Source organism: Drosophila novamexicana, unplaced genomic scaffold (genome assembly GCF_003285875.2).
Source record: "Drosophila novamexicana strain 15010-1031.04,08,12 unplaced genomic scaffold, DnovRS2.1 tig00000870-arrow-arrow-pilon, whole genome shotgun sequence".
Lineage (NCBI taxonomy): Eukaryota > Metazoa > Arthropoda > Insecta > Diptera > Drosophilidae > Drosophila > Drosophila novamexicana.
In genome coordinates, this window is record NW_020824830.1 from 1,668,816 (window position 1) to 1,729,763 (window position 60,948).

Below are 60,948 nucleotides of genomic sequence, written 5' to 3' on the forward strand. Positions count from 1 at the left end.
CTGTCGCCGTCGCCAGTCGAACGATTTTGCATATTTATTTTGCATCTATTACTATGTGAGTTGTGGGATGGGGGCTGTGGAAATTTGTAGGGTCTGCGGTTTGTAGGCTTCGCAGCGTCAGCAAGCGTTGATGCCCTGTTGTTGTTGTTATTGTTGTTACCATTGGCATTGCCATTGCCTGGCTAGGGAGATGCTGGCAAACGATATTTGTAATTCTAATGCCTTCAAAGTGTTTCTCTGATATGCGGTATTTGCATATATTTTGTAAGCGTGTGCGTTTGCAATCGGGATTTAAAATATCAAAAAAAAAAAAGATCAACCAAGAACTACACGCCAAATATTAAATACTCTTGTAGAAGACAGTTATCTAGAAAATGTTTTCACATATAAACTAATTCTATACCGTTCCGTTCTTTGTGCATGATATAGTCCTGTGCTGAGAAGATTTGGCACATATGTTAAGATTGAAAAACAAATAGGACTCTTATATGCAAGCTGTATTATATAGTGATTCGATCCGGTTCAGGGTTTCGATATATGTATTGTCTTTAATAGAAGGTGTTGAAATTGAGAGAATTTCCGGCGGCTGATGCTGATCAGAAATACATTTACTTTAAGGAGTCAAAAACGTATCTTTCTATGCGTAACACATTTCGTAAGAAAATTGTAATACCGCCTGCAAGTGTAACAAATAGGTTTAGAAATGTATAGAAAATCAAAATAAAAATAAACTGCGACCTCGGGCTGTGATTTTAATGGCCATTCCACGCCCACCAAATTGCAGCGACCCCAGCGCGCTGGGAATGCGAATGAGTTGTCAATTATGGGAGTGTTTCAATTACGATACATTGACCTGAATGGGATAATGCGAGCATGTTGAGCTTAACTGCTTGTCATTTGGCCACTGAACGTCTGCTGAGCGTCTTGTGACTCAATTATTACATTAAATAATATTATAATGCGCGCTTATCGCATTGGGCTAATTGTTTTTGCCTGGCTAATTGAATGCAATTTATGGGCCAAAGTGGGCGCCCAGCGGTGGGCGTGTGCTCAAAAGTCGCCTCGCTTTGTTATGGTCACATCAGCCACAATAATTTATCAATTTGCGCCGGGTCCATGTCGGGAGTAAATGAAGCGAGCATGGAAAAACGAGCTTATCCCATGTTAAACATACTTAAGCGTAAGCACACATGAGCAAGCAGTCAGCTGCACAGTGGTTGTTGTAGGAGCAAACATGGTGCACAGTGCTTGTAAATTTTTATGGCTCTTTAAAGCAATAGAAACACAAGCAGGGCAGCCAGAAGAGGGTTCGATGCGATGATAGCCACCGCCTGCATATATCCAATTGAATTGGAAAGCATGTTTAAACATGGGCAAGGCTTTGACTGCATCAGCAGCAGCCGCATTGGCCATTAAGGACAATGGGCTATGGCCATGACAAGGACATGCAACCCGTGCTGCGTGGAACAAGTCTTTGCATTCAGCTCTCCCGGCTTTAAAGCACTCAATCGCACTTTGGGCCACGAAATCTGCAAGCAGCTTCGATTAGTGCCGGTCGCCTAATTGACTTTCTGTGTTGCGATTTCACCTGCAGTTGCCGCTGCTGATTGCCCAGTTGGTTAGTCATCATCTAGAGCAGCAGTATAAGCAGCAGCAGTAGCAACATCCACAGCAATAGCAGAAGCGGCTACATATCTATGTGGTTGTCCTGAACAAAAAGCACAATGCGAGCATTTGCATTTAGATTGGATTCGTCTGCCGTTTTGGTATTTCTCTTCGATTATTTTTTTTACTCTTCCCCTTCGAATTGAGTGATGCCAGCCAAAAGAAATCAAAATTTTTAGCCATCGGGTGGAATGGCACACAATATGCAGATATCGATGAGGGGAAAAGCTGTGTTCGAAAAAATTGAAAAATATTTGTTTTTGCTATGCGTGCTGTGGTAATTCTTAATTAAATACATAATTCGTATTTATTATTCAAATGTTTTTGATTTATGCAAAGCTAGCTCTCACCTAGCCATAATTTATAAATATTAATTAGAAAACTCAACGTTATGGTTATAAACTATATGTTGCGATTATTGATTCAAATTTCGTGTGAATTTAGCATGCTGCCGTTTTTAAGTTGAATAAAAATTGTTTGTGTGTGAGTGACAAACGCTCATAATTGAAGAGCGATTCACACACACACGCAAATATATGCAGAGACGAATGTGTGTATACACACACCACTTCCTTGCAAACTGCTTGTATCCCTTTTGAATAAATTAATGTCAGAAGTGCTTTGGCTTTTGATTTTGATTGATGATTGTGCGCCTGCATGAGCAGCTACAACAAAGCACAGCCAGCCACCCACCCCATACTCGCAGTCTCCCACTCGAGCTACGTCAGATCCGCATCGACTCTCGACTGAAGAGCCTGTGCCTGTCTTGTCCTGGCATTTGCTTTAACAGCCGATGAGTCGGGACGTGTGTGCATAGAAATTACGCATAAATAACCAGTACGTGAAGCCTGCCTTTACCGCATGCTGTCAGCTGCTTGCCGCTTGCCGCTTGCAACTGCTTTTGTAACTGGCTGCATCATCATCCTGGCCAACATCGATGACAACGCCAAGCCCAAGCCCCAGCCAATGACAACAGCATCAGAGCGTAGCACACGCCACACGCACGTGCAGCGTCTACGCTTATCTCTGAATGTGTGTGTGTATGTGTGTGTCGCGCTTTATAGAGCCATTGTGAGAGACACAGACGCATCAATCAGCTGTTTGTCGCTGACTTTGAGGTTGTAAAAATTGCACAAAGCTACGCTCTTGTCTGTCTGTATGGTAACAGGAATGGGTTGGGTTTGAAAATGGGGCGTGGCCGTGTAATCAATTACGTGGATTCATTAATCATGCAAAATACTCGCCACAGCAGCATCCACAGCGGCTTATTGATTTTGTCGAGCATGTTTCTTATCAGCTGACGTCACACGTTGCCTTAAAAATTAATACATTTTTGAACAGCCCGTAAAGACTTGCCCACAGAAGGCAGGAAAACTTGATGTCACATCAAATGAGTAAGTTCAGCTATGCGATTCAAGGCTGGCATTGTCCTTGTCGTAGATACAAATTTGCATAATAATCTACATCTTTTAAGACAAGACTGAAGGAGAGTCTCTCGCTCTCACTCTCAACCTGACTGTTTCTATCTCTTGGTGTCTCTGCTACTTTCAAGGTTAATTTGTTTCAAGAAGAAACTTTGCGGGCGCACAAAAGTATGCTAATGTTTTTTCTGGCACTGCCAATTTTGAATGTGCCTGCTACGAGTTTGCGAAAATGTTGAAACTCCTTTCATTAAGTTACAAGTCTTTTATATAAATGTATTATACACACACGAACACCTACTCATACACACACACACACACATAAAGCCTTGCCAGAGACTGCTTTTCAAGACTTAAACCCTTCCATATTCGCATGATAAATAAAAGTAAATTTATGCAAATCCATCGTATATGTTGTACACATTTGTATTTATTCAAATGCGATTATTTGTGGGAAATGCACATTTTCTTTTTTTTTTAATGGAGCATTTCTTTTTAATTCCATTGGCAAAATGCAGGATTTACGTGGGAATCGCGAACAGGTGTAGTTCAGATAAATGAGAGCTTGTAACATAACAATTCGAATGGAACATAATTCGATTCTAAATCTTGGGAGAAACATTAACGAAAGTATTAAATAACTTAAACTATCTTCCTGAAAATGTATATACGCATTCAAGCATTTGAAACTGAACTGTGTGTATAATTGATTTCGTATCTCTTGCACAGTCCTGGCCTTGGCTTACCTGTCCCTTAAATAATCTCCAAAATAGTTTCAGTTTCTACTCTAAACGTTTAATCCTTGCGGCAGGTCTCACAAAGCTTCTTATCTGCATTCTTGTGTGCATATTTAACATTTCGTTAAGCGGACCTTTCTCGACCGAAGCTTAGCTGAACGGCCGCATTCCGTAGCCCGTGAGCGCCTTTTATGCGCCCTAAAAATGTAAATTTACGTTGACATAACGTAACGGAATAGCGACAGCGAATTTTCTGTCAGGTAACTCAAGGGGCTAGCGCTAATTATGTGCAGCCGCACAAGTGTTTTGGCAGTGCTCGAGCACAAGTAGGTGGTTGAGCCGCGGGTTTTACGGCCTGATAAGCTCCGAGCACTAAACTCGTTCTCGAGACAGCCGACAGTTGTCACTTGCATAACACAAATTCTACGGACTAATGCGATTTTCGGGAATTGACAGCTACATGACATTGCTTACGACTTTAATGACAAGCACAACATGAGCTCCAGTCCAGACAGACGCAGCTAAAATACGGATCGGAACGCAGCGAACTGATGGGAAAGGGGAAACGACTTCATCGATGACAAGTGGCAATATTTTATGGGGGCTTGCGACTTATTTGGATGAACTAAGTAGAGCTTAAGCCACAAGGCGTAACTGCTTCCCACACAGCTCAGCTCAACATGTGTGCCTCACATGCAATTCTCCCACCCTCTCTCCCGCTTTGAAAAGGGGGCACTCAATGTGAAACTCACATTCGACATTTGACATTTGACATTTTGGACTGCGTAACAAATCGTGGCTGCAGCTTTGGGCGATTTCAGCTTCGCAGATGCAGCCGGCAAGCGAACCAAAAGTTGAGGACTATGATAAATTGAAAACTCATAAATTATGTGAAATTATGCCACGATGCTGGTTTACTCCATGTGTCAGTTGAGTGGAAATATTTTTGACATTTATTAACATTTTTCTACCGTACCGAAGACAGGCAACAATTAAATTTGCTCGAGTGTAAGGTTTCACTCTCATTTTGTATATGATTTTTTGATAAACATTTATTAAAACAACGCGTAGGTAGTCGAAAGATACATAAATCATTCGTTTTTTTTTTGTGAAAAATTTAAGGCACATTTTCGCAAGAGACAGCCTAGACAAAGGCAGCTTTACAAAGCATAAGCTTATGTTCTGTTCTTAATGCTGATGCTGATGCTGACCAGATACTGCCATAACTCACTGTCAGTTTAGGCAGCAGCTTTGCCTGCGGCATTGCAACCGCAACTGTAGTTGAAACAATCGAATAAGATGTTCCCTTGACCAAAATGAATTCAAAACACAAACATTTAAATGTATCTTTTCCACACAAAACATCCACACAAATCTGAAAGATAAACAAAAAATTGCTAAGGTTGATTCCATGTTGTGTTTTATTTTGTGGTTAAATGGAAATCTGATGTAGAATACGCTGAGATTGAAAGTGATTAAATGGTTAAGATACATTGTGTCCATAGATACTTTTGCTTGTTTGTATATTTGTTATTCGAATTTGTTTTATTTTAGTTTAAGTGCCATTGTTCTGGCAATAGTCTGCGTACAATTTTGATTTACTTATATATTATTTTATTTTATTCCTTTGACAAGCAGACACAATTATTCAAAGTTGAAATTTTATATATTCTTTGCAATTCCAAATGCGGCTTGCGATAGGACTTGTTTACTCAACAGTTGCTTAACATATAAATTAATTTTGTTCATATTCGTTTACAGTTTCCTGCTAGATTCCAGCGAATTTCAAACAGTTGCTCTCGAGTGGCTTCTAGCAAAGTGCATTTGCAGTTTGCAGGATTGTTGCCGAGTCTTTTTTGTATCGCCCAAGGTCTAAAATTAAATCAGACAGCGTCAATTTATGTTTTCTTGGTTTTGTAGTCTGGCTAAAAACAAGTATTTAACATCAACTACTAGGGAGAGCACCCTCAAAAGAATACCAATTTATCTTGTGCGCTTAAAACTTTTATTTGGCTTTGATTTTTTGTTTGCGCAATGTTGCAACAGCAAATATTTTATTATATTTTTTTTTTTATTCATAACAGTTGAAGAAATGTGCTGTCAGTGTCTGTGTGTAAAATAACAAAAGCGCACTGAAAATGCGTTTTAACTTGCACTCGAAGAATTTAATAATAATATAACAAGAATATGAAAGTCTTCAATCTATCAATTTCGCATATTTTATTTACACCCATACACAAATAATGTGAATACTATTTTGTGGGCATATTAAAATAGAAAATAACAGAAATGTTTTAATTAAATTTTAATATTAATTTACAATTTAATAGTTAATTGCAATTGGTGGTTGTCTCGAAAAAAAAATCAACATTTTTCGACTCTTTCCGCAGCGATTGTCCAGCTTAATATGTTGAAATTTACTAATACGGCGTGTGACTATGTCAGTGAGGCGACTGTTCAATTATTTGGATTGATTTTTTGCGGAATCAAATGAATAAATTATTTCACACTTGTATTTTATTTATTTCGCTTTAAAGTACGCTTGCGAGTTCCCAATTGAGTGCTGTGAAATTTAATTCAGAACATTTTTACTGCGCCGCAATGTATGCAATAAAAATTGTTTATGCATTGCACATCGGGCGGCACAACAAAAACAATATTGTGTTTAAGCAGGCGCTATAATTAATTGAAACTTGTTTATCCTTATTGCTGCTTGTTGGTCTTTACCTTAACTCTCGTTATATAAAAAAGCGTTTGTTGTGGAATTTCGGAAAAAACGCGGAAAAGGATTGTATGAAGCACAAACCCATTTTCAAAGATCTTTGATCTAATATATATGAATTTATCTTTCATTTCATTCGTATTTCGCAATTCCCTCGAAATCTGACTTCAAACTTATTCAAACCAAAACTTGAACTTGAAACAGTCGAATAATACTAGCTTCTTTAAAATATAACATTATACCTAGATGTTGTTTTGAAACGGGTATGTTAAAATTGCGAAAAACAAGTGGAAAATTATTGTCTATGATTTGTAGCAAAAATTTGAGATTGGTGCAGGGTAACTCTTCGACAGCCATTTCCAACCCTTAATTGTTTGAACATGTTTTTGCTCGCATGGGCTCATACAATTTTCCTTTGTGTGTTTGTGCTTGTGCGGTCTGTGGCTATTATGGAAATAATTTATTGTGTGAATGAAATGTAAATTTTTAATTGATTTTTAAGTACAAAAAAAAAAAAAAAACACATCAACAGCAACACCTGTTTCTGAAACTGTGTCACACGATGACGCACGCGATTTTTGCCGGTTTTTTTGCAGCGGCGCAAATTTTATGAGCGCCGGTTACATCAGCTACTGCTGCAGTAGCATCAGCATTTACTGTTACTGTTGCTGCAGCGAAACTGTTGACATACACGCACAAATTGAATTTGCTAACGAGTTGGCCCACTCAACGTTGGCAAGGGGGGCGGGATCACACGTGGACGGCTGACAGTTGCCCGGTGTTTGTCACTTTTGCCACTTTTGTTATCGTGGCTTTTTGCTATTGTTGTTGTTGTTGCTACTACTGTTAGCCAACGAAAAAACGCGTTCGCGCCTGTTATTTATGGCTTCGATTATCCTCACACAATGGGCAACGAAGCAACCGATTCCCCATACACCTAGTGCCCCGTAGCTAGCCGGGCCCCATTTCTACTGGGGAAAGTGTTTGCAAAAAGCAAATGCTGCCAACGAGTCAGCCTGGCAATAAAACAAAACCCACACGCTCACAGTGCGAAGGGGACAAAAGGGTGCAGAGAAAATGATGGGACAGCGGAGGAGATGAGCGGTTGGCAGGCAGAAATCACAGAAGCAGCACAAGGACATGCCGCTAGGCAGGCAAAGAGGCTTTACGTATTTTCAATAGTTTCCATTGTGTATTCATGCCCACACGCACACAACCAGCAAGCACTAAACAATCAAAGGCACACACACACACGCACACACATGCAGACAGGGGCAATCTGTGTGCTGATTTCAACGTTTGAATTATGATTTTCATGTGGCGAACTTTTAGTTTGATTTTCGCTTCGTTTCGTCGCTTTTGTCGTTGTCGTTGTCGTTGCCTTTCGCTGATATTCCCCTTGTTGTTCTTGTTGTTGTTGTCGTTGCTCTTTTTGTAAATGTTGTTGTCGAGTTGAGCGACAAAATTTATATGCGCTACTAATGCGGGCACTTAAACTATACAAACAAAATGGCCCTTGTTCCAATGGATATATATATGTATACGCATGTAAATGTGTGTCTGTGTTTTGCTAGTAAAAGTCGCTGGAGACTTTTGGCCCTGGCCATGTGAAAATGACTGAAATCGTATCGAAAATCAAAGGTCACTTTTGGGATCAATTCAAAAGGAATTGCCGCATTCAAATCGCTGCGAGGCACTTGTGAAAACACACACACACACTAACACACTCACACAAACAGGCAAACACACAAAGCAAAAGCAGCGACAGCGACATCGATTTGGGTTGCTGTAGCCGCGTATACATAATACATATATACATATATAGAGAAGGAATGTGGAGGATGTGGAAGCTGCCATAGATATTCAAACTAAATTGCGTCATCTATAACGAATGTGTGTGTGTGAGTGTGTGTCTGTGATTGGGTGTGCTTGTGCATGTGTCTTTGCTGACTGTCGATGGGAAATGAATTTTAATGATTGCCCAAAAAACTTTGCCAATGGTTTGTTATCCAGCTCCATAGGGGTCTGTCGTGAATGTGTCGGGGCAGCAGACAGCAAACGGCAGGCGGCAGGCGCTTGTTTTGCGCTGTGACCAAAAACTTTATACATTAAATTGTTTACTTTTTGGCTGCCAGAGTCGCCTAAGTGGCCGATAACGATAACTAAGCGCGGGCCGCGCTAACCCAATCGTTACATAAGCGCACGCATTGAAAATTCAAATTCCAGAACCGACACGGCTCACCCGCCCATCTGCTTGACTCGGGGCAGGCAGGCGCTAGGAAAATCCAAATGCATTTCCATGAAGCGACGCGTGGCAACGCCTCAGCCATTTCTAGGCCCCACCAGCTCCACTCTCTAGCACGTGCAGCTGTTGGCAATATGTCAAGAATCTGCAGAGCGCTGCGCTGTTTTTCCCAAATGCCAGACACGTTTGTGCAATTTATTTTTAGTGCAGCTAATTAAAAATCAACTTTCGCTTTCGACTCGCATCGCCAAATGCGAATTTCGAAATGTGAAAACGCGAAATGGGAAAATGCAAATGCATTTCTGTCATTTTTTCATTTATGAATATTGAATAGTATTTTTTTGTTTGTTTTATTTTTATCCCCTTGTTGTTGACAATACCGAGCAGCATATGGACTTTCGCCTGCGCAAGCAGCTGCAGCTAATTAGCTCGACCAGCGCGTACCCAAAAGTCTCTTTCCAGTAATTGATTTCCTTGGAGGGCTTCCATCTTTGACCCGCTTGTTCGTCTATTTACATTTAATTTGATTCCTCAACGCTTGCCGCTTTGTTTACTTTTCTAATTAATATGAAAACAAGTTGCAAGTTTTTGCTGGCTGGGCGCCAGGTGGAGGCGCCCCTCTTCTCAACGAGCTCCGAATGAATTCCCAGCTGTCAAAAGTGGCTTAACAAGAGTTTATGTTGTGCTGTGCAAAAAAACAAGAAAAATAATCATACGCCATGTGTACAGCTATATTTGTGGCTTTAAAAAGGGGCGCATAATTAATTATTTTTTGTGTTTGTGTTGTGTCTGTTGGGTTTTTTGCTGGGGACCTTATCCTTACGCTCTGATAAGAGAATAAATAATGAAATTCAACCAAAGTCAGTCAGCAACTGACACCAAACACAAAGACCAAAGACAGCTTCGTGACTGGGGCTAGGTCATGTGTTTTAATGAAGTAAGCGCTAACACGCCCACCGACCAGCTCGCCAGCTTGCTTTCTTGGCTTTGTTTTGTCTCCGTTTACATTGGATGCGGTTGCAGTGCGGCTGGCTAAACAGGTGACAAGCGAGAAACTTAAAGCAAACTTTTGCCCACACATTCCACACACCCATATCAGATGTGAATTTCATGGAGGCAAATGTCAGAAAAGGAGAACAACGCTTACTCTTAAAGATAAATTATGCATTTAATAGAAAACAAAATATGTGAGAGCAGAAAAAAACGACGCAAGAGTTAAATAATTGAGGGCTGAAACACAAAAATTCCAACCACGAAAAGGGTTCGAAATGCTGTACTCTTTGGGTCACATTTGGTCAATTGTTGTTGCTGTCTGGGCACTGAAGAATATTAATTGAAGGATTAGAAGGCGTTCAAAGGGTATGCTCCTTGGGGTTTCTGCTACCAAACTAACTTCAATTTAAATTCAAATTTGGGGTTTCCAATCGCATGCTGGGATGAGAAGTTCGTAGGGTCATGCCTGCCACGTGCAAATATTTCTGTAAATTAAAAACGTTTAATTTAATTGCAGCTGATGTTAATTTAAATTGCAAAAATTTCATCGCTGACAAATGCCACCTCATTAATATCAAACAAAGTTCAACTAAGCCGCTGCGAAAACTTAAAGCTGCCAGCCACCCAAATACATAATTTGGCAGCGCTCTGATTGACACCCGCAGGGATAACGGAGTGTCAGGGTGACGGTGCAAGTCGGGATGACTAAATATCAGCGACAGCTGCGCCACCTGCGGCACCTGTGCTGCCGCATGTTGTCAAATTTAAGGTAGATTTTGGGCAACCGCAGCGCCAGGATACACAGCAGCCAGGACAAGCAGCAGCTGTATCTGGATATGTGTATCTGTGTCTGTGCACTCGCTTTATTTATATGAAGCTGTCAGACCAGCACACTGGGCGCAAGTTAAAGGGGATGGGGCTGGGGTATGCTACAGTAGCTCACTGGATTTGGGGTGGCCTGTGAATGACAGCAAAGGCCGCAGTTTTTGGCAGTAGCCCCTTCCTCCGCATCTCTCTTCACAGCCAAAGAGTGTTCGTGTTGGGCATTTCACAACAAAAGTCAAACTGAAAGATTCACAAATGCATACAGGCTCACAGGATATTTTAAGCAACTGACGTGAGCTGGCCATAAAATGTCAAGCCAATTAAATTTCTACATTTGGTTAAGGCTTAAACATAGGTAAATTGTTTTCAATAAAGGTTTTTCAGGGCACAATAAAACACTTTGGGACGACGCAGATGATTCTTAAAGCTGTCAGAAATTTACATTTATTTAATTAAGCCACATATAAGGAAAATGTTGCATTTATTGAGAATCAATTGCACTCAATTTTATTACAAACAGTCAGTTTTCCTAAGCACAATTATCGCCCCAAGTACGGTAAATTGCGAAATTCCAAGAATGCTGTGAAATTAAATTAAATACCAAATTTACTGGTAACTCTTCAACTTGGCAAGCCCAAATCAAATTCTTAGCAATAGTTAGCTAAATTCATTTTTCTAGCATATACGTAAAGTACTTGATTAAGCCCACCAAATTAGGGAAATAGTTTTCGAATAGGAAATAGTGGTCGATTAATAAATACCCTGTACCCACGTCGTAGCTAATCTCTCTCACTTAGTACTCTGTACTCTCAGTACAGTTTATAAATGTTGGGCATAGAGTTTCTAGATCTAATATTCTCAAAGATTGACAAACTCATAAGCTACCAACCAAGCTGTAATTACTGATGAAGAATAATAAATAGTTAATAATGTACCCGTTTTTAACCCATTTTATATCTAAAGGGTATGAAATGGAAAAACGAACGAGTGCAGAATAAATTAATTGATTTATGCATGAATAGTGTGTGTATGGTTACGAGTGCGTCTGTGTGTGTTTAAACTGGACGCGTGCCCAAAATAAAATTGAAAAAAAAACCCATTGTCCACTGGTGGGCAGTTTCCGACTAGGAGATGCTCTGAACCCAGCGCCAAGTTGTCATTACAAACATTCTAGCTACCTTCTATATACACATACTTAAGAACACATACGATATACTATTTTTTTGCGATTCACTCTGGTGTTAATAGTTCGATTAGTATGAATTATTGCGAAAAAGAATGAAAGTCGTGTGGGTTTTATGATCTCGGAGACGTCTCATTCTGCCTGTAACATGCATTTTCACAAAACCATTATACCCTTTTTACCTAGTTTCAATTGGTAAAGGATATAAAAATATAAAAGAAAAAGTATTTTTAAAAATTCATGAAAAACTGAGTCAGACTGAAAAAATTGTGATTCAGGCCAAAAGGTCAGCTGGTTAAACTGCACTTCGTTGGGGTTAGGATCAAAGGACTATAACCGTAACTAATTTAGGGCAATATGTCATATATTTTCAATTATACCAATGTGCGAGCTTTGTCGATTAATGATCGCAAATTAATGATTTTTGGCTAACTGAACGTATTAGGACAATTAATAATATTGCATTGTCTGATTGATTTGGATTTCCGTACGTGATGCGCTTTCCCTTTGTTTATCCAATAAGTATTTTTGCCTGTTATTGTTGTTCCTATTGCTTCTGTTAGATCTGGCGTTGCGCATTTATTAATGTTTTTCATAAGATGCTGTCGGCTGCTGTAATAAACGCATAAAGGATATTAATGAGCTGCTGTGTGTTTAACCCCCTACTGAACTTTCGCACGATTTGCTTTTATTTCCGCTGAAAAGGCAACTAATTGCTTACTCACACACTACACACACACACACACACACACACAGACACTGGCAACTCATTGCTCATGCTGGCTGGCAAAGCGCTCACATATTTCACAAATTGCGCATACGACATGTTAAACGGCACACACACACAATCAAACGCACGCGTTAAGTAAACACACGCTTAAAGACGAGCCAAGGTGATGGGTGAAGAGCACATTATCAGGCCATAGTTGTTATTGGTCTTGCTGTTGTTGTTATTGTTGCTGTTGCCGCTGCTGCCGGATGCATGCCTTTTGTCATAATTCAACTTTTATTTGCACACTCACACACACAGACGCACGCACACAATGAAAGTGAAATGTGCTTTGAGTGGCGCTAAAAGTATGCCGCGCGGTGTAATAGCACGCATTGTCGCCAGGGGCTGCTGCTTTTGCTGCTGCTGCTGCGACAGTGACAGTAGCGGTGCTTATCCTTGTCAGACGCATGCTTATGATATCACACATCAACTCACACGCACTCACACACACATACAGAGACAGACACCCTACATAGAGGAGCAGCAATTGCAGTCGCTGCTGTTGCTGTAGGGTTCTGGCACTGTCTTAAGGCCCAGTCAGTGCAGGGACTGTGATTGCCCGTCATGACTCAGTGCCAGCTGTCCCGTCTTGTCTTGGCTTTGATAAGAAGCAATGCTATGTCTATCTGTATAATGTATGTGTGTGCACATGTGTGTGTGTGTGTGTGTGTGTGCGTGTGTCAACGCGTTGACTTGCGCTAGAATTTATATTTCTTATTATATTCTTAGCTGCCATCAGCTGCTGTGTGGGAGAAAAAGTAAAACGAGTTATGCGCCTAGCAACTTTATGAAGCATGCGAATTGCACACAAGGCATGACAATGGCCATGACATTCGCATACCCGTTCGCATTCCAATGGCTCAGACTCATTCGATGGCTGGGCGCCTGGGTTGATGCGGCGTTAAATCTTGGGGAAATTGTGTCACATTGTGATGAACATTTATGGGAAAGTTGAGCATGCGCTCATAAATTTACGCGCCTCCATGTCAACCACAGCCGTAGCCGAGCAGCTAGTCTTGTGTGCGCGGGTGGGTACACCTGCCAAGACTTGAATTAAACATGATGGAGTAGCTGCGGTAATTTGACATGGCTCAGGGCTCAAGGCCCAAGACTCAGTCATGTTTCAGACTGCAGAGAGCTGGAGGCAAGTGTTGTTTCAGACGAAGGCACACCTGGGCAAAAAGCCAATCAATAGTCGAAAACAAGCAAATATATAATTGCCCTTGGGTCGAGCTCGAAACGAAATACAAAAATAGGCGAGATGCCAAAGCTGTAGTCGGCTTTTGATGCAGACAACGCTGATCCTGTTTCTTGCAGTCAATAGTCGAAACGTAGCCAAGCTATTTATAAATGAAAATAATCTGAATCTCGAGCAAAATGGCACTACTGGACAGTTAATGCGCCCGCTGGCCAGACTGGTGTGTGTTCAGTGCTGTCAATTGATGTCAAAAGTTGTGCAACAGACACACACAAAGAAAAGGAACGGGAAGAGGAAGGAATCACACCTCGTATTCATGTGCCGGCAAACTTTTTTAATTAACAAATCCACCAAGTTCAATTTCAATGACTCGTCCAGGGCAGAGGCCTTGTCTAATGCAAGGACTCTGCGCAGCTAGCTAATGTTTCCGAGTTAATTAATCAGTAATAAAATATGCTAACTAACTGCTAAGAGTAGCAGCAGCAGCTACGCCAGAAACTACTCATTGTATATGTACCTATTTTTTCTGTTTCCCCCTTTGGACCATATGCTGCCGACATGAAATTAACTAATGAGCAAAGTTTTTGCTTTCAAGCTGTCGACTGCTTGTGCTTGTTCACTTATTTACAGGTAACAAGAATCGAAAAGGTAACAACTTTTTATGGAGGCATAAGTAAATATGCAATTAAATGCAAACGGCAAATGGCTCGGCAGGCAGTCAGCAGCAACCGTACCTCTGTTTTCCTCGCATTGCGTTCGGTTGTCATTTTAATCAAAAGACCTCTTCAAAGTTCATAAAAATGCGGAAAATGTTGCATAATTACGCATTTCGGGGCGTAAGGTGAGCCGCAGCAGGATCAAAATCATTTGCGTGCCTGTCGCCGCTCTTGTCGCGCCCATCCTCACTTCATTAATGCAGCCAGCCACATTGGGCCAAAGCCAAACAAACCATGACACATGCGTGGCTGCAACGCTTGGCTAACAACGCGCTGCCAAAGATAAGGGCTGGGGTTGAGCACGGGGGTGTGGCTGGGGGTGCTTGATGCTACTATTTCTGTGGCCAGGGGGTTGGTTTATCAATTTTGATGCGTTGTTTAATGACCGACGCTCGTGCTTAGCACGCAGTTTAAAGTCAGCAACAGCAGCAACATTTAGCCGGACAATAGAGCAGCCGGGATTAAGGTGTATTGGTTGCAGGCCGTGCTGGCACAGCTGTGGCAACAGCAGCAACACTCATAAATCTACGTCGGTGGCCTTAATTACAAGACTCACATTGAAATGCGCCATTAATCACACTTCATCGATGCGCTGGGCACATAAAATATCAAATTTGATATCCAACTACGGAGCCAGTTTCAGGCCAGTAAAGTCTGCCGCTTACCCTTTGGCGGCGGCCAAGTTTACGAGTTCAATTTGCTTGATGTGTGTGCCTCGCAAGTCAGTAAAAATATTTTATTAGCACTTTTCATATTTTGCTAAAGCAATAACAACAACAAGATTGGCTAGTTAGATTTATTGTTTGTCGACGAATAAATACCCTTGCAGACATTGAGCTGCAGAAGTCGCCTATTAATTTGTCCTATGTTTCATCAAGAAGGCAGACAAATGGCAAGCCATTGTTATCACTCTCTCTCTCTCTCTCTCTCTCTTTATAATTTAATATTTTCTTTAGAATAAGAAATATTTTTTCTTGTCATTGTAAAGCTCTGAATAGATTTCTGAATTGCATAAATTATGAAAAGCTTGCGTGGTCGAAAATTGTCCGACTATGGGAGCCATTCGGTCATGGTAGCTGTTCGTAATTGAAGCTTTAAATATGTATACATTTTATGGTGTAAGATGTCTCTTTCCGAGCGTCAAATAATTCGAAATTATATTGCGATACCCTTTGTGAGTGTATAACCAAGGCCAGCAATTGCCTTGATCAAAGCTGTTGTCTGGCTTTGGTTATTGGGTTGCCGAATGGTGAAAGCAAACCCCTAGAAGTTACTCTGGAGCTCATGTTTCATGTTATATTTTTGCTTTTCTATTTGCAGTGCGGCAGTCGAGGGACTTCTCAAATCTGCTATGCCAAAAAGGCAATAAAAGTGCAAATAAACATGTAAAAGGACATTAAGATTCCCGTGGCAGCAGAGCACAAAAACAGCAACCACTAAAAGAAACCAACGGCTGAGCCACATATAAATGCCAGTTGAAATGCGAGTGTTTTTTTTTTATGGGCCAACTTGAAGTGAAAGCGAACTAAATGAGCGTTGGCGCTTCATTAAAGTCAAAAGCGGAAACGGCAACGGAAACGGAAATAGCCAACAGCAGCTCTTACGAAACGCCACACACACACAAGCGCGGCACAAGAGAATAACGGCGTCTGTCTATTAACGTCGCGGCAACCACATGTATTGCGGCCATTTTTATTGGTATCCCTGGTTTTGGTTTCGTTGCTTTGACTCATTGTCCAAATTGAAGTTTGCCACATAAATGACGAGACGTTTCTGTGTTCGAGCACAACGCAATGATTACAATGCAGTTTTTAATAACAGCACACGAAACGGTAACAACAAGTGCAACTGCAACAGCAACAGCAGCAGCAGCAACCACAAAAATGCAACTCAAAACATCAACAACAACAACATTCACCGATTGGCAACAGCACGAGCAACAGCAACAACACAATACACATCGAAAATCACGAACGCGAACGCTGCTGGACACTGGGAGCACGGTTTCAATTGTCGTTTCGGTGATGTTGTTGCTGTTGCTGCTATGTCTGCAGCCGGAAGGCACCCTAGCGGAAGAGGAGTCACAGGATTTTCAAAAGAACAGTAAGTACACGTTGCACAATTTACTAGTTGACAGACTGATTTCCCAGAAGATACCCTCGGCTATTGATGTACACCTACATATATGAACGCACATATTTATTTGTATTTATGTTTATCTATGTTTGTATGTGCATACGTGCGCATCCAGAATGCTTGGTTAAATTCATTTTCATTGAGGCCGACTTATAAATTTGGTGGATTGGAATACAATATTATACACAAATGTCCAGTATCTTAACTGATTCTGTTGCATACTGTTAAATTTGAATATTACATTGGCAAAACCCCAATCTTTTAAACGCAGCTTAAAGTCAAAACTAAACCACTTTCTAATAAAGATGGGTGAACTGTTTATGTTTATAAAGATCCTTGCAATTGAGTTACAGCCGGAAACAATTTCCACATAGTCCATGCAAATGGTTCATATAAAATAACTACATTCCAAATTTCAGCTTTCTAGCCCTTTGGGCTATGCGTTGATCACCAATCAGTCAGCTATTTGCAGATTTATCTATTAACTAACCACATTCTTAGCATACATGTTCACGATCATACTCTTTTGAATCCTATATGCAAGCTAACGGGTACAAATATATCATAGCACAATCAAAGGAATCCTTGCAAGTACTTCAGATATTGAATTAGATTCCTTGCAATCGCTGGCATTTGAAATCATATTTACTCGTTTGCCATATGCCAAAGGAAAATAAAAAAAATACTTTAAGCATTTTATGTTGAGATATGCAAAGCTGTGCCCTGCAGCAAGTTACTTGCCTTCTATTTTATGTGTCTGACCAACAAACGAAACATGGGCTGGCCATGCCTGGCTCCGCCTCCTGCCGACCCAGCTTCGATGCTGGATATCCGCACACGTTTGCACAAAACGATGGCTTGTGCAAGCATTTTGTGCAAACTTGCAAATCATTCACCGACTGCCAAAATGCTTATCAATGTGCGTTACATAAAACGTGCTGCAGATTTTTTCCCCAAAAAAAAAAAAAAAACCATGTGAAGAAAGGGAAAACTTAAACGAAAACTTGCCAGCCAGCAGTTTTGGCCAAACAACTTTATAATTTGCGAGGTCGAGCATGTGTCTGAGTGTCTGCAAGTATATGTGTGTGTGTGTGTGTGAGAGTGCATACGTGTGTGTGTAAGTGTATGTGTTTAAGTGTTGCTATGTTGTTACAGCTTGGTGCCTAGTGCTTTTTACGATGCCATCAACTGGTTGTTGTAATTTACGCTCCGATTATTGTAGAGTATCTAACCTTGAGGCAGCAGCAGGAACAGCAGAAACATCGGTCATTTCTCATTTCCCCGGGCGACCGCCTGGCTCCTGCCCTTTTTGGGATAGCAGCCACTCGAAAAAAAAAGAAGAAAAACAAATCATAATTCGACATCGACATCAGCATATTTTCTTTTTGGATATAGTCCGGGCGTCTGTCTTTTGTTGCCGGGCTTTTTGGGCTGTGCCACAATTTATGACAGGATTTGGCCAAAACGAGACACATTTTCTGGCATTTTCTATTTCGCTTGGCATTGCCACGCCAATGCGCGGGATTTTGTAGTAAATTGAATTTCGATGCTTGGATAAAGACATTGCCACAGCCCCTACTCCTACTCCGACCAACCAATCGACTGTCTGCTTTGGCCTGCGTTTTACCCTGTGCGTTGAGCATTAAATTTAATTATGTGTGCTGCTGCTGCTGCTGCTGCTGTTTCTTCTTCACTTATTAGCGGGCGGTACTCGAGAGCTTAAAATGCCGACCGTTACTTTGGATATTGCTATCTTTTGACTTTTGAGAATCTCAAGAGTTGCCCCACTCGATAGTGCCGCATTTGGCACTGATGACGCCTTAAGTGGAACTCGAATGGGCTGCCCAACGTTGGAACATAAGCAACTTACACTGCTGCAAAATACACAAACACACACATATATATATATATATATATATATAATAGATATACAAATATGTATATATATTTCTGGAAAGCGGGCGGTCGGAGACACGCTGCGAATGTGTGGCTCCTGGGACATAGCCATGGCACTTGGCGACGGCTTCCGTTTGCCGCATGAATATTTTCATCATAATCGTCGCTATTTTTATGTTCACAAGTTTTTTGTTGCACGTCGTTGTTGCGACACGACTATGCACATACACACACGCACACGCATAAATATTTATATATATATCGGTTTGAAGCTCTTGGCATTAGCAGTGGATTTATTTGCGCTCGTTTGGACTGAGCGCACTATGCAAATCTCAAGCTGTGCTCCTCATGTGCCAGGCTTTGTTTTGATGGGCAATCAACACGCGCAACAGTATTTCGTAGCAACAACAACAACAAGCAACAACCCCTAGTTACTGTGGGCGTGGCAGCTCAGATCACAGGCGCCGCACAGTTCAATTGTAATGTAAACATTTCTTGAGCGGCATTCAAAGTCATTGTGCGTCCTCATCAGCGCTTCATTTGTGTTTTAAATTGATTTTTTGTTAATTTTTATGAACTTCAAAGGGAAAACAAGAAGGGGCTGCACCCCTGCAGTCCCCACCAGACCTGCCTAACCATCAGCCAAATGCGACACATGTGCGCTGCCAGCCAACAGGGAACAGAAGCGTGGAAATATTTCCCAAACATATTTCCATACATATAACATACACATGCATATGAATATGTATGTATATATATGGTATATATTTATTTATAAGCACGCGCGCGCGTTCGCAGTGTCAAAACAACGTCACAAGCATAGAATATGGAGGAAGGGAGCAATACTTTTGGATGGAGGGCGCCACAAGTCAAGTGCAGCATTGAATGTGGACGCAGCCGAGAACAGAAAAGAGACGAAAACAAAAAATCGTATGGCGTTGCGTTTGTAGCTGCCACGTTGCGCCAAGATGCAAAGTTCAATTTCACATGTGGAAAATAACAGCAAAAATATTGTGGGGAGGCCAACAAAAATACAACAGAGGAAGCACATGTCACACTGGAGTACGTGCAAGGATGGAGCTGCATGCAGCATGTGTATATGTAGAGCTCAGGGGCAGCAATACAAAGTGGGAACAACTGGCGATGCATCTTGACAGACGACAGAGGACAGACGACAGCGACAGGCGCATGCAGCAAAAGAGGAAAATAAATGGGCTAGAATAGCTGAGGAAAACGCAGTGAAAAGAGCATAAAGTATGCAGGAGAAGGGCAAATATACATGCATATATCACGGGTATATCATTACAGTTAAAGAATAAATCAAGGCATTGACTAAAGTTCAGGTATCATATGGTATCGTTCATGTATGTTAAATATACGATGCTAAATCGCAGCCTAAGCTGCTTTTTTTGCTTGCGATACTAACTTATATATGTATATATAACTGCCTGGCAGTTGTAACCAAGGGCAATGATAACAACTTCTGACAAAAGCTAGGAAAGTAAATGGCACAAGAGGATTATACGAAAATAAGTAAGAGCATCAATTCCATTTAAAATACACAGAATGTGCGCTATGAATCTTTAAATGTTATATCGCTTTATTTTCTTTTCTTGAAATTGTGCTCGCTCAGGCGCAGAGATTTCAGACGAAACAAAGGCAGCCTCGTAGACTATTTTCATCGTGTTTCTCAAAACATGTGCTCTTCATTTGCCTCAATGCACTTTCCCCCATAAATACTGGAGCACTTTTGCATTTATGAACACCATTGGCCGGCCACTCGCTCATCCCCGATTGGCCCTGGCAAGAGAAGCTTTCAGGCAGCGCACTCTGGAATAACAAGTGTTTGGGAATGGAGAACAATATCTTCTTCCTGTTTAGCGCGAAATTTCAATTATGAACAAACATGACCAAGCCCACTAAGAGAGGCAACTGGCAAAGCCGCACGGCCGCCAATATCTATCTCTCCTAAAAAATGAAAGCGGAAAATATTTTATATGTATATATTTTTTTTTCTTTTATTTTCTTTTCTTTTCTTTTCTTTTCTTTTCTTTTCTTTTCTTTTCTTTCCTTTAACGAAACGGCAAAAATCGCTTTGCTCCAGTTTCGTGGGCGTTGGGGCGTGCACTCGTGCAGCTGTTTCATTTCTGGACAGGCACCAGTATACGTATATATCTGTTAGTCAGGGCACCCGCTGACTACTCAAACGTGACTGTCCAAAGTTTTTCAATAAACTTTAACAAGAAAACATTAAAAAGCCACAAGGATGGAGAAGAGCATTTCCATTGCCATTTCCAAAGCGTTTTCTGCAACCCCTGGCAAGAAGTCAAAGCTTCAACTGTATAAAAGCGGCAAATAGTTGTGTGAAAATGCTTCAGCCCCCATCCAAAACGCAAGCGAGCGCCCAACCCCGCCCCAAGACACAAGATGCATCCCTTCCCTTCCCGCCCAGCTGCCAGCCCGTTTCACTCTTTGTTATTTTGCCGACTTCTGCTCGCTCTGGCGCTGAAATATAAATTTCACATAAAAAGCAAATCTATAGCACATCTTCAGCTTCTCCTGCAGCTGCTTCCTCTTCTGCTGTAGATGGCTTCAGCGGCTGCCGCGCCTTAGTGGCTGCTTATGCCACCCGCGAGGCAGACCACCACCCAGTTAGTGCGCATTACGCAGCAGCGAAATGAAATAAATATCATTTTATGACTTTTTAACTTGCTTCTGCCGCGTTGCCGCCTTCCCGAGTTGGCCCCCTCCGCTGCAGCAGCTGCTGGCCTTAACAAGTGCAATAAATGCAACAGCAACAGCGCCAAAGCGCATCAGCGGCTGGCAAGCTGGGAGAGAAGACACCACTGCTGCCACTTACAGTTGCCCGCTTTTATAGTCTACAACTTCCCTTTTGTGTTGATATTTTTAGCTGTTCGAAACATTTGCATTTTTCACTTGATTGAGCGCCCCTCGCTGTGAGTAATGCTTCCGTTAATCAGCGCGCTGGCACCCCGTCCTAAGCCTCATCTCACGGCCAGCTCAGTCGCACCCTGCCACTTGTTTAACATTCAGCGAAAAACCTATTGCCAAAAGGTGTGAATCAACAAATGGCGAGACGACCCGTGCTATATTTGTGTCTGTGTGTGTAAGCGTATATATCCAATATCCAACATCGCTTGTTGTTGTCAACAGCGTTTGGCCTTTGCCTTTTCTGCTTTACGCTTCGCTTCACCGGGGTGATTTTCCAAAATTAACCCTTTCTGGCATAGGGTACTCATAAAAAATTCAATTTTATGACCATTTTTATTTGGCCACTCTTCGTCTGTCTGCACATGCCAACATCGCATTAAAAACGACAACGCCACTGGTCAAAATTCTGAATCAGTCCAAATCACTTAGCGGGAGGAGCAAATGTCACTACTAAGCCTGTAGTAACAGCTCTTTACAGGATATCATAGGGCCATCTGAAGGCACGCAAACTTACTGTATAGCATTTATATGTCGCATAAATATGTGGGTGCAAGGGCTTTTGACTTGTATTTATCCGTTTTATATAGTGAGGCTTTAAAAAAAACGACGAAGCCAATCGGTCGAATCTTTAAACTTTGATCAAAAAATGATGTTCGTCATTTTCTACCTTGGAGGGGTGATTGTGTGAAAGATACTTCTTATCACCCAGTCATAAAGCTCATTTCTACCAAGGAGGGGTGGATTTTGCTAAAAGTGTGACACAACCATTTGCCAGTTATTTTTCCAGGAAAGCATGCGTCAGATTTCTCCAATTATATTTAAACTCTTCTTACAAAATAGCAGTGACTCCCTACAACGAATACGTTGCAGTTCTATCGACAAACTTATGTGTCTTATGCGTATATCAATAGAATGGACGATTACTATTTAAGAGCCCAAAATACGAGAGCATATTAATGTTCCATCCTTTTTTAGTCAGATTCAAAAAGGCATGCTATAATCAAATTTTATCAAGCAATACATTTTTTTTTTATATTTTTCACTTCGTTTTGTTAACAATACCTGCTGGCAATGTTTTACAGGGTATACTAACCTCTGGTTTCTGTGTTAAGACTCTAAGCGTGAAATGACTAACACATTATATACTTACATGTTTAAGTTTGTATATGCTAGCTGAAGTTGTGATTCACATTCCGTCAACGGGAGCTGGACACGCCCAGCGATATATTCTTTAGCAGTGCAGCAGCCATGCTTCAGTGCACCCAGTCGCCGTGTCTTTTGTTGTTGTTATTATTGACTTGGTATGGGCTTTGTAATTTTTATCGCTACCCGGCATGCGCTTTGTGGCTCTGGGTTCGGCACAGGGATATGTGACCTTTTGGCTGGAGGTGGCGATTCGAGCCGCCTGTTTACGTTTATGCTTGGGCAACACGCCTTTATGATTTCTGTTTGATTGCCGCCGCCAATGCCGCCAACAAGCAAGCGCCATTAGTCACACACTGTGGGGTGGTGGTAGGTGGGGTTCACAGAGGGGCAGGGTAATGGAGGCGTGATACGGTTTTGGCGTTCAAGTGGAAAATTGAATTTATCACTTGAACATGCCAAGCGAACGGGATTCGCCCCTTGGCTTTGGCTTTGGCTTTTTTCACTGCTAATTCGCAACAAAATTCCATGAAATTTGTCGGCAAATCTATTTGAGACACGTAATCAACTCGTTTGTGCATATTTTACAGACACCACCCTCTGGCAGCTCCTTGCCGTCATTTGTTTGCTTTTCATTTGTTTTCAAACATTTTCCGGCTGGTGGCGCCAGCTGCTTATTGTTTTTGTTGCTGCCGCCTTTTGTGCTGCTTTTCATTTTGACCAACAGCTCGTGTGACCCTTTGACTTGAACATTTTTCTCTAAGCGTTAATTGAAAATTAGCCAAAAGAGGGCGTGCCCCGGCAAAGCGGAAATGGGCGTCGCATGCTGGCTGGCCGTAATTTGCGCAATTTGCATATTTATTAAATTTTAATTTAGCAGGCAGCTATTGTGTTGCTGTTGTTGTTTTTTTTTTTTCAAGTTCTGAGTCGGGGCGATTAGGCTCTGGATTTGCATAATATGTTGCCATAAATTGTCGCAAATTGAAAATGCAGCACAAAAACAGCAACTACAACATGAACAACAACAGCTACAGCTACAGCTACAGCTACAGCAAGTGCAGTAATAAAATGCCATAAATAGCATCAGTCAGAGTAAATAAATTAGAGCGAATTGCAATTGCTGCATTTTAAGTTGCATTTCAGTTGCAGTTTCGATTTATTTATGGTCAGCGGCCCATAAATTGGAATGGTTTTGTCAGCTGTGGGTTTAATTAAAAAATTATCTAAATTATTGCCAGTCGCAAAAATACTTATTTCATTTCATGTTGCGTCAAAATACTCGGCTATCGTATAAATCTTTGGCGCAACCGAGCTGTTTTCAGCGGCCACATAAGCTGAGCTCGGCACCGACGGGATCGCACTTGTAAATCTAAACACACACGCCCAAAAGTATGCAATACTATGCATAAAGTATGTTCGTACTACAGCTCTATTTGCTGTTGTTGTGTGTAAGTGTGTGTGCTGTTGTTGTTGGCACCATCGTAAATTTACATATTTTGCATATAAATAAACTCGTAAAAGCGGATTTTGTCCCTCAGACGTGGCAGCAGCAGCAGCGGCAGCGTTGAAATGTCACACAGAAAATGGCAAAAGAAGCTCCAAATAAATATAAAATAAAATAGCTACAAAATGGCCAAAAGAGCATATAGTTTGCCAGGCAAGTGTTCGGACGGGGCGGGGCTTGAGGTGTGTCGAGCGCCCGCCAGGCAAATTGAATGCGCTGCCTCTGAGTTATGGCAGTCTGGCCAATGTTGGAGCACATGGGCAACCGATACCAAGTCTCCAGCTCTCGAGCTGCGCCTCGCTGGGATTTCAGGTCTAGGCGTGGCCATAAACAAGCGTATACTTGATATATTGTCAATGGAGTTTGTGCCGCCTTTTGCGCCACTTGAGCTTGCTGCAGATTTGAAGGGAGACAGCAAGTATGGGAGAGAGATAGAGAGAGACAGAAAGAGCTTTGGGTACATAAAGCAACAACAAGCAGTCTCTCAATCATTCTCTTCTACTATTGATTACTTTGCTTTCACAAATGCTGTCATGGTGTTAAATATGGGCAAAGGCCGCTGCATTAAATCATCTAAATGTTCATGCTCATTAGCAATCAATGCACAACAACAACAACAACAGCAACAACAACAACAAGAGTGCCAACACTTCACACTTCATTTGTGCTCTGCCACTCAGCTAACATTAAGGGTACGAGGAGAGCAGCTCGATTAACGAGCAAATTAGCATAAAATTACTTATTTCAAAACGCACACATCCCTCCACATACCCCCACACACACACAAAGTAAATAAATCAATTAGAGGCAAAAAAAAATACAAGGGTATAAGAAAAAGCATCTACTGAACGTTTCTAGTTAGCATTGGGGTCGTGAGGGTTAGCGTCTCTTTGGGGCTGGGGCCTGGCGACAGCTGACGCATATTGGTAAACAAAAACAAAGAAAGAAACAATTAAAAGCTTTAGCAGCATGTGCACAACACATTGCAAGCCAATAATAATGGGCCCGAAAATGGGCCAATGTGCACAAACTTGAAGTTCCCATCGTTTAAAGTTCTTTGGACGCGCTTGATGGCAAACGCAGCTGCAACATGCAGCTGCAGCAGAGGCTGCTGCTTCGCCTCGTCACATTATTTTAATTATTTGTTTACGCAACGCAAACAAACTTGCTGGCGGCACTTCTCTTGTCTTGTCTTGTATTTGTTTTTTTTTTTTTAATGTAATTGTTATTGTTATTGTTATGCATATGCGTACGCTGGGGTGGGCTGATATGGACTTCATAAAAAGTAACGACCCGAAATTCTTGGAAAAGTCCGAAAAGCAAAAACATTAAAAAAAGGAAACAATGCCAAGGCGGCAGTCGCGGCGCCTAATTAGCCGCTCTCAACGTCATGCGAATTTGTCAAATTAAGCAGCTGGCGCTGCCCCTCCCTAATGAGTCAGCTGCTCAGCTGAGCCCCTCTGCCGATGATTCTCCGCTGGTAATGCCAATGTCAAAATAAAACGGGCTCAGAAATGTGCAGGCAATTACCAGACAACATTCCAGCTGGCATTCGAGAAATGCAGCCTGTGCTCGGACAGGGCCAAACATTGAAATTTGGTGGCGCCAACTGTCAAATGAAATTAAACATCACGAGTCCGAGAACTGCGGATCTCTGGAAATGAAGAGCTGGTGGACATGGCCATGCTGAGTACTACTGAAGCGACGCTGATTAAAAAATTGTTTGACAAGAAATCAGCGCGACGTTTGTCTGGCTTCAGAACCTGCCAGTTGGCGAGCAGGACAGCTGGGAGGTGGACACTCGGAGCGTAGCTCGGTGAGCTCCAACTGGCGGAAAAAGTGAAGTGTCGCCGTTAATTCGGCGTAAATTTAATTGTCAGCTGCAATTAAATTGATTTTCGCCCCGGTGGCAGTCATTGTTGCCGCCGCTGCTGCTGCGACTGCTGCTGTTTCTGCTCTTCCTACAGCCAAAACTGGCGCCACATCAACTTTAATTTTCTTTTCATTTTTGGTGTGAGGCAAACGTTTTTTTTTTTTTCTTTTTATACGCTTGTACAATATATTATAATTTTAAGACATGGGGAGAAATCTCCGACCAGCGGTTGATCGGTATCAACAGCCAAGTGGGCTGCCTGTTTCTATTCAAACTCTCAGTTTGAAAGATATCGTCATGAAACATTAGATACGGCCATTGCAGTCTGTTGCAGTCAGTACACGTATCAGAACTTGATATTAAACTCACTATTATTGTTATATTGTAATTTTTTATGATCGCGGGATAAAGCGTTTTAAGTCGCCAAAAAGAAGCGCCTATATCTGCATCTGGCCAAATAGATGAAGTACTTTCTAAAGTAACCAAAAATGTATACGTAGGCTATTTTAATGACTATATTCATCGTAAGCAAAAAATAGCAATGTTTGTAGGGTTCCTTGATACGTATAAAAACCAAAATAAATCTAAATTAAATTGTATTAAAAGCACATAAATATATTCTCAGTTCGCTTGTGTCACGGGGAAATTCTCTGATCGAAAGCAACCAAGTATATTTAGATATAGATATAAACGTATATTTTGTACATATACTATATTGATGGCACAGGGTAGGGCTGCCCGTTTCTGTTTCTAAAACGAAAAACTGGCACAAATTCAAAAAAGATTTTTACGCAATTTTACGACAACAACTTGAAGATGAACTATAAATAAAGGCCCCTTAGTGTTAGGCGGGCGTCATTATAAACTATTTGTAGCTCGTATCCGTGAGTTACTTGCGATGCCCCTGGTAGCTGCTGCCAGGGACATGAGTCACAAGCGACAGAATCGCTGTCAAGCGGCCGCTTGTTTATCTATGATAAGGGCCCAGTGGCCAGTTTAATTGAAAATAATAAACACGCGTGTAAATAATGCGCAATGTCTTGACCAGTTCCACAGTGCTGCCGACGCAACTGCAGCCAAACACAATGAAGCTGCGGGCAAAGCATTGTCCTAGTTTCAGACGTTGTATGCTGCACAGCAGCGCGTCCTGCCACGCCCGCCCTGCCGCCTGTCACTTGGCGTCCAAAATTGTCGCTGCAACTACACAGCCCGGGCCATGTTGCACAGCATGTGTTGCATGTTGCACTAGCTGTCGCAGTTGCTGCTGCTGTTTCCATTGTTGTTGTTGCTCTCGTTGTTGTTGTTGTTGTTGCTGCTGTGGTTGCCTGCTACGTTGCAAAAATGTTTTGCTGCATGCCGTTGCCATATTTTACTTTTAAATGCCGTTGCCATTGCCTCCGCTGCCCTTGCTGGCTGCTTTTTAATTTATTTGCTCATTTTCACTATTTTCCAGTTGCAGTTGTCTTCGCACCCGCTCAACCCCCACACCATGTCTACACCTAGAAATTTGCGGTGCGTTATTTTCATTGCGGTTTATTTTCATACCCTTTGTAGAGCAAGTGATTTTGCCAACTTTCGCATTGGGTCTGACAAATATTGCAGACTTCGTAAAACATTATTTCCCACTTCTTTTGGATATAATAATTCTACTGGGGTTACACTGAGAGAAACTTGTTTTGATACATATACCACTTAGGCCACAAATGTATATTTCAGAAATCGAATGCATAATAAGAAATAGAATAGCAGCATGTAATACGTGCAAGATTAGTTGCATGAGCAATCGATATTAAGATATGTCTATATCTATAATTCTAGAAGACAGTCTATCTCTTAGGATGTCGGCGTATACCAATTAAGATATACAGCCAATAGTAACGATTGAATGCATTTTTTTTTTGATTTTCCCATTATCATTTTACAGCTTTTCATGTAGGTTAGTCAGTCAAATAAATATGAATTTGCATATTACATAGCCTTAGCTCTTCGTTAGCTTTTGACGAATTTATGCAACATACCATTTTACCTAAATTATTTATAAATTAAATATTCGCAAAATACATATAAAAAACTTATACAACAAAGTTGAATGGTATAGATTTATATTGTATTTATTTTGTAATTTGAAAATTCCCGCACAAATCATTTTATGCAAACTGTTGCGCTATATTTCAACAAGCAAAATGATTGTTTAAAAAATACCGAATACTACCTTTTATTATTCTGTTGCGCTAATCTGATCTGAAAGAGCTTAACAGTGTTAAAACTTAATTAAAACCAAAACCATGCACATTGTATGTTTGATTTATTTTTACATTTTCGGATTTCAATTGAGTTTCAATTGAGTTTAAATCTCGAAAATGTATTTACTGAATTTACACTACTTATTTACGTGTCGAAACTTTTCATCTTCGTAATTTGAAAGTGTCTTACCCATTTTGCCTTATAATCTGATTAGAGATTACGCTAGTTTGTTAGTTTTAAAATGATGTGAAGGTTGTTCATTATATTTTATGCATGCGATGCATGCACGCTTCACTGCCGCTTATTCCAAAAATGTATTTATAAAATACCAAAGAGTGTTTTCATATCGCTCTAAAATGGACCTCAGCTCATATGTTTGCATTTGGTCAAAATGAAAATCGCATACTATTTTATAAATCATGGCCACATGTGCAGGCTGCAGTTGCTTTCTACATATCTGCGCATTGCCATGGGCGTGGCGCATACCACAGATAACCACATGCCCCCGCTGACTCTTGCAGCATGCCCTCTGGTGTATAAGTGTGCGCGTTTATAAAATTTAAATCAAGTAATTTACTCGCTTTTAGAGCGACCGCTAGGTCAGTCGACTCTTTTTGAATTCCCGAAAGCGCAGCAATTAACATAAAATAAAATTTCATCATTTGCTTGTGTACAGTAATTGCGGTCATTTAAAATGTTTATGCTCGCCAAGTGGTTTTTGAATAATTCGCAATTGAAATAATATAAATTTTAAATATGCATTTTGCAATAAATCAAAAATGGAACCAAGGCTATGAAGAATGAATTAATAATAGTCCCTATTCAGTGTGAGCTTTGCCTGCAATTAACGGCCACTATGCGTATGCGTAATCTGCTTATTTATCGTAGCTGCTTAAGAGCATCAAGTGGCTCGTTGTCCAGTCGCAACTCAGCAACTTTAAGAGGGAATTCAACATTAAAAGCTCGCTGTTTAAAGGTTCGCAATGTACAACAGCTCGATGGGACCTCGAGTCCTCAGGAGCTCAAGCAACAGTTGCAAAAGCAGAGGGAGCAGGAGAAACAACAACAAAGCGAGAGCTAAAGGAGCCACGTAATGGCCGTCCAACAATGCCGTCAACATGAAGGACAACAATGTGCTGACTGGAATATTTTTTCGTATTTTATTATTAAATCACGTAGCGAGTGCAATACGGCGTCCAAAATGACAACGAACGCATTTTAATTGAAGGCGCCAAGGCGTACACGGAGCCCGCCTAAAGGAAGCTCAGCAACTGATAACAAGTTAGAATGGCCGATGATGGGACACTCAATAAGGAGGAGATGGTAGCCAGCTTCTGCCTCTACTCATGCTCATGCTCATGCTCCTGTTTCGGTATCTGGTCCTGCGGCTACCATTGAATTTTCTGGCTTGAGGCAGTGTTGGATTCCTGCGAATGACTTTGGCAACGAAGTTTTCTAATTGAAAATTGCGTCGCTAAATTTAATTTGAAAACTTTCACTGACTGGGGCTGACCCCATAAGCATCAGAAGAAGAAAAAACACTCCAATAACAACAAACCCAGCGGTAACTATTTGCAAGATTTATAAAAAGAGAAATCTTTGAGGCATTTTTTATTTTTGCCTGCCACTGGGTCAGCCATAAACAGCTTGGCAAAACGCTTGCCAAACACTCGTGCCTTTATGTATACTTGGATATATATTATATTTTTTGCCTAATTGACTTGCCACGGACACTTTCTGCTTGGCTGCGCGGCCCGCGGATCTGTGACTGGCGCCAACTTTTCGCTAATACATATTTTTAACACAGCAATTTGGCGAAATGCTTTCATATTTTGGTCCCCGTGCCGCATGTTGACTACAAAATGATTCGGAGAAATATACGCAAGCAGCTTGCATCCGAATTTCTAGCTGAGCTTTGGTCAAAGCGAAAAGTCAGACAGGGATATGGTCAGGGTTCGGGTGTAGGGTAAAAAGTTGTGTGTGCTTGTCCGTTAAAAGTTGTTAGCGTTATTTGATGTTTAACATGATGGCAGCCGGAAATGCACACAAACCTACATAAACACCGCAGTTGGGAGGAAAAAACATGCCGGCATTTCTAATTATAAGTAAATACTCGTATGCATGCATATTAACAGGCAATGTACGTGTGTGTGCGAGTGTGAATAAGCACTTTAAAAGTTTTTTACCCACACGCACACACACACACACACACGCACACATGCGCGCGTGCACTTATGCAATGCAGGAACAAGGCTGCCCTGTTCGGTAGTCCGTAATGCATGCGAGAAGTGTGAGAAAGTACATTAGGGTCAGTGACGACTTGGACCACAGTCGAGCAGGGCGGGTCATGGGGCGGGGCGTGGCATAACATGGATGCTGCTACTGCTACATTTACTTGTCGTGCCATTGGCAACCACTTTCGCTTTCAACTTGCAACATTTTGCGGCCGTCCCAGGCTGGGTGTGTACTAGTGTGTGTGTGTGTGTGTCTTGTGCAATGTGTGTTTGCCATAATGTACAATTTAAATGTAAACAATTTGCCCCAATGTGGCGCAGCGTGGCAAAAAATGTTACAGGACAAAGGCAGCTGAATAAAATATTTAAAAGCTAGCAGTAGCAGCAACAGAAACAGAAACTGAACATATGGCAGACGAGGCAGCTGTGAATAGTGAAACTCAAATATTTATCTTAGCAATTGCCTCTAATTTCGTTCAAAGTTGCTGGCGTTCTAAGTAAACTTTTCATTAGCAGCAAACTCGCAAAAACACACAACCATACAACACACAGACCCCTTTACGCCATTAGTCAACAGTCAGAAGGATAAGTACTGCTAATTTTATTTAATTAACATTCTTTTATAGTTGTAATTGACTTTCATGTGCATTTGCAAATGTTTTAATCAAACTACCAGAAGCCGCAACATACACTCACATAATCGTATTAATCATATCCCCATAGCCAGGCTATACCATTGGGTATTCATTTGGTTTTCCCATGGTTTTAGATTTCCTTTTTAAGAATGTTAAAAGTGAAGCACCATAACTTTTATAATCAAGCTGCATTTATAATACTAAGTGTATGTTGGCATATAAGTTAAGTTAAGAATAAGCCAATTAATTAGATTTTCAACTAACTGAATAAGCCATAAAGCTTGGCGAACTTGACTTGCACACTATATTTTAGAATGTCGTCAATGAAAGCACATTCCGAATGGTTAATTTTAAACTATTTGATAGCTAATTCCATTAATTAAGGGTATTTAATTATCGGTATACCACAGGTAGTTGTTCGGTGAATTCTTCAATATGCAACAAGCCGATATTCATAAAAGACAAAACCGCAACCACAACAAACAGAAACCGCAGCGCACCCAATATGGGGCGTTAGCTCCAACCTCCCATCAAAACCACAGGCCCAACTTTTGCATAAAATAAAAAACAAATCAATTGAGAGCTGTGCTGTGCAATAAAACAATTTGATAATATTGAAAAACTAAAACAAGGCATAGGAATGCGACGCTATTGAAATGATGCCAAGTTTTTGTTGTTTTGCTCTCGCTGTTTCCGATGTATTTATATTAGTTGTTGTTGTTTTTGCTGCTTTTATTGTTGTTTACATTGCGTGCTACATTTGGCACGTTGCCGTGGATATCTGGTTTGTTTAGCGACACGTTCTGTTGATTTTCTATTATTCGCTTTTCCTTTCAAATTTTCTCAAAAGTTCATTAAACTCTTGCGCAAACTGTGAAATAAATATTAAATCAATTTAATTAACTCATGTTTTTTAGTTTAAACACAATATTATATCTCCAACCAAATATAACGATTTTAAAGTGTTCAAATACACCAAAAAAGTGATTTTCTGTTCTAGCGCCTGTTGTTTGCATAATTAATGTAATGTCTTGGGTACCACAACGTGGTGCCAGGGATGTTTGCTACGTCCTTTTACGACTGTTATTTTATGCATGCAAAGTCCCACGCTGCGTATGCGTAATATGTGCACAGACCATGTTAAATTTCGGACTTTAAGACATCGGAACCTTTAACGATTCCCCGCATAAGTTAGAGCGTTGAACATAAGGATAAGCGAGAAGCTTACATCATTAAATGGTCTGCAGAAATATACGGGCTTAAGGAGATAAATTCAGGCAGACATATTATGTGTTATATTTATGATCTAGTAGTTACCGTCACGACTTTGTCTGCGTGCGCTTTGTTAGGGTTCATAAAATTTTCACCGCGCATCTATGCATTTGCGTGCTCCCCTGGCCCACCACATGCACCCCTATAATATTTTTCATTTACCAAAGCAATAGTAAAACACACACAGCGGGCCAAGGGCCACATGGCACCCAAATAGTTAAATTACTATTCAACATGAAAATTATACAGAGACGCTCTAAGGGCCGTCACACTTCCAAGCATTCACCATACTACAGACTGAATTTAAGCCTTATAGGGTTCAGACTGTGCGTTGATCACCAATCAGTCAGTCAGTCAGAGCAAATAGTTTTCTATAATGTGATTATGTTTTACGTTTAATTCAATGCTAAATATAAAGAATAGAATGCTGAAAATGACACTGAAATGACATGTCTGTCAATCATCGAGGGTGTGTACTCATGCTCACATGTCTCTTTTGTAGTTTCTTAGAACTCTGTATAAATATTATTTTTAAATATATTAATATATAGATAGTGCTTATGCATAAAAAAACAGCGTCTTAAAGAAGAAGGCCTAATTCAGGCGTAATAAATTAAGCAGAGCTAAAATTTATTTTTTTCTTTTCAATGAAAAGCTTGCTAATCCCACACAGAAAATCTGTCCAAGTTATTGCTAGAAAATAAAAGAGAAACTTGAAGCAATAATAATATTTTTATTTTTAGTCGCTCAATTTCAAATATGTTTTATTAAAGGTTGAGTATTAATGTAATTTATTTATAGCTTGCCCGCACAATGCTTCCTTTATTTCGGAACTAATCACAAGACCCCATTAAAAATTTCCGGTGATATTGACTTAATTAGAATGAGAAAACAGCCATAAACTCTTAGCGCACTCAACACATACGATGGATATTAATTGATCCATGTTGAGAGCCTGTCAAATGCGCCGATGCCTAAATAATGAACCCCCGAATATCTTTGACAAGCAGTAAAAATTCCAATTGGGAAAACGTTTGCTCGCACCCTCGCTCTGCTTGCCGTCAGTTTGTGTTAAGAAATTAACATGAGGCTAAAAATAGGCGCAAATAATGCGATGTGTCAAAACAAAACATCAAAACGAACTGAGAAATGGGAACTGTGATCTGAGAGATGGGCAATGGGAGCTGGGAATGAAGCGGGGAGCGCAGGTAAAACTTAAAACTCAAGAGAGCAACCAACTGGTGGCAACTATTTTGGATACGGAACAGACATCAAAGTCGTCTTCCTCTGGGCTGCCAATAAAAGAATTAAACGAATGTATAAATCATTAAAAACGGCCAGACGATTGCCGCCAGCAACTGGTCACATGCCACAGGGCACTTATAAATAGAATTCCTGCGGCAACTGAAGAGGCGCACGTGCTGCTAATGCTGCTGCTGCTGCTGGACAACTTCAAAGCTGCTGCACCACAGAGCGTCTAATTAGACGATGTGCCTGCAACAGGCAACACCGCAACAGCTAAGCAAATATAAACTAACTCCTGCCCCCCGAGATGGGGTGGGCTTGCATGGCCCGAGCCATTTATTAGGATTTACGACTAGGTGTTGCCTTTTGCCTTGCAGCGCACATTTGCTCAGCTTGCCGCAAGCCAAAGCGTTGACAAATTGGCGATGCCGCAGCGGAAGCTACGCTGCCGCCATGTTTGCCATTTTGCTCAAGCTGTCATCGAATGCGCGCCGGAAAGTATGCAATGCAAAATAACAAATGGCTTGTGGCTTTGCGGATCTGCGGCTCTCCTTGGCTAGCTGCGAGCGTTGCGGGCACGCGGGGCTTATTTCAATAATTTCCTAATACGTACGTACTACGAGACTGCATAAATTTATGCATGGAGCTGCGGCTTGTGCTACGCTAATCCTTTGCTTGTGCTGGTAGAAGTAGTCGGGCGGAGATATTGGAGGCTTGGACCAACGATAAAATTTGCACTTCACTTTCGGCTGGCAAGCTGGCAAAAACATTTGAACATCAAAGTGGCAGAACGACAAAAAGATAAAACCTAGAAAAAGCGTACAAAAAAGTCCTTTAAAATTTGTTTGCAAAATAAATGCGTCGCAGTTTTGTTGCTGCTGTAGCCAACATTTTTGCCTTGCTGCTCTGTTGAATTCTAAAAATTCTAAAAATGGAGCTCTCCATCCAGCGTTGAGTGGATTCTAGGGGCTTTGCTAAGCAAAATTGCGTTTCGACTTTAGCTTTAATAATTTAATTGACGATTACAGGTAGACAGCACCTGAAGCTCGTGTAGGTCACTTGTTAAATATCGCACACAATAACAGATAGAATACTTGTAATATTAAAGAAGCCATGCGAACGAAAACAATGTTAAAATCTTTCAGGCTGCCCTGTCGATTGAAATAACACACAACACGAACCCAAAATTCGAGGTGAGGCAGCCTAGCATGAAGCAAAATATATTGTCTTTATATACATATTGTTTGTTTTATTTTTTTTTTTTTTTATTATTATTTATCTTTTTTTTTGGAGGGAAAATAACAAACTTGAACAAACGACTGCAGCAAGGACAACCATAATGTCGACAACCGGCAAACGGAAGAGTCGAACAGACAATAAGCACGGGGTGGGCGTGCGGGTTGCTGGGCGTAGCCCAATGCCAGGCACCTCTCCCGGCGGGCTGGCCTTGGGTATTGTTCTGCCCGTTCCGCGAAAGGCAAGCGGAAGCATTGTGTTAAAATAACAAACAATCAGCCGAATCATGCAGGATGTGCAAATAAGAAATAAATATATTTTTATCAACGCCAGCGCAAACGCCAGCTTCCTACCTAAGAACTTCAATTGGAAGCTTTCCCTGTTGCCCCTTCTGCTTTCCGCCATGTTGCCTGCTGCCGCCGGGGCGTCAGTTTTCATGTTTTGCTAATAAAGAAAAAAATCAACTTTTCTTTTGCTTTTTTACAGTACCTGCACGTTTGGTTTGGGCCGCTGCCGGCAAGACCGTGGATCTGCCATGCGATTTGACGCCGCCCACGCCGCAGGACTCGGTAAAATTGCTGCTTTGGTTCAAGGACACCACCGGCATACCGCTGTACAGGTAAGTGTTGCTGCTGCTACTGCTGCTGCAGTTACCAGAACATGGCAAATCAATTTGAAAGCCTGGCCAAACTATTTAGTTGAAAAAACCGTCTAAGCCAGCTGCCAGTAGACGTTGCCAACAAGAGAAAATGCTGCCCAAGTGTTACACACACACTCTTACACATCCGGCAAGCGACAGCCATCCATCAAAAACGTGAAGTAATCGTCAACATCCTTTGCTGCCGTCACACTTGGCGAATTTTTCACATTTTTTTCTCCATTCTGCCTTTTTTGGGTTTTTTTGTTGTTGTGCGTTTTGCCTGAATTCCGGCATCGGTGCTTTTTGTGTGACGGCATTTTTGCGCAGGACCCCGGAAGAAGTGTTATGTGTACGCACACGTGTGTGCTTGTGTGTGTGGTAAGGATGCGCCCGTCCACGCCGTCATAATCCACTTTGTTATAATAAATGTAAAGCACATCCGATTACAGTTGCCATCGCTAAAGTGTAGCAAATTTTCACGCACATACGCATCAGACACGCTTCCCCCAACCACTCATCTCAGCACTCCATTACCACCTCTCACTGGCAAAGAGCATTTTTGCTTTTATAAATTTCAGTTGATAAATTTTCAATGCGCCGTGTGCATTTCAAGTGGTACCGCCGCGAGGCTTGCGTGCCACAGCAGCAACTATCAGACACACAGGTGAACTGGCCACCAGTCGATAATCATAAACAACTGCAACAACTGAGCAGTGGCAGTGGTAGCAATCCAACTCCAGAGTGCCGGGTGTTGTACATGAAATAAACAGAGTAATTTGCTAAAACAGCAACAAATTGCTGCAATTTGCGCAAAGCTGCCAAAGCTGCCAAAGTCGCGACGTGGCACGCAGAAGCGAAGCAACAGTAACGAATCCGCAAAAAGCAAGAACAAAGCAAAACACACACACACACACACACACACACACACACACACACACATACATACTCGTGCAAATTGAGCGTCATTTTTTATGGCCGTAAATTATGGTAGCAGTAGGACAACCTGAGCGCCAGGGCAAACTAATGGCCAAGAGATGCTTGCATATGTTTATTTATGATGTATAATAAGCGCTGTGCTGCCAGCCACGCCCACACACTAAATTCACACTTAACGATTTGCTTTGCAGTCTGGACTCGCGTGGCGGCAATGTAAAGCTGGCGCCACATGCGGCAATAGCTAGCGATCTGGGTCAGCGTCTGTTCTTTAGCATTGGGGATAATCCCAAGGATTCGCGCCTGCAGATTAAGGATGTTAAGCCCGAGGACGGCGGCGTCTATCGCTGCCGCATCGACTTCTTCAACTCGCCCACCCGCAACTTTAGGCATAATCTAACGTTAGTTGGTAAGTTCAATTTGCCAATCAGCCTAGAGCCGCCCATAAGCTCCATAATCTTCCTTATGCAGTGCCGCCCGAGGAGCCCCGCATCTTTGATGCACAGGGCAAGGAAATCTCCCAAATGGCAGGGCCATTTCGTGAAGGCTACGAGCTTTTCCTCTGCTGTCAAGTGAGGGGCGGTAAGTGTAAAACTCTTTTTGCATTTGATCATTTGTAACTGTTAACGAATTAAAAAGGATAACTTATCTCAATACAGTAATTTTCCTACGATTGGAATACAATTTTGCTAGTTATGAATTTATTCAAGAAAGTGCTTAAAATGAGAACTTGTCTCTCTGAAATTTCTTGAGAAAATCAGTGATTTTCTAACATTTCTATTCGAGTATTTGTAGAGGTTTTTTGCTAATAAATACTCTTAAATGATTGGATAGTTCCATCCGGAACACACTTTGCACATTGCTCTCTGAAGTCCTTACAATCCCTGATCCCTGCAGCTGACATGCTGCGGTCACTGCAACACTTTATAGCTATCTCATGTGGCCAAGCATCTCTGTCGTTGTATGCCATATTGTGGCTAGTCCCTGGTAGTTGACAGGATCTTGGAAAACAATTGAGAGCAGCTACCAATAACACTATGTCATTCTGTTCTGCAGGTCGACCACCACCGAAGGTCACTTGGTGGCGTGATGGCAACGAGCTAATCGGCACTAGCCACACCTCGGTCGAGGAGGGCGCCACAGTGATGGTGAATCAGCTGCTCATTGGCACCACAACTAGGGATTACTATGGAGCGCGCATTGAGTGCCGGGCGCAGGGTACCCGCTTGCTGGAGCCTGTCATCAAAGATGTTACCGTACAGGTGCACTGTAAGTCGAAGTTCCTTTCTCAAATGATGTCGCCTAACTGTAACTGTATTCACAGTGAAACCTGTGCGTGTGAAGATTATAACGCCCAACGATCTGCTCACTGCCGGACATCCGATTGCCATACGCTGCGAATCGTGGGGCTCGTATCCGGCGGCAAAGATTGCCTGGCTGCTCGATGGTGAGCCTATACGCAACGCTGAGGTTACCGTGCACAATGACAAGGAGGTAAGTGCCGACTCTTTCAATTTAAATAGCTCACAAATTACCAAACGAAGTTTAACCAGAACAATAAAAAAAAGTAAACAAGCAATTTGCTGTTGTACATGCATGCTCCCAAAGGCAGCTTAACTTTTTGTTGGCAAATTTGCTTTTTACGTTTGACATTTGATAGCTACACACACAGACACATGCACGCACACAGGCACTCAGGCACACATACTCACATACAACTTTGAGTAACTGTACGCCGCTTAATAACCTCTGAAGTGCAACTTCTACAACAACAATGTCGACCACTGGGTGACCCTAAAAGGCAACGTGAACCAGGCAAAGTTTTGCAGCAGCCGCAGAGCCAAAAGCTGCAGACAAGTTGACTTCAAGTGGCCCGTCCGCCTGGCTGGCAGCCACAGGCCCCCCTTTTAGGTCCTTCCCTCTGCTGGACTTCTTTGATTAAGTGCACTGCCGAAAACTTTCGAGCGAACTATACAAATTTGCACTCGACGATTGCACCAAGGAGCACGACGGACTTTTCCTCGACTAATGTGCGAATTTTTATTTGAATTTATGCAGACGGGCCCGGCCAGGCCAGGCCGGGCCGGTCAGTTTGTCAAGGGCCAAACGCAATTTTTGTGCATCCAGCTTAAATTTATCAGCTCCAGTTCACATGCAACACGACTTCATTTGCCTGCGAGACAGCTCCAGACTTTGGGGCGGGGGTTGTTTGTAAGACATGCGACCGCACTGTATAAGGACAGCTCGGTTTTCGGCATCCATTAGTTATCCTTTCTCATACCTTGTCAGAGGATATTTTAGTTTTGTCACGAACTGTGTAACTTTACTACTTGGAAGGGTATTTCATCTTCGGCGTGCAATAAGTAGCTCTTCTTTTTTGCTGTTCTTGTCGTTGCCTTTTTCGCTTTCTAATTATGCCATGTTAGTGAATAGAGACAGGAGCCAGAGCAAGAGCTGTAGCTGTAGCTTTAGCTGGAACTGATGCTGATGCTCGAAAACGTGAGCGTTTGGGGCTTGCCCAATGCCAAACGTCGACTGTCATTAGACAGCTCGTGCATAACTGATTCTTACGATAGCAGGCCCCAATATGGTATGTGTGCGCCTGTTTGAATGTGGGAGTTAGTTTGGGTTTGGGTTTTGCAGCATCTGCTTGCCACACGCATGGCTTTGTGCTCAGATCGATTGTTGCCAAAACGTTGATGGCCTGCCATGAGCAAGTTTGGTTGCTGGCGTAACACAACACGCTCCTCGATACGAGAAGCCAAAGATGCGTCTCATTATTTCCAAGCCCGTGCAGCAAAGCCCTTCGAGCTTGTCGCTTGAGCCTGATACCTAACAGTGAGTGGGGTACTAAGCTTTGCAAATAAATCTATGTTACCTCCATATCTGAAAAATATGGAGTTTTAATTCCGTTTCACATATTGCAGGATGCCAACATTACGACCAGCATACTGACGCTAAAGGTAACATCCGAGAACGACAATGCTGAGCTGGCATGTCGAGCTACGAATCCATGGTTCTCCGGCGGCGCCATCGAGGACAAGCGCATTATACGTGTGGCATGTAAGTACAGGTTGATGTAAAAACATATTGAATCACATGGTCTGCTCTGTTGTATGAACTCTGGCCATACTTTCAATTATGTCAACAATGCGACACACACGCACGCACGCACAGACTCGTGCTGAATTATAGACATATCTATCCTGTTCACAGCTCCAGCTTTGTGCGAGTAGGCTTGCGCGGGCGTTTGTAGCTAGGAGCACTTTCCGCCGCGGCAAGTCCAATTAGCAGCGTATTAGGGGCAGAGCAATATAATTTGATTAGGGCTCCACACCCTGCCTGTAGCCTGTAGGCCAACTCGCTCCAGTTGCTGCTACACCTTCTTCCATCCAATCTGACCCCGTGGCCTCATCCACCTGTTGCTGCCTGCTGCACGTTAAGCTGCTTATGAAATGCAGTCAACTTCATGATGATCTTTATCGCCATCATCGGGGCTGTTGCCATTGCCTGCGATGTTGTTGGCCTCTGGGCTGCCTTCGACTTGGCTTGATTAAATTTTCACTGTTATGTTTCCGCTGCTCATTTTTCGCCTAGCCACCGTAATATTTGCAACATCCGCTTCCGGCTTCCGTTTTACATTACTCCTGCCACAATGAGCGCACCCAAAAGCAAAAGCAGCAACAAAAGCAAATTAAATTACCTGCACTCAGAGCGACCCCAGCAACCTCTTGCTGCGACATCGGACTTCATTTCAATTTTATTTTCTGCCGCATTTTTAATAATTCACCATAAGCGTCAGCAATTTTTGCCGTCTTGTGTCCAGACGCCATAGTTTTTTCCACCCGCATACAAGATGGCGGCCGGACACGAGAGCCCACGACAGCCGCTCGCCCTGGCGCCAGTCTCGGTCGCGTATTAGATTTTTACAACCGTAACTAATAGTCCCATTTGGCTTATGGCCAGGCAGCCGAGTAGCACAGTGCCACAGTGCCACAACGCTGCGTAAAGGATGTGCATTCAAGCGGCCGGCCGACCGGCCGGCCACCCCGAGGCTGTGCTCTGTGCGTGGGCAACAGCTGACCAGGAGCAGCAGCGTCAGCTTGAGCTAACTAACTAACATTACGCAACGCTGGTTGGGCCCGAGCAGGCGCCTCACCTTATGAGCAATTTGAGTTTATTATTTGGACTTTTATCTGGCTATTTGTAGCGCTCATTAGATTTGACGCCCGTACTTATTTATCCACTGTTTTTGGGTTATTTTCTTCTTAACTTTTCTCTTTTGTTTCCACGCAGATCCGCCCACCGTGTCGGTGCACTTGGCCAACGAGGATCCCAGCCGTATGGTAACACGTGCCGAGGGCCAAAATGTCACGTTCAAATGCCGTGCTGATGCGAGGCCACCTGTCACCAGTTACTCTTGGTTCAAGAACGTAAGTGCGCCACAGATTTTCATCAATTTGTCCAACTCCCTCTCCCTCTCCCTCTCCTACTCTGCATTAAATTGAAACTACCCTGGACCAAGGAACAACCGCTGACGCCTATCAAGCGGCAGACACTTTGGCAATTTTTATTATCAATTGCTTCACTCTCCTTCTCTCTCTCTCTCTGTCGCTCAGGCTGTCGAAATTCCTGCGGCAACTTAAGCAGACACTTTGCGGTTTAATTTAATTTACCGAAATTGTTTGCAGCAGCAAGAATTTCCAACGCTGCGGGCAACTCCCACACATATAAGACGCCAGGCGCAAAATATGTGGCCTATTCGGTTACCAAGTGGCCGCCATTAGCCACGCCCAGCTTGGAAATATATAAGGTTGCCATGCATAATTACTCATGAAGGCTTTGATTGAAGTCGCCTTGTATTGAGAATTATTTAAGCATTAATCATGCGACAAATAATCCAGGGACTGACCAGAAACTCTCCGAAGCGAACATCTACCCATTGCTGATTTTAGCTTTCATTCACATTCCGACAAAAGCCACAAAGCTTGACCGGCATTGTTCGGCTTGCCGGTATTGTGTTGTTGTTATTACTAAACGGGCAAGGTTTTGACAACCTTTGACAGTTTCGTTCACATGGGCACATCATCATTTTTCATTGCCCAAGCAAACACTCACACACACTCACACACACACAGTGGCATAAAATCATATTCTTTCTCTTACATTATTATATTTGCCTTGCGTCTGCTGAGTGCGTGTCTTAGCTTGGCATTTAACAAATTATCCCAGACCATTGTGGGAAAAAAACTTTTTAATATTTAAGGCATTTCGTCTTTGGTCCTTCGGATTTGCCTTTTGCCGTTGCCATTTATAAGCGAAAAGCAAAAATCGGCAAAAATTATGAAAAACGATGCGGCAAATGTGCGCAGAAAAAAGTTATAAGGAGCAGCAAAAAGTAAGCAAACTTTGTCACTTCTTCGGTTGTCAGTTCTTTCTAGATTCCTTAATCAGCAGTTTGCTTTTCCCGTCTAGATAACCCAGAAACATTTTTATTCAGTCAGCTCAGGCTTAAATTTCCACAAACCAGAAGTTAAATAAACTTCTTTAACAAGGCTATGAGTCGACTGGCTGGCTGTTGAATTTCGCGTTAAATGCATTAAAAACGCATTACATATGATGCAACTGCAATTAGCTTTATCTATCAGCAGAGTTAACTGAATTGCTTGCGATACATTTTGCAAATTAACATATTACAAACAATTAATTTTTCATATATAGCAAAATGCGAAAGTCATTTCGTCTCAACTAGGAGATACCTTTCACTCTAAGGACATGCTTATAAAAGTTCATTGATAGACTGTCTGCTTAATATGCTCAATTATTATGTGTTGCAAATTTTCCAAATCGCTTGTTATCAAACCCGCTGTTACTGCTTACAGGGTATATATATATATATATAAAGCAATTTGCAATTTAAAGCTGCTGCAATAATAATTCCAGTGTTAATTTTTGTGTTTAAAGTATTTCAACACATGCACATGCATTTGATGCCGAAAAATTATGGAGAATTAATTTAAAAATGGCGCATAGACCAATCGAAATGACGTTCATTGAGCTGGCAAGTGACTAAAATGTTGTGTGTTGCGCAGCCTGCAAAATATAAAACAATATAAAACATTCAATAATGCCAATAGAGACACTCGAATGCCATTTAATTTGATTTCCAATCGTAACCATAATATAATTGGGAACACTTTGCGGGCACTTAGACAGCGACATTTGCAGCGTGTGTTAATGACATAAAAGCGAATATATCTCTCGGTGTGGTATCTGTGGCTGCTAAGCGTTCTATTGAAATGCAATATATGTGATTTATGCTGTCGGCTATATATGCTGCATTGCCAGTCCTCATGCGAGGCATACAGGAAAGAGCGGAGGCTTGCAATTGTTTTCAAAAGAAAATATCATTTACGATCGATTAGAATAAGCTATATGATATTGTTGTCCGATGTTAACAAAATTGAGCAGCTATTTAAGAAGCAGAGTGAAACAATTAAATTTCATTTTGGTCAAGATAACTTTCAACACAAAAAAGTTTTTCCGAAGAGCTATGGACAGCTATGGCAGCTCTATTACTGACTACCGAAGAAAGTCGAAGGGCTCAGGTTAAGTTTGAAAATGAATCCTTTTTACCAAGGTTTATTGCTTGCTTCGAAAGTTATACACATTTGCGTGTCATACGTATGGTCTGAATATGTTGTAAAGATAAATAAACACCAAAGATATTCACGACCGGCGCTGTGTTCAGGGTATCTCCTAGTCGGGTTAAATTAGAACGCCTTATATAAGTTAAGGTATTATAAACATTTAATGAGAGTTAAATATATTTAAATTCTTTTGAAAGATTCTTTGTAAAAGTAACGAAAACTAGGTAATATGTAATCCAATGTTTTTGTTTAATCCTAGATAATATTCTTCTGTCAGATCCCATAAGGTTGCTAATTTCATACCTTTCATCTTCATAATAATTCATATCAAATATATTCTACCGCACATGTCTACTGCGTGTTTGTTGTTTCTCAGCTAATGCGTAAACATACAATTGATGCTACCATAATCTCTAAAACCTGAGTTAAGTTGGTTCATTTTCAATTCCGAAATTGAAGATGCTTCGTTGAGAGTCTGAAACTCAAAGCCTTGCATACAAGTGCTTTCTGTTAATCATTTGATTGCATAAACTTTAATCAAGCCCTTGCCGGAGCTGTTTTCAATTTGCAGATGCACTCGAAACATGTTCATAACGTTTTATTTCATGCATATATTATGTTTTGCAGGGCATGCGTATGTCAGGAGAGAGCACGGAAATTCTGCACCTGACGCAGCTGGAGCGGGAGAGTGCCGGTGCATATGCCTGCGGGGCCACCAACACGGAGGGGGAGACCCGCAGCTCGAGCCTCACCCTAAAAGTGCAATGTAAGTAAGCAGCTTTGCGGCAGGCGGGCTCGATATAAAAATAAGCATTATAGTAATAGTACAAGCAGCCACAACACTGGCAACAATATGATGGAATAACATGGCGGAACGGAAACGGAAGTTGCAAAATAAAATCAACTTGCTGCAGCTTGCGTGCCCATAGCAACAAAAAAATATATACAAATTTAAGTTTGCCAACTTGCGCAGCGGATGAGGAAATTGCTTAGAAATGATACATAGCCCAACTGTGACTATGTTGTGTGTGTGTGTGCGTGCGTGCTTGTTTACAATTGTAAAATTGTTGCTGGCACCAGTCTAAATAACCACCATTGATTTACACACAAAAGTTTTGGCTATAAATTTAACTCTCGCAATTTTTGCTCTGCCAACTTTTTCATAAACCTCACGCACTGCCTTTAGGGAACAGCCGCCGCCAGAATTTTTTTCATCAAGAGATTAATGTGCAGTGCATATAAAAACGATTGAACTGTATAAATCAGTCGATCTGTGTGCCCTTCGTGTACCCTAAGTGAACCCCAAGAGTGCCTCTAGTGGAGCTTCTCCGAGCTGGCACCTATCGTAAATTGACTTCATCACGTTCACCTTTCGCTTTCAACAGCTCAAAGCTGTTTACACTTTTAATACACTTATGAAGAGCACTGTACGCCAGTTACGAAATATACAATGCCTCAAAGCACTTTTTAGGCATTGTGAGAATCTAAATCGTTTGTTAGTTGCAGGCAACTCTTGTATAAAAACTATATAATGATATGAACTAAGTAAATATGTTAAAAATATATTCTTTCCTTATTCGAGTTTGTAAATTGTTACCATTCTTGATAAATCTCCTTAAGCCACATTTAGTTAGTTAATCTTTTCCAAACAACGCGATCACCTATTTAAGGCGACTTAGTTTGAGAGCAGATATCTATATCCTAAATAGAGTACAGCAAATCCGCACCTTTAGAAGAACTTTTCCTTGTTTGTTTTCTGTCGTATTGAAAACTTCTGGACCGATGTCCTGATTATTGCGTAACGACATTCAAGTCGAAAAGTACATGTGCATACATACTTATAGCTCTCTGACATTCGCAATCCTCTTACATGACGGAAATTTACAAAGGAAACTGATTCATTTTTCAGTGCTCGAAAGTCGGAAATGCGCTGCTTATGGATACGACAGTTAAAGTAGTTTTTATTTCGAATTATGAAAGTTTCAAGCATTGAGTTGTGGGTAAATTTGGCTCAACTCACACACAAGCAACAAGTACCTGTACACATGCACACACACACACACACACACACATCCACAATCCTTTAAAGCATATTGCGCTGACATGCAGGCAACTTGTGATAACAGCGCCAAGTAATGAAGCCTCAAATACTTATCAGCCTTGGCGTGACTTACATTTAAAGGCGGCTTTCAGCGCCAGGCAACGCCAGCTCAGGGCGCACGCACACAGCACACATGCGTCTTCATGTATATATATTTGATGTACATATGTCTGGCAGACAGTCTTGGCCCGTGGGCTAGGGTGCAACTTCCGTGTATGTGGTCTCATTTTACAGTCAAGTGAAAGTAAAGTCGACAACATCTTCTTCAATACCTGCCACTCACACATACTAGCAAAAACGCGCGCGCACAGCTTTACCCGCTTTTTTTGTAGCATAAACAGGGCCCACGTTCATGAAACGGAAACATGTTAATTACTATGCTCAAGGCTATGTAGCTGGCTCGACTTCCTTTAGGATTTAGCTTGCTCTTTCTTTTTATTTTCATTTTTATTTTTGTTGCTTAACTCCAGAGGCGTACAGACTGTTTACTCGATTGGGTGGCTGGGTTGGGTGCTCTCATATTTGAGAGCTGAAAGGAAAATTTAAAAACGAAATGTTCTGCGGCTTAACGACTTTTTCTTTGACTTGCTTGAATGCGATTTTCTTTTGGTTTTTGCATCTTTTCAGTCTCGCCGCGTTGTAAGCCGGGCACAGAGCAGACATCCATTGGAGCCATCAACATGCACTCGATACAGGTCAAATGCGAGGTGGATGCCGATCCCCCAGAATCTGTCCGATTTAGTTGGACCTATAACAATACGCGAAATGTTTCGCCGGTAAGTATTGGGCGGGCTACTCCCCAATTGCACGCCAAAGTCTTCTTTATCTTCTTGACTTGGAACTGTGATTACGTCCGCAAACGTGCCTCAACTTTGGCGCACAGTTTGTGCCGAGCTTAGCTGAAATTATTGATTCGAAAGCTGGAAAGCTGAAAACTTTCAGCTCGAATGTGGCCAGCTATTAGCAAAACTTGTGTTAAATACTTGGTAGCTAGCTGGGACTCCCGCACAACAATGGCACCCTGACGGGAATCAAACGCAGCAACTTTGTACGTGACTGAATTAAAATTTAATCAAAATGTATAAATTTTGCAGTGGGAAAGCAGAGCATTGTTGCCTAGCGAGCTGTGCAAGGTTGGGTGCGAGAACTGCAAAGCCTGCAGACAGAGGGAGATCGAGCAGAAGACATGCATATGCGAGTATACTAAGCACTGGGACAGCTGTGCACAATAAATAAAGTAATTCATTTACCGCAAAAGTTATTTGAAAATCTGCACGAAAATCCTGTGAGTCACACGCAGAGCCACAACTAGTCCCTTCTGGACCGAGCTGAACTCAACTTGGCTCGTTTCGACTTATCCAACTGTTTGCATTGCAATAAAAACCCATTTGCCTTAAAATATTTATGCTAACCAAACTGCCGGACTGTACGACTGCCCGACTGCCCGACCAACGGACTGACTGTTGCCAGGCTCCAATGATTTTGCCTACGTTTGCAGAACGATTCGTAATCCTTGTGCTGCTGATATTCTTGTGCTTGCAGGTGCTGAACTCCAGGATACAATCGAACGGACTGGCCAGCACGGTGACGTATCTGCCGCAAACCGACTCCGAGTTAATAACGCTCGCTTGCTGGGCCAGCAATACGGTGGGCAGGCAAACGGCACCATGTCTGGTTCACATACTGCCAGCAAGTAAGTAAAGGATATTGTTATTACCCCACTCCCTGCACCTGCAACTCCCTCATCCTGACTGCCTGGCTGCCCGAAGATGCCGACATTGTGTGCAATTTAAACAAGACGCCGCCTGTGTCTGAGTTGGTGTTGGCGTTGTTGGCCGTGTCTATTATGCACACCAGAGGATCTACTTACATAATTGGTTGGTGTGTGTATGCGCTGCAATTGAGGCAGCCAGGCAGCGCCTTGGCCTAACCCATGGCAAATAATCATCAGAGTACGCGGTCTACCTGCAGTTCGTATTATTATAAGGTCTTTGGCCAAATTTGGCCGTTATTAATGCAAACGGTGGGCGTGTCGCTGCCTCGCCTTTATTTGCGCAAAGTGGCGAAAATGATGCCCCAAATTCAAAATGCAAATTGTTACCAATGCCAACTGTAAATTATCCTGCAATAGACCATTAAGAGCAACGTCTGTCCTCACAGCCCCCCTCCTCTCTTTCTCCCCCTGCAGATGCACCCGAGGCGCCAAAAGCCTGCGAACTGCGCAACGATACTGTCCTCGAGGTGGTTTGTGTGGCCGGCAGCGACGGCGGACTCTCGCAGTACTTCATGCTGGAGGTGGTTGGCGGTGATTTGCTGTATGCCAGCGAGTCGGCGGCGGCGGGCAAGGGTCAGTTCGGCGAGACGGTTGGCCAGGGCGACAATGAGATATCCACGCTCAATGATCAGGTGAGTCCTCAATTCAGTTCAAACGTATTTTCAACACGTGCAGTTGGCGTTCAGGGAGTCTGGCGCACTGATTCAATTACAGTTAAGGCAAGGGCCAGCGAGCGAGCGGGTTGCCTGAGGCAGAGCCACAATTTGAACCGCTTGAAATCCATATGGTCAATTAGTGTGCTCGTCCTTTCTGACTTTTCTGCTTGAATTATTAATGAATTTGATTTTGAGACAAGCCAGACGGGCCAGTTGCTCGGGTTGAGCCAATCGGCTCAAGCGTAAAAAGGACAACATAATTAATGCTATGAGTTTCCATTCGAGGCAAACAGTTTAACCAACTGAGTGGACAAAGGACGGCGGACGATGGACGGGGGCTCAACTTCATCCATAAGCCAACGCGGTGAACACATGCTGAGTTATTAAATTATCTCTGTCACTCGTAAAAGAGAATATCATATGAAAATTTCATTTCATTTCGTTTGGTTGCATTCACCAACTTAAGTTAGGCAGATGAAGGGGCTTGGTGAGAGCGGGGGGCTGGGCGGTAAGTCGGGTACACGCCAGTTGCTTGCTTTGCTGATGAAGCGCTGGGCAGGCGACTTTATTAGCAATGTAGCCAAGCGCAAAGCAACGACTGGGCCAGGAGCCGAGCAGAGGCAAGCGGAAAGGATGATGAGCAGGACATGGACTCCGACCAACGTTGGACGTTTGCAGCTTTAAAGTTTCACGCTAGATAAAAATGGCATACACCAAGGGTCGTGGGGGCGGGACAGCCACATTGACAGCAGCTACAGTACTCAGCTACATTACAGTACGGTGGACGGTGGACGGTGGTCTGCGGGCTGTGGAGCTGGGTTGGGATGGCATAAACGCCGCAAGGACAACATAAATTACTTACGCTTACTTGAGTGGGAATTTGTGCGTAACCAACGAAGCTCACTCGATTGTGTCCTATTACGGCAAACGGATATTCAGTTTAAAATTTCAGACAGCGTTCTGGTCAGAACAATGTGGCATTCCCGACGCTATCCCCCACCCCCCACATGCACTCTAAACACATTTTTAGGCATGAATAATTATTTATGGGCTGTGTTCTGTCATAGTCGTGTGGGCGTGTGCAGAAAGTTTTGGGCCCCAAAAGTTGGCAACAAATAAGCGTAGCATACTTTATGGCTAAGCCATATGGCCAGCATATTATGATGCGACACATGTCTATCAAGATATGCATATATATGATATATACAACTCTCAACTGGTTATCTGGTTTTTATTTTGCTGTTTCGTTTTTCTCTTCTTTTTTTTAGGCTACATCTGCACCCATCTTTCGCATACAGGAAAACAGTCCACAATTTCGTTTGAATAATTTAGAGCCGGGACGTGAATATCAATTTTTAGTTTATGCCGTTAACGCAAAGGGACGCAGCGAGCCGCCGGTGGTGATTGAACGTGTGCGCGTGGCTGCACAACTGGGACCATATGGTGAGTACCCGACTACCGAGTAACCGAGTGCCCGACTGGCCGACTGGCCGGTTGGCCGAATCACAAGACAAAAGCCCCACATAAAGTGTGCCAAAATATTTGCCAATTGCCAAACTGAATTTGCCTTTGCCAGTTGCCAGTTATCAGTTGTGGGCTACTTTTGTGGATATACCAATAATGTTGACCGAGTTGGGTTTCTGGTAGTTGGTAGCTAGCAGCAATTGACGTAGCTGTCTAATTCAACGCTTCAGTGAATTTTCAAATCAACGCAAGTACAAGGAAATCATCTTCAATCAGCCGCCGCGAAAACTGTGCACATGGCGCACGCACAAGCAAAAGCAAGTAACCTGATGTCCTTTGCAGCCTGGCTGACTAGCTGGTTGGCTGGCTGCCTGGCTGCCTGGCTGGCTGGCTTGTAGGTTTGCCGCTGAGGCCGCCCTTTTCTAATCCACTGACTGAGTTATGCAGCGAAGCGTAAAGCATTTCAGCATTTTCCATCAATGCGCTGAGCGAGGCACGCATATTGCGTATACGCAAGGGCGTGCCGCTACAGCCTCTTCATTTTTACCATTCTTAACGACAACTGTGTGTGGTCACATGTGTGTGTGTGTGTGTGTGAGTGTGAGTGTGGTGTATGTCATTGGCAGTGCCCTTCTTTATTTCATACCATCGAGCGAGAAGGAGAAGCGAAATTGCTTCAATTTTCGTTTTGCTTAACGGGACGCCGTAGACACTTTGCTTTTATTGTTCGCCTCGCATTCGCATTCGCACTCGTCCATTGCGTATACGTACAAGTAAATTCGTGCGTAGGCAGCAACGAGAACAATGTTGTCATTATTTTCATGCTGATTTTTATTTTTATCTGCATTTCCATTACCATTTTCATTTGCAGTGGCGGCACTGCGGCACCGCCTGTGGCACTGGCTGTGGCTGCCTCTGGCTCTGGCACTGCGTCGCCTGCCACGCTCTTTGAACATTTCCATTTGCCTTAACACAGTTCGACTTGGCCATAAATCACATATAATATTGACCGATTTAATGCACCTAATTGTGCTTCATACGCAAATGTTCAATTAAATGTTCCTTGTCCACCATCCCGTCCTGCTAGCCAGGTCAGTTTCAGTCAATGAATTTGTTAGTCATTTAAGCCCGACCCTCTGTACGTCTTCTCGTCTGTCGGTCTTAATGCATTCATTCGGCCTCGGAACAATAAATGTGATTACCACAGGGCCGTAGTCGGTGCCAGTGCAAAAAGATCCCTTGAAGGCTCTGATAGGAGTAATTTATGCGAAATTTTAACATTGCCAGTCAGCGCCTTCCTTCGCAGCTTCTATTATTTACACATTGTCTGGGACTACCGCGTCGGTGCAAGTGAAAGTGGCTGTAGGGAGTGGAGGTGTGAGGGTGTTTGGTAATAAATAGGCCAAGACAGCGTCGCTCTGGAGTCACAATATTTACGTGTGAATAACGGCATAGCCGTCGACGCTTGACGATGATTTTTGCTGCAGATTTAAATCTGTTTGCGTCGAAATGAAAAACACATAAGGCTAAGTTATTCGCATAAAAAACCTAATGAAAAACGGTGAAGGAAGTGCCCACATGAGTCAGGAGAGAGTAGGCAGCAAATAAATTGGTAAATCTGGTATACGCAAACAAATCTGTTAGCCAGAAGCCTAAAGGAAGAATGGCTGGTTAAAGAGAACAGACCAAGATCTTGGGAGAACAGCAAATACCCTGTGCTCATGAATGATGTACTCCATAATAATAATAATTATAGTAGATGTGTTTCAAAAATTAAGAATCTTTTTGTGACAAAATGGGATAAGGGAGTGCGTTGCGAATATCGGTATTGGTATGAAAATAGAATACATGTAAATATTTAAACTCAAAGTGTGGCTTGAAGAAGCAAAACTGAAAAGCGCTTTAATATAAATACAAACAAGCATTCCCGACTATTTTGCTTAGATACAGGGTATGGCAATGGCAGAGATGTGGCCAAGAATATTGAAAAGAAAATTGTTGGCAAAGGCCAGCAGCATCAATGGCAGCCGCACAACAACAAAAATTAAATTGAGCCGCAGGTGTAAGCAATTTCCACTTAAATGCTCGCTCTAAAAGCCAGCCGAGAGCCACCATAGCAGCCACTTGGCAGTGTTTCAATACGAAGCTCGCAAATGGAGCGGAAATGCTGCAAAGCATAGGAGTGAACGAGCGAGCTCCTCCTGGCGGGCGGGCAACTGGGCAGGTGGGCGGTTGGCTGAGACAAGACGAATGAATCGCATAAATCTTGCCTCTGGGATCATCTTACAAAGAGTTTGCTGTTGCAATTTCCGCTTCACCATCTTTAGCTGAAAATCTAATAAATATAAACAATGCCTTCCTTTCACATATTGCTAATAATTGGCGAAGCTCTTTCAATCTGGAGCAATCAGCGTCTTGATTTCGATGTCCTCGGCAGCGACTAGCAATTAAAGCCTTATCGAGGTCCTGGCAGCTCCGGGCAACCCAGGCTTCGAATTCCACCGCACAGGCGATTGCCCAATTGGGCTAATTTCAATTTTCAACACAATTTGCTACAACAACACAAGCGTAACGACAAATGCTAAGAAAACAGAAGACCCCATAAACAAATACTACAGCAAAACAGTTAAAGCAATCAGTTAAGCAAAAGGCGAAACGTGTGCACACACACAGACACACACACACGGAGTCCCAAAATAAAACAACAAAACAAGTAAATAAATGGCAAATGTAACGCAAAAAAATGAAAATGGCCAGATGAGGAGTGTGGAGCAGCGGCTGCTTCCACAAGTTCATACTAATTTCGAGCAAATAACAAATCATTGTGCGCCCCGCCCCTACACAAGACCATTTTCGTGCCCAACAAACTATTTGATTTCTAACCTGCGTCCACGTCTCGTTTTGTTTTATCTCACTTACAGATGAATCTATTCTCTCGGAGGACCCGACGCCCGCGGAAACCACGCATCATGTGGGCGGCAGCAGCAGCAGCAGCAGCGCGAATGGCGTCGGCGCCGGCGCCAGCATCGGCAGCGGTCCAGAGAAGGAGTCGACGCTCCTTATACTTGCCACCGTCGTGGCGATAGGCGCCGTCATTGTGACGTCAATTATCGTGGCCGGCATTGTTGTTGTGTGTCGGCATCGGCCGCGGCCACCTGAGCCGCAGGAGGTGCGCAAAAGCATGCGGTAAGTCTGTCATATATACCCTGTAAACGGGTGTGCAAACCGGGTAACCTGAAACTGGACTTCGTAGATAAAGTCTACATAAAGTTGATCTAGCTGTAGCCTGAAAGTGAAGGATTGCACAGGGTAACGCCAGGTCGAGCAGTCCTACAATAAATTGTGTGTTGTTGTTTCTTGTTATTGTTTTGACTTGAGCGCATATAAAAACAAATAATGAAATTGTTTGCGCTGCTGCTGCGGCTGTGTGTGCAGAAATAATTACAGCATTATTTATGTGGCGCACGTGTGCTGCAGCAGCAGAAGCAGCAATGGTAGACGAAGGGCAGCGGCTGTAGAAGAAGGGGTAGCGGTTGAAGCCACAGCGTAAATAATAATTGTAGCATACTTTTTCGCGCCGTTTCATAAAATATAATTAAAAGGCATAGCGAACGCAAGAAATTAGTGCACATTTAATTGCACGTTTGCTTTAAGTTCAAGTCTTTAAAATGCGATCAAATCAATGCGCCTGACCACAGTGCCTGGCAACGGCATCAGGCTCATTAAACATTTTGCCGGCAATGACCAAATCGATTAGCCCGCAGCAATAGACCGAAAGCCGCCCGTGGGCCCAAGCTAAACAAAGAGCACGCAGCTGCCCACTAAATTATGCTTAGACTGTAATTAAATTAATTAAACCTGCACCTGACTATGACCCACAAAGGAGCAGAAAAGAATCAAAATGAACGACACTCGCCCTCGCTGTGTGTCTGTTTGTATGTGTGTGTGTGCTGTGCACCGGAAACGGAAGCCGCTGGCCTGACACCGCCGCACCGCAAAGAGAGTTTCATTTAAGATAAGAAATCAGCGTTAACTTTGAAAGGGTCGCCCAGCAAAGAGTATATAATTAAGCAGCTGCTTAACCTGCAGCTGCCTGCCTGTCGCTCTGCCTCTGTCTAAGTCAATGCCTCTGACTCTCGGCAGTGACAACCATCCGGCCGTCCAGGTAACAGCGACCGGACTCAGGACTCAGGCGACTGTCAGCTGTGGCCCTAGTTGGAGCCTGTGCTAATGAAAGACAAACTTGCAACCACAGTGGCAACTTCTATGTGCGGTGTGTGTGTGTGTGTGCGTAATGCTTAACTCATTCATTTAGTTACCCTTGGAGTCCTCTGCGTGCGTCTATCTATTTGCCAGAATGCCAAATTGATGTTGCCACTCAATCGTATCAGGCGCCTGATTATCGGTCCACCTACTCGTGGAGAGAATGATGGGAATAGGAGGAGTGGGCGGGGGACACTCGATGGGGCATTACTTCAAAGCAAAGCCCAACAAATATTAATTAAAATGCGCTAAAGTAAAAAGTTACAAAAATAGCAGCAGCTAGTTGATTGGCTGCCTTCTGCCTCGTCACATTTGTCACATCAAAGCGAGCCGCATGTGGGTCATTAAATGGTCGCTTTATAAATTTGTTTTAGGGGGTGGGGCTAATGATATAGTGGCAATAGAGGCGCTCTCAATGCGACTCTTGGCCAATCGCAATCATACGTATATTCCATCCGAGAGAGGCGTGTGCGCATAAGTACTCCATCAAATTATGTATTATATCAGTGGCAGTGTGTCAGGTGAGCTGATCCCCGCACGCCCCCTTGTTGCCAAGTGCGCCAATGCATAAATTTAAGCGATTTGCCTTTTGTGGCAAAAGTAAAAGTGCAAATATTTAAACGGACACACACGCACACATGGCAAACACACACGCGGTTTCGTTGTGTGCGTTCAATTTTAACTGATAAGGGCGCATCGGAATTAATTAGCATTTGCGCTAGGGGTGGCCGTCAATTACAGCAGATCTGGGAGCAAACAGATTGAAATTTCGCTGTTATGTGTCCCGGCAAAAGCGTGTAGTGAACCTCAGCGATGTTGCGCATACGCCACGGGCAACGGGACTATTGAATAGAAAATGTGAAACGGCTTAAAAAGTGGCAGCAGCTGCTCCCAGGTGGCCAACTAATATTGTTGTTCTTGTTGACTTGTGCTGGTCGCTTAGGTTGCGGTGTTTCACTTTTTAACAAATTTGTCGCAATGCAAAAAAATGGACACCGTCCGGGGAACTATTAGCAAGTTGTTGGCGGGCATACCTCTCTGTGTGGCTGCGTGTGTGTGTGTGTGTGTGTGTGTGTGTCTAAAAACTTTTAATAGATTTGTGAGACTTGTTTTTCTTTTTGTTTTATTTCCCACAGGCCGGCGCGCAACGATGTGCCCTCAATGTACATTGAGGAGGATGAGCTAAACGAGTTGGAGGAGGGCGGCGGACGAGCTGCAGAGATACGTGCTCGAATCACACCTGCCACATCTCATCTGTGCGGCGGTGCTGGAGGCGGCGGCATCGGACCCAGCGGCGGCATTGTGGGCGTCGGCGGTCCGCACCATTACATCTCCGAGAGCTTCATACAGTACGCGCAGCCCAGTCTAAACGGTACTATTCCAAAATCTATACTCAACAAACTGTAGCCAGTAGCTGAAGTAGTCTAGTCAAGTATCCAACTCTTACTAAATATTCTGTATATCGTATTTAGCTCGCCTGCATCCACTTGGTTTGCCTTTTACCTCTTGAGTTCTGTTTGAGTCCACACTTAATATTAAGTTGTATTCATAGTTTTAGTTGATTGATTGCTGCAATTTAATTAAACTTAATCGAATTCTATCGACTGTAAATACTTTTTAGATATTTATGCACACAAATTGCCTGCACAAATATAAATGTAAGCGAGTACTTATTATGAGTGGGTTCCATGCATATGTAGAATAGCTTAATATCTCAAATGACGTGAAACCAAATTAATAAAATGTCAATGCGACTGTCAATAGGTCCATTAGTCAATCTATTATTTATTCAGTTTCAGTTTTATAATTTTCTAAAATTATTTTTAATAGCATCAAGTGCATGTTAGTCTACATTAAATTAGTTGTAATCGGTAAACAGGCAACAGGGAAAATCGCGTGCGTTCACAATATTTGTGGTTAATATTGTGTTTTTATTTTTCCATGATGCACACATTTTGACACACACATACACACAACCTCACACACTGCTGCATACATACTCCAGTTAGTTTATTTACTGCTGTGGGGTAGAGCGCATTTCATTCAGCATTGAACAAACCAGCAAATAAATTACTTTTTTAATATCCTTGTGTTTGAAATTGAAAAACTAATTGGCCCTCATTTTATTTGCTAAGTAGCTTATGATATGCTATTTTCTAATTAGCATTAATCGAAACTGTTCGTAGTTTTCATTTCTATTGATTCATTTCCCATTTTCAATTGATTGCCAACACTGTAGGGCAGCACTTGAAGCATATACATATATATGTATGCTTACAATGTGTACACACTCGTACAGATTGGCTCACCTTCTGCTACCAAGTGCCTATGTTATGTAGTAGTTGCCCTGGGATCCCGACAGTACTTTATAGATAGCTATCTTCAATTGCTCTACAGTCAAAAGCCACATTCTATCTATCTGTCACTCTAATAGCTTAGCCCCTCTTTCTCGCTCTCTCTCTCTCTTTGTATCTGTCCTGTTGGTCGCTTTTCACCCATCACCAAACAACTTAGTTAAATTCTAGACTTGAGGCTGTAAATACCTTGCCTAATATTTAAAGCAATGTAGTGCACAGATAATTTGTAAAGTTGCAACTTTCACCTGCCTTAACTCCAACCCTGTCATCATTCTGTGGCGCTACTAACGATGCATTCAAACACTGTTACCGCTAACCCATCCTAGGCGACGTGCTGCTACCTTTGCTTGTTACTGCCGGCCACCCGACCAGCCGCTACCGCCGAGCAGCCGACCCACTCCACTCTGCCACAATGTCGGACGTGGTCGTGGCCATGTGCCACCCGGCTGCTGCAAAACTCTGTGCAACTGCTACCGATGCGTCCGCCTGGCCGCCCAAATGTATGCAAACTGAATTTTATAAAGCAAAATCTGTGCAAAAAGCTGAAAAGCAAGAACCAGCTTAGAACAAAAACAATAACTACACACATACTTAGAACTTAAACTAAAGAAACAAATAGAGTGTTTATAGCTGGATACACAATGTCTTCTAAAGCTCCAATTAAGCAAGTCCAAATATTTCGTATACGAAAATTCAAATAAAAGAACAAAACCTTGCTTTATTTCATATTTTAATTTTCCTACATTGTCATACATCGTCTACAGATCGATTGTCTGTGTTCACATTTCCACTTTGTATACTCTAAAATTGACTAGGGCGACTATTAACAAAATTCGATATTCCTTTTCATATTGTTAAAAGGTTAAAGCAATTCCCTCAAACTATAAATTTCTCTTAAATTTGAGGCTAGCGAGGAGATATTTTTAAAAGGCAAACAACTTTAGCACTTAGCATAGAGCATCTGAAAGACGTGAGTTAGCGATTGCAAGGCATTTTGAGGTTTTTCGTTTTGGCTTTCTATGGTTCTCTGGCTGATGACTTTCTCTTTGACATTTGCATTTTGCTGCGCAAATTGCACAACAAAGCCACAAATTTCTTTTAATTTAGAGTATTTTGACAATTGTGGATGGGATTCCTCTAGCCGAAAACGGACCATAAATGTTGCAGCAATTGGGTCAGCAACGCATGTGTGTGTATGTCTGTGAATGTATGTGTGCGTGTGCAGTTAAGCAAATCATTTGAAAATTAAAACCATCTCAGCATCGTACTCTGGTACTCTGGTACATTGTGGCTGCAGCAATCTGCTCTTTATCTGCCTCAATCAGGAGCAATAATAGGCATTTTCCAAACAATTAAAGGATTGATTGTTTCACATCGACAGCAATGACATTGCACAAGAGAAAATGTAATAAAATATGATTGAAGATTTTAAAGTGCTTTTGTTAGGAATTTGTGTGTCAAGTCTTGATGGTCAATAACCACTGCACACGACAACAACAAAGTACTGACAGCAGCAACCCAACAAGTGACATGACAATAGCATGCTCATATGTTAAATATTGTATTTAAAAAGGACAAATGCTGCAGAGCCCTGCTGGCACAAAGAAACGATGCGTCGCCACTACAGTGGGCCATTTTAGATATATTCCTAGCAAAATACATAGCTGTAGAAGCATTTAACATATGTATTTTATATGGAAAGCTTATTATTTTGCTGTCAAGAATTTCATTTATCAAAAAGCAAAATAATCATCGTATGTAACAATTCGCATAAGGTTCGATAGAGTTGTGTAAAAAGTCATTTGCCTATTGCTCATCTCTGAGTCATCAAAAAGATAGAATGTACGTCTCTTTTGGGGCTATACGAGTTTTAAAATTTAGGGCTAACAATTTTGATATCTAATTTACAGCAGGTTTTTTGCAGATACAACGTTTTACATTCGAAATGTCAGACTAGAAATGAGGACTGCATTTGTTTTCCAAACAAACACAATTTAAAGATTTTTCCAACGGTTTTCATGCGGCTGTTCCACTGTGCAGCGCATAACGAATGAGGTCGTAATGTAGCAGCTATTTGTATTGGTATTAGAATTGGTATTTGTGTCTGCGTCTGTGTGAAAAAGCCCTTTGGACACGTTGCACACAGCTACAACAGTGCTACATAAACATGTAGCACGAGTACACAAGCCAGATACAAAGTTATATGCAAATACTTGCTTGCATCTAGTGCTCGTGCGTTGCACGCTCGGCGAGTGCAGCAAACAAATTTGCAAAATATGCTGCTCGCTCTGTTTACTTTGCGAGCACGTGTAGATTTTGTTTTAACTTTAAATTGCATAAATTTCAATTATGTTTTGCAAAAGCACTAAATTAAAAAGCATAAATAGGCAGACCATTTGCGAGCATGTCAACATGGCGAATGCAAATATTATTCAACGGGCAGTTGTGACGTATACGTGATTTTATATTAAATTGAATATGCACATGCCAGCCCACTTCCGCGATTCAGGCCCGCATTATTTGGCTGTAATACGAACACTGCCTCATGCAAAGGTCACAAATTAGCCACATTGTTGTTACTTTTTTATACTTTTACTCGGTCCCATGCCTGACAACTTTTCAATTTATAGGCGCCGTGACATGCCGCAGCGCCTCTCACATTTGACAGTCAGACACTCATACACAAACACAGGGGCAGGATGAGAGGGAGATGGAGACCTGTACACATGCACCAAGTTGACTTGCTCTTGTTCACAAGACACCAACAAGTGCCAAAGCCAGACTGAAGTGTGCCCGGGCGGTTCAAAAATGTTGGTACTGTTGGCAAAAAGCTGAGGGTCTGAACAGTTTAAGGCCCGTCGCATGAAGAATACTCTTCAGCTTAAAAGCTATTTGTGTCGCCTGCAGAGAAGTGTAAATGAATATATTTTATTAAACTTACAAGCGTGACCCATAAAGTCCAGTTATAAGTATCTAAAGAGCCGTATCTAACCAATTATTTGAATAATAAAATATCTGATAATTTTTTCACTTTTATTTTATATACTTACTCTCGCTCTTTTCCCCAAGAAGGTATACCGCATCGTTTTACTTCTCACTTTGCTTCTTCCTCTGAGCATCTTGTCGAAAGTCATGTACTCTGATGGCACATAGTGCCGTGCTCAGACAGAATGTCAGCACTTAGAGCGCACTAATTCAACTGAAGAAAGTGAGTTACTCACATGTGTGTGTATGCATGTATTTTCATATGTGTATGTGTGAGTATGGAGCACCATGCTACATAGCCGCCATGCCTGTCAGCGCCCAGCGACTGCTGCTGCTGTCATTAGCCAACATTTTTAATTGCATACAGCCTCGCTAGATGGCGCCCGCGTCGCAAATTGAATAAGGGGTAGGGTACCAGGTGATGGGTTACTGCGGGGCAGGTTAGGAGAGTTTAGCTCGTGTTTTCTTTACAATCAGCGAACCTCTTGCGCAGGCAAATACGTTTGACTTTTTCAGCTTTTACATACAACGCTATGAGCGCGCTCGTGTGTTCGTTCGCGTGTGCGTAAGCGTGTTTGTGTGGCTGTGTATGTAGGTATTTGTTTTTGCGTATCCTTTTTTTGTGCACATTTGTTTCATTTCATGCTGCACCATTCATTTTGCTCGACATTTTGTCTTATTGTTGTTATTGTTGCTGTTGTTGTCGCTGTGTGTGGACGTTTGTGTTGTTTGTCTGTGCGCGTCATGAGTCGCGTCGCCAACCGGGTAACATTCGTGCAGCTGTCCTTGGGCTCTTACTTTTTGCGCCAGCTGCCGCAAGATATGTGCTACACATATTGTTACATGCACATGTAAGTGTGTGTGTGTGTTGGCTGCTTTGGGCTCTTGTACACTTCAGCGGCACTCGTCTAATTAGTTAAGTTAAGACTGGGTCCGCAGTGGCAGCCAGTGAAAAAGAGGCCGACTCAAGTCACTAAGAGTCGTCATTTGTTGCGGTGCTGCTCGCTTAAAGGCGACTTAAAGCGTGCTGTAAAAATTATAACAGCTTTATAGGCCTTGGGCGCTCTCAACATCAACTTTGATGTCTGTGGCCGAGCCGCAAGAAGTGCCACACAATTTGCTTTGGCAACATTGTTGATGCGGCCTTTGCTGCCACACGCACTAGCAGGGCTCCTCTGTGGCACTTCAATGTCAACGCTCGTTCATTTGTCGCCGCACTTCCGTTCCCCTTTCCCTGTTTGCCTTTGACTACCAGAGCTGGCAACATTTTTGCAACTTTTGACATTTTTAATGCTGCCTGGCATGGCGTGAAAGTAAACGTGAAAGGTCCCACACAAACACACACGCACACGCACACATACGCAATGTGCGACGCCATTTGGACGTTGCTTTAGTTTGTGAGTCTTTATGACTCAAAGACGCCACACAAATGTGACATAAAGGGCGATAATAATAAAATATAACACAGGGCGCTATGGCAGAACGAACGTCAAATAACAAACTGCAAAATCGTAAAGAACGGCACCGGCAGCCAGCTCTAGATGGCGCTTGACCTGGGCTCGAACTCAGGGTGTGCTGTGCGGGCGACACAATAAAATGTATTCGAACATAAATGTGCGATAAAAATTAAGAAATTGTTGAATTATTTGGTATTTACGATCCAGCCGGGCTCATCGCGAGGGGGAATATATTAATATTTATATGCTGTTGTTGTTTTTGTTTTTGTTTGTTGTTGTGCTTGGTTGTTGCTCTTATCGGCGCACAGTTGGTCACGCTTTTGATATTTGCTAATAGTTACGATAACTTTTTCTTTTACATATTTTTCATTTGCTGCCAAAACAATTTGCAACTGTTATATGATGTCATTTTGCCAGTGTTATGAATTTCAGCAAAACAGAAAATAAAAACAAATAATAATAACAATAAAGTCAATAAAACAAGCATAACTAATCGGTGAACACAAATTGTACTTTTGTTTTTCTTCTCATCCACAACCGACTCTCCCTCACACACATACACTTGCGCATTACTCACTATTAATTTTATAAAATTCGCACACATACACACACATTCACACACACACACACCTGTACATTTACGCCATTGTTGTTGATTTTGTTTTATGCCAACCAACCAAAGTGTATATTGCAGACCCGGATCTAATATTACCGCGCGGCGAATTGGAATTTACGACTCTGGATCCCACGCTGAAGTAATTGTAAAGAGTAATAATATCTACCGCAGTACACATAGCCTCCTTCCCTCTGTCCGTGTCATG

At 42.3% G+C, this 60,948-nt stretch overlaps 1 protein-coding gene across 1 annotated transcript; it reads left to right on the forward strand.

The window, feature by feature from the left end:
- Positions 1–16,445: 16,445 nt before the first annotated feature.
- LOC115764762 (nephrin) lies at positions 16,446–60,574 on the forward strand. Its single transcript, XM_030707998.1, has 17 exons — positions 16,446–16,580; positions 35,334–35,466; positions 36,615–36,829; positions 36,892–37,002; positions 37,477–37,689; positions 37,745–37,914; positions 39,348–39,483; positions 40,717–40,853; positions 43,698–43,836; positions 45,799–45,947; positions 46,714–46,864; positions 47,360–47,577; positions 48,870–49,044; positions 51,987–52,251; positions 54,465–54,700; positions 56,012–56,185; positions 60,545–60,574. Exons 1-17 carry the CDS (start codon positions 16,502–16,504, stop codon positions 60,550–60,552), a joined length of 2,709 nt encoding a protein of 902 aa, XP_030563858.1. The 5' UTR covers positions 16,446–16,501; the 3' UTR covers positions 60,553–60,574.
- Positions 60,575–60,948: the final 374 nt, after the last annotated feature.

What these genes read in the sequence shown, in the direction of transcription:
- LOC115764762 (XM_030707998.1), top strand. Translation starts at nt 16,502, where the DNA reads ATGTTGTTGCTGTTGCTGCTATGTCTGCAGCCGGAAGGCACCCTAGCG. An exon ending in CTGCTGTCAAGTGAGGGGCG is followed by an intron (nt 37,003 to 37,476) that starts GTAAGTGTAAAA and finishes TCTGTTCTGCAG; the next exon opens with GTCGACCACCACCGAAGGTC. An exon ending in GCGCATTATACGTGTGGCAT is followed by an intron (nt 39,484 to 40,716) that starts GTAAGTACAGGT and finishes GTTTCCACGCAG; the next exon opens with ATCCGCCCACCGTGTCGGTG.